The sequence below is a fragment of the Saimiri boliviensis genome, chromosome 5 (assembly GCF_048565385.1).
Source record: "Saimiri boliviensis isolate mSaiBol1 chromosome 5, mSaiBol1.pri, whole genome shotgun sequence".
NCBI classification, from domain to species: domain Eukaryota; kingdom Metazoa; phylum Chordata; class Mammalia; order Primates; family Cebidae; genus Saimiri; species Saimiri boliviensis.
In genome coordinates this window covers 139,812,395-139,884,483 of record NC_133453.1, presented here as the reverse complement: position 1 = coordinate 139,884,483, position 72,089 = coordinate 139,812,395, and the positions used below count along the sequence as shown (strand labels likewise).

Below are 72,089 nucleotides of genomic sequence, written 5' to 3'. Positions count from 1 at the left end.
TGAAGAAGCAAGGGCACATCATCTTTAAGGGTTGAATCAAATCTTAAGAACCTAGATGAAAACAATGGAAGGTCACAACAGAGAGGAAGAGTTATCATCTCTGGGTGGCCTTGTCCAGTAATAGAGATTCTAAGCATAAATAATTTCCTTATTTTTTCAATTTATATTTTTTAACACTATCATCTAGCAAACAGTATATCTAGCGTTTAGCAAATGCCTTCATCACCTCCCCGCCAACAGCAACAACAACACAAAACAGATGCCGAAGCAAAAAAGGAAGGAAAGAAAAAGCAAGGAAGCAAGAGCATTTCTGTGCATTAACATATTTTCTAAGCAAATGAAAATATAATTCCTATTTTTAATTTTTTATCTTATTAAAGTCAATTTAATGCTAGAAATGTGAAGTTAGCAAAGCCTAATATAAGGCCATTTTTAAAAAGCTTTGATAAGACAATATGAATCAAATTCTTTTCCAGACCCACACTATGTTGAAGAGCATAGTTTGTTCCTTAGTTCCTCTTTGAATTTCTTAAAGTGGTGAAAGAGAATCACAAGAGTTAATTCTTGGATGACCTGTAAGTTGGTGGATTCCAAACTGCAAAATCAGGTTCTGGTTCAAGCAATGTGAAGCCCCTTTGGGGCTCCTCTTGGGAACTGTCTTAGGGCTTCTTTCTTGTTGGGGTCTGAACAGTCAGCTAAATCAGCCTACCTCCTGCATTTTATGCTTCCCAGTTATATGCCCAAACCCTACCTTTCCTGTAGGCTAATGAAGACTCTCTGAATGACTGCAGGTAAAACATACACCACTCACAGGTTAGAAGTCAAAACCAGGGCAGGCATGGTGGCTTACGCCTGTAATTCCAGCACTTTGGGGGGTCGAGGTGGGTGGATCACGAGGTCAAGAGATGGAGACCATCCTGGACGACATGGTGAAACCTTGTCTCTACTGAAAATACAAAAATTAGCTGGGTGTGGTGGCACACATCTGTAGTCCTAGCTACTCGGGAGGCTGAGGCAGGAAAATTGCTTGAACCCAGGAGGTTGGAGGTTGCAGTAAGCTGAGATCGCACCACTGCACTCCAGCCTGGGCAACAGAATGAGACTCTCAAAAACAAAAACAAAAACAAACAAATACAAAAACAAACAACAACAAAAAGTCAAAACCAGAACACTATATATGGAAAAAATAGAGCAATGAAGAGTCTCATACCTTCTAGGTAACTTAGACAGCTGTCATAGCTTCCAACTCCTCAGTCCCCATTCTACCATGATGGGGTTGTCTTAAAGGGGATACACACACACACACACACACACACACACACACACACACACACACAATTTATTTTTTAAAATTAAATCACTTCTAAATTATAAGCAAGAGAATTCTGAATAGTTTATCAAAATCCTCTTGACCAAACTCATTGCAGTGGGTGAAAGCATACACTTTTTCTCTTGTTTTGTGAAATGTGCTCTGAAAACTGAAACCTGGGGGGAGGATTCCTATGTGTGTGTTGAAGAGTCCTATATTTCTCTCTTTCCTGCACAGTGTCCCATTACACAACCCTGGAGCCTGGTGTCATGTTCTTGTTCTTATTTTTTCCATCCTAGTGAGAGAGACTTTTCTGTTCCTCCTCTCTTCCCTTCTCCCTGTGGTTCCCAGAGAGGAACTTGAGTTTTGAAAGTGTCACAACAGCGTCAGTGCTGATGTATAGGCCACAGTTGTTTCTCTCAAAAGGGCTTCAGAGCCCTCCCTTCTCCTCTGTTCCCTTCAAGTTGGGAATGATTCATCAGCTGGCCTTTAGCAAGAAAAGGGGCCAGCCTAGGGTCTCAGGCCTTTGACCTCTGTGAAGAGAAAGGTCACACTGCTAGCAACTGTGCAAGCTCCAAAGCTGGAGACACAGGCATAGAAACCCGAGGCGGAGGCGCCAGGCAGAGCAGAGGGGGATGGTGGGAAAGAGTGGGAGTGTAGAAAAGTTAAGAGTATATTTCTAAGAGACTCAGTGGATCAGCTGACAACTGGGGTCAAGGGTCATATTTATGCTTAATTCCCTGAGCATGTTACAGTAACATCTGCTTGTTAAAGAGTCTTTAGGGAGTGGGCCTGGGGACCAAGTGCTTCTGACCTCCTTCCACAAAAGGGGACAGGCTAAGAGATTAGGGGTTCCTATTAACGCCTGTGTTTGACTTAACGACTCTCCCCGCCCTCTCCTGGGCGTGATTTGTCAGCTTCACCCCATTTCATTTTATAATCTTGCTAAATATTTAAATGAGCCCCGAGTCTGTCAGTGAAGCAGCATCTGAAACTGCAGAAAAGAAAATTAGATTTCTATGGGGAAAAATCTGGGTGAAATGTATCTAGTGAGAAAGATGAAGAGAGGTAAGAACAAACCGAGGAACTGCTTTGTGTGTGAGAAGGGAGTCATTTCACAAAAACTTCTCAGGTTTTGACATCACAAACAGAATAAAAAGTCAGTTCTAGTTGTGTAATACACATTTTAACAGGAGGGGCAATTTGATCATTTGGTAGTCAAGAGATTATAACTTTATGTGATGTTTTGCCTCCGTCATTGATGGTCTAAACTCAACATGAGGACGGAACTCACCATCCAGGGGAGGTGAGCTGAGAACACTGATTTCACTCTTCCATTGACCTTTTTTGTTTGAGTCACTTTTATACTCTTTATGCATCCTTTAAAAGTTTAGGTTTTATTTTCTCCTGTCACCAAATTTATGTATTTATAAATAAATCGATTTATAAATAAAATAAATACATTTTATGTGTAAAATGCCCTCTCGCAATGTCTCTGGCCAAATTAATAATCAATGAAAGCATAAAGTAGTTACTGGAAAATGGGGGTAAAACAGCAAAACATGCACTGAGCTACTAAATTCTTTTTCTTTTTTAAAAAATTATTTATTATTTTGAGAGTACATGGTTGGTGCATACATACACACACATGCACACACACACACACACACACACACACATATATATATATATAATTTTTTTGAGATGTAGTCTGGTACTGTCACCCCAGCTGGAGAGCAATGGCACGATTTTGGCTCACTACAACCTCTGCCTCCTGGGTTCAAGTGATTGTCCCGCCTCAGCCTCCCAAGTAGCTGGGATTATGAGCGTCTGCCACCACACCTGGCTAATTTTTTGTATTTTTAGTAGAGATGGGGTTTTACTATGTTGACCAGGCTGGTCTCAAACTGCTGACCTCATGATCAGCCTGCCTTGGCCCCCGAAAGTCCTGGGATTACAGGCATGAGCCACCACGCCCAGCCCCTATGGGTATATTTATGGAGTACATGAGATACTTTAATGTAGGAATGCAGTAAGTACCAATCACATCATGAAAAATGGGGTATCATCCTCTCAAGCACGTATCCTTTGTGTTACAAGCAACCCAATTATACTCATGAACTTGTAACATGTACAATTATTATTGACCCTGTGTGCTGTCAAACACTAGGTTTTATTCATCCTTTCTATTATTTTCATACCCATTAACCATCCCCAGTTGCCCCTAACGCCCCACTACCTTTTTTCTTTATTTCCCAGAAGAACACTTCTGTGTCTACTGGCTTCTAAAATGCACATTTTGCACTGGTTACAATTATTCATATTGTGTGTTCCCATTTCTCATGATTTTTGCAGGGATGTTTCTGGAAGGACTCAGCTGGGTTCTATAAAATCTCTTGGTGCCACTGCCAGCTTTTATTTGAGAAGGAAACATTCTTGATGCCTTAACCACTAGCATGACTTTTTATTTTCACCTACGGCCTCCCACAGAGGAATAAAACCTGGGAGGTGGGGAAAGAAGCTTAGAAAATAGAGGATATTACTTTTAGCTAGAAAAAAGTAAAAATAGCCAAGTGAGTGATATCACACTCAGCCTCTTCTGGTTCCATGCGTAACAAAGTTCATGCAGTCTAACTTTCCATGTAATTGCATGAAAACAACATGTTTGTTATTTATATGCAATTGTCTTGGGGAAACCAGCTCTAAGGAGGAGAAGAGATTGTTCCAAGGTGAATTGCTTGTGAGTGTATGGAGTCTCTTCAAAGGTAAGGTCTTGGATGTGTGTGTTCATGTGTGCGGATGTGCACGCACACTTGAGGTCAGGGTAGTTGGTGGTGGGGTGGGTGATGGGAGCTGTTCAAACTACTTTGTGATTATAAATAATAATAATAAAAAATTCAATCGGAAGTGCGTTCTGCCAAACTTCACAATAAACCTCCTAGCAGGACATTGAGATTTTCTTAACCAGGGTCAGACCCACAAGCATAAGGCCAACGAGTTCAGTGGGAAAAATGACTCTTCTTCCCCATTTTTTTTTTCTTTCTTTTTTCTTTCATTTGGAAGGGCCCTCCTCATATACATGAAGAGCAATTTTCCAGTACATTAACCCAGGAGGGATCCTCTCTCCATCAGCTCAAGAGACAGAAAAGTTGAGAAACAGGGTGAAGGGAAGATGGATGGGTCTGGGATATGAGAGAGGGAAGTTTTTCCACTGTCCTGCCATGTACACCTAGGACAAAGCCTTCATTGACTGCAATGCTTGACATCAGCCTCATAAACTAGTAGTCAGCACAAAAGGTCTGACACTTGAAAGTACCAGTCCTGCCTTCTTTCTATTGCAGCTGTGCAGGGGGGGTTGGGCCCAACAGTGGTGTCCCTTTTTCAGCCCCTAGGACAAGAGGTGAAGATAAATAGTGTTGACTTTAATGCAGTCACACAATTTTGCTATTTCCCAAAAGACAACATTTCCTCCCAGGTCTCACATCGTGGCCCCAGGATAAAGAACTATCTTCCCTTTGGCCAAGGAGTAAGGGTGGACTGGGCCAGGATCCCAATGAGGGTGTGGAGTGAACATGTGGCTTGAGGGAAAAGGGTAGATGAAGGAAAAATGAGGAGTTATGGGAGCTGCTCCTCATCCTCTCTGGGGAGATGGTTTGGTTTTCATGCATTCCAGCTTGGTCACAGTGGTTTCTTTCGGTTTTTTTTGAGTTCTTTGGAAATGGCCCTAGAGGGGGAGGAAATGGACATAGGAAGGAAGACTGAAAACATGAATAATTATATGATTTAAGAGAGTTTTAAAAACCACTGTGGCATCTTTCTGTTTATTACAAAGCCAGAAAGTAAAATGCTTCCCTGAGAGCTTTTTGGTAATATGACTTTAAAACAAGCCTCAAAGGAGATGCAAGAATTCAAGAATCCTATGTACTGAAGGGAGGAATTGATCAGGTGTGTGGTCTGCAGAATTTGATTGTTGTTATAATTCTTCATTATTTGTCTGGGCATCGGCATAGGTAACAATTTTTTGTATTATTTCTTCTAGTGTCACGGAAGGAAAAATTTGAAATACCGAACACAGAATTCACTGGGGCTTGATGGGTTACGACCAAGTTAGATTGGCTGCAGAGGCTCACCCTGCCTGAACATCACCTTAACTCTTCTGACTGCAGAGTGCCACTTTGATTCTGCCTTTTCTCTCTAAAGAGACTATTTGGAAGATAATGTTTGAGCCATCCTCTGTCATAAACATCTGTCTGCAGTCAGAGCTCTTCATAATCAAAGTGGACTCAAAGGCTTAGAACATTGAAGCTCTACAGAGCAATCCAGAAGTATTTTAGTGCAGAAAGAGGGAAATATGGAGGTTCAAATACTTATAGACCTCTCATGGCCAGGCTGAAGCAAAGTCAGAACTGAGACATAAACGCCAAAGGAGAGTTCTGTTTAACCACCAACAGTAGAACTCAGATCAATGACAAGTTAGCTGGGTTTAACAACTGGCTGAATTTTCTTTTTCATTCGCCTGTCAAGCTGACAAATTTAGAGCTTCCTTGTACTTACGGCACCTGAGTGTCATTTGGGCATATCCCTTAGAAATTACTGATTCTGGCTGAGCATGGTGGCTCATGCCTGTAATCTCAACACTTTGGAAGGCCAAGGCAGGTGGATCACCTGAGGTCAGAAGTTCAAAAACAGCCTGGCCAACATAGTGAAACCCACTATCTACCAAAAATACAAAAATTAGCCAGGTTTGAGAGTGTGACCCTGTAATACCAGCTTCTCAGGAAGCTGAGGCAGGAGAACTGCTTGAACCCACGAGGTAGAGGTTGCAATGAGCTGAGATAGTGCCACTGCACTCCAGCCTGGGCGACAGAGTGAGATTCTGTCTCAAAGAAAAAATAAAGTTACTGATCCTAGGTATTTAAAAAACTCCATTCTATACAACTCTGCTACAATCTCATTCTAGAGAATATTTCTTGAGGCTAAGATTTAAAGATGTTTCCTTTGATGAGAAAATAGTTGAGATTGTTTTTTTTTTCCCATGAATCTTTTCACAGAAAAATGAATAGCTGAAATTTGGGAAAACAAATTTCTGGAAAGTTGAGAAAGTACTGACCAGTTTCCCATTCATATCAGTTTAACCGTCTTTTTAGGAGAATACTATATGTAAATGTGCATCTCTCCATGAGGTTGGAATATGTATTTTGAACTTACTGTGGCTTGCTTTTAAATAGTTATCTGGGAATATTTTTGACTTTTTGATACATGCTTCATGATTTGAAGAAGTTGGGTGTTAACAATTGTCTTTTGTTTTACTTTTGGAATTCATTATTTGTAGGATATACTTGTTTATTGACACTTAAGTGGAGGCTTGATGGTTCCAGAAACCTATTAGTTATCTCAGAATGCCACTCTCATAGGAATATCTCAGGTCTGTTTTCTGGGGAAACAGCAGCATGAACCTGGTCAACCGCCCTCTTTTATTCTTAAGGCTGTTGGGTCCTGAGTTCCACCCTCTTCTGGGCTCTAGAACATAGAGTGTCATTTGGCAGCTGTCAGACAGGAAAGTGCCGAGCTTCTTTGCAGCAGAGGAAAAAACAGCTGAATGCAATCACTTAGAAACCCCATTCTGAAGGTGTAGGAAAGAGAGGAGGTTAGGGGTGCTTCCAAAGGGTGTGCATGTGATGCTATGACATGAGCTACTAGAAAATTTGCCACGTTTTCTGTGTCTAGGGATGCTTCTTCCAGCCTGTTCTTCCCAGAGGGCACATGCTTCCACAGGTTTTCAGTGCCAAACACTGTCTAAAATAGAGGGGGAACTTTCTGAGTAGCTCTCCTCACAAACACAAAGTAATTGGATTTGTTTCTTCTCTTTCTCTTCCCCACCCCATTTGCTCCCTGTGCTCCGACTCAAAATGTAGGAAGGACTCTCCCAACACAGGTTATCCTCAGACCCTAGAGTTGAGAAGGTCCCTCAATGTTTTGTCCTTTCAAGCTCTTCAACCAGGAAAACAACAAGGCAGTTGAGAAAATTCATGATTTGGGTCTCTGGGGAGACCTCAGTTCTAGTTCATGCTCTTCTAACTGAACTTGGGCAACCATTTCACCCCCCTCAGTTTTCTAATCTGTGAAATGGGCAAATTAGACTTATGTCTGAGTGATTATTTTCTTTCTCTTTTGCTCCCTAAGTTCTAACAGTGACCTGAAATATAAGTACTCATGGAAAACAAATGAGAAAGTGGTGAAGAAAGCAATCAGATGTTAAAGAGTATAACCTCATTTACGGTATTAGAAAGGCCAGTGAATCTGATGCGTGTGCATGAGATGACCAAGCACTTCCTCCACTCTATCTTAGGAATTGGAATGAATATATCTTTGGAGTTTTTGTAGTTCTACTTGAGGACACATAGTTTTGTAACCGCACCATTAAAAACTGACTTTCCAGGCAGAGACGTCAGCATGCGGATGCCCCCGTGGGATTCAGCAACTGGCCTGGGCCTGGCGTCCATAGTCTGAATCAGAGTTTAAAAATTCTTTTAAATAAACAATAGTGTCCTGGCTTGGTGGAGGTTCTATTTTCTTGGGGGGAAAAAACTCCTCTATTTTTGCTTGCATGATATAAAGCCTTTATTTTGGGTAAAATGGGTATTTCCATCCATCTGTATTTATGCCGATGCGAGCTGTGGACACCACTGTGACTCTGGTCTTTGTACTGGGAGCTGAATAGAGCGGGTAGGGACTTCCTTTGTTTCTCACTGACTTTGTCTCTGAGAGCTAGACTATTGCTGCAGATAAAATGAAAAGATATTGTTTTTAGATCCAAAGATGGAAGAACTCCCTCTGTGCAGAGAAACCAAGTAGAACCAAGGCTGTAGATGCACCATCAGAAAAAGAGTAGCTGGAATGGTTTTGTTCTCTCTTCACTGGTGCTGGCACCAAGAGACTTCTGTTAAAGGCTTATGATTACCTATGCACCTTGATGCCAAATTTCTGCAGACAAGGATCAGTTGAATTAGGGAGCTAGTTGTTGTTTCTCATTCTCTAGCTTTGTTTTCTCCTCACTGATCCAACCTCATAGGATAATAACCCGGTAAACATGTCTAATTTGACATCCTGCAAACCTCAAACTTAGCGTATCTCAAACTTAATTCCTGTCACTGATTAGAAAAAAAAAAGGAGGGGGGTTCTGCTTTCTGTTTCATTTCCAATGTGTATTACTCTTTTTTGTTGTCTAAACTCAGAAATTGAGTCTTGCTTCTGAATTTTTTCTTCTTTCTCTCTTGCTTCCTATGTGTTAACAGTGATTCAATCCATTGACTCTTCCATCTATGACCTGATTCTATCCTTTTTATTGCTGTTGCCCTATTTAATAAAGGTTCTCAGATTTTTGTGCCTAAGCTACTGCAATAACCTCCTGAATTCCCTTTTTCATCACTTTGCCAATATTATTCCTGCTACAGCTGCTTCTTTTCTCCTTATGCTTCCACGGCTTGCACCTCATCTTGCTTTTTCACCCAGACCGAAATACTTTCTATTCCCTCACTCATCTCACCTGAGATTCTTCAGCAAGCCTACTTTGACCCTTTTATGAGTCCAGTGAACACTTTTCCTCTAGATCCTAATTGTACGATTAAGATTTACCATATGCTTCTCTATTTCATTTGAGGAAATAGATACAATATTCAATGTAGTCTTCTAGGAACTCTTAGAATTATGAACAAAATTACATGAAGATGATAAATCTGGTCAGAAAGTTAGGTAGAGAGATAGGTAGTTATAATAATAATAATATCGACACTGGGTATCATTGATCGAGTACTTCTCATGTGCCAGAAAATATCCTCAGCATTTTATTGTTGTTGAGTCATTTAATTCTACAATAACTCAGTGGGGGTTGGTACTCAGTATCCCATTTCACAGATGTGAAACGGGTTCAGGGAGGTTCAGTACAGTGAGCACATATGTTAAGAGAGCTCCAAACGATTATGAAAGCCCAGCAGAAGGATGGCCATCCCTCTCATCCAGTTGGTGGAAGAGTTGTAAAACAAGTGATAAAAGTGAAGAAAAGTGATTTGGTATTTTCCACTTAGTTAATGAGAAATGCTACATTTTTTAGTCTTACATTATTATAGTTTTATGAACTCATGTTTTGCTTCTAAATGGGTGGTAAGCTCCTTGAGGATGGGTATTAATTATTTTTGTCTGCTCCGCAGTGTCTAATTCAGTGCTGTTCGTATAGTAAGTGCATGTTGATCGAAAGTTAACTCTCTCTTGTAATTTTGAGCACAAAGGTGCTGCATTCCAGTTGTTCTTGTTGTTACAGTTCTAGGCATACACTTTGAGTTAGTCTGCTACTTTGATTGTTGGGAGCTAGGTTGCTTAGCAATACATTATGTACATGTCAGTATAATTATAACAATATTATTTTCAGATTTTTAATTTATTACGAAACACTTTTGGAGCTGTTTTTCTCTACTTATCCTATACTAAAGTATTGGTTGAAAAGAGTTTGATTTACCACGGAAAGGATTAGGGCTGGTAGAGGTGGGCTGATGTGAGCTGTTCATGATTTTCACAGAACCATTACTATTCTCTAGAGTTTCTCATTCTGGTAGTGTGTCCTTTCTAATGTGTCAAGTGACTTTCTCACAGGGTTGTTGAGAGGAATAAATGAAATGATAAAAAAGTAAAGCTATTAGAACAGAGTCCAGCATATAGTAATGTTATATAGGTGTTAAATATCACCATTGCCATATTCACTATCATCACAATTGTCATCGTCATCATCATGACCATCATTGTCATCACTCGTGTCCATACATCTTTAAGTGCCATTGGATGTCAGTGACCAAATGATGACCTTGGTGTCAGTACTAATATCAATACTGCACTTGGTTGTGTGGTCTTAGAAGGACTTATAATAATAGATTTACTTTATCTTCCCTCAGCAAAGACAGGTGTATTTTATTAATATACAACTAGTGTCATCACTTCTCACGCAGCATATACGACATTATTCTGGGGGGAAGATGCAGGGTCTTCTGCTTGGAAATAGTATCTATGACTCCATGGACACACCTCCACTCACTTGCTATTTAGCCTTCACTCAGCATCCTTGATCAAAAGTGGATTTACATTCCATTCAGTAAACACAATTATTTTAAAGGTCATTTGAAAGTTACTAACAAGTAATAGCTCTGAAATGTGTGACTAAAATTGAATTTATGATTGATCAGCAAGTTTTTCCACAAATCATTTTGTTTTTTAAATTAAATACAATTAGCTGTTATGATGGAGAAGTTATTTGTGATTTAAATGAAAAACAAATTGAGGATAAAACATATTTTGCTAGTGATCCATTTGTTCTTTCCAAGGGTAAATAACACATATTTATATGAAGAGAACTATTATAATTTTAATAATAACTATTGAGATATTCCTGTCCTGAAAGCTGCATGTTTAAAAATACTGATTTGGCAGTTTTCTTCCTGAATTCTTTGGAAGTAAAAATAATGTAGTGTTTTGGGTGCAGTTGCAATTACTAAGCACATAGCTCTTTCAGTTCAACTTTCCTGTGATGCATATTCTTTTTAGCAAAATTTGTCCCATGATAAAAAAAATTTTTAAATGAAAGATTTGAAAGAATGTTTTCAATAAAGTAAAATAGAAATCAATGGCAATGTGAGTCTTCCTAGTTCATCCTTTACTTTTTGATTTAAAATCAGACAAAGGTGGAAGAAATATAAACTCAAAATAAAACTTACAATGATTAAATACATGTTATTTTTAATTCATTATTCTTACTACTCTCCTATTGTTGCGAGCTGAGGTTGGGGATCCCTGGAATAGAGAAATGTCCCTCTTCTTAAAGTACTTCCTTAAATAAGAGTTCCATTGAAAACTAAAGGAGTGCTCAGGTGATTTTGATAAGAATTTCTGACTGTGTATTGTTTTTTTCTTAGATATGGTGATAATCTTTATAAATAATAGTTATTACCAAGCTATTTTAATAATTATTGATATAATAAATTCATTGTTTTTCTTCCGATTTTAATCAATGTGTGACCAAAGGAAATCATAAATAAGGTCTCCATCAACTAGAACTAAGACTCATAAAAGCGAAAACTCAACAGTAGGTTTGAAAATGAATTTGAGTATCTTAACACTCAAATTTGTTTCTGTTTGGAGTTTTACATTAAAATATGTTATATAAAAATTAAGACTGTATCAGTATCAAGTAACAGGGGCAGTTTTACAGATTTCCTTGAGGAGTTAAGTTCACCTTGCAGCTTGCATGCTAAGATATTCTCTTCCAAATTAGTAAGTCTTAAATTGTAAATCCACACAGGAATCTTAAAGCACTCTTGAGACATCAGAAGGAAAGTAAAGAGTTCCACCTTTTTGCTTATTCTTTCTCGAGTTAGTCTGGAGAAATCAGAAGGTTTCATATAAGAAACACATGGGCTCACGCCAAGTGTTGGCCTTTTTGATATTGGAGTGACCGGTGTACTCACCTTATTCTAAAAGAGGATATCTTTGTTATAATATATTCATCTACATGATTTGGTTATTGGAAAAGAACACTTATCTGAGCAGTTTTTGAAATGCTAAAGACTAATAAAAAATCAACACTAAAATTAGGTTTCCACACAAACTTACACTTCATCACACATGGCAGCAGATCACAGAGTGCTTTACAGAATAGCTTTGCCTCTCATTTGATGTCAAGGTGTTATGAGAACACACGCTTTTACATTTATTTACACCCCAAAATGTCCTGTAACAGGAAATTCACTCCATCAGAGAAGAGCGATTTCCATCCTCATTTGTGTTTGAAACATGAAAACAACATAACAGCTGCATGCTGCATTGAATAAAGAAGATACACATGCATTTAAATCACTTATATCTTACTTTTTTATGATGCAATTGTGAATTATGTTCTTTTTGCATCTGTAATTAGAGGGCAGAACAGATGGCGAAGGCTTCGTTTAAAGTGATGTGTCCATTAAAATAACCTATGCTGCCAAATGATTGTTCACTATAACAGGGTATTCATTCACTATGGCAGGCACTTTACTCTACTGAAATATGTTGCAAAGGCCCCTGGACTATACATGACGCTTATTATTTTTAAGGGCTTTCCAATAAAAGGGTTCACTGTAGCACAGCTAGCTTTGTACCTCATTTATCTTCTGAGCATATGTTTTACTATATTGTTCTAATTAAAAAGTGACCTTGTATATAATGATCAGAACTCAGTGCTGAAAATGATTCATATAGGAGCTGGGGATATAAGAAGACAGTCCAAGCCATATTAAACTTGGCAGTGAGAGGGGAATGGGGGTGGTGGATTGTCAGGGAGAAAACCTTTTCCCAAGATCAGAAGTGCAAAGAGTTCAGGAATATCCACTTATCTCTAGGACATGCTAACCTCTTATTTCACATTATTTGGGGAGACTTTTGGAAAAAAATCAAAATAAAAATGAAAGAATAAAGGTCATTGTAAAGTTTGTTGTAGGCTCATATAAAATTTAGTTATTTCACATTTGGCCAAAGCATAGTGACCTCCATGTTGTTCAAAGCTACTAAAGATGCATTTTGTCTTGCTTTGTTTTGTTAAGATATATTAGAATTTTCTTTTGCATACCAGATTATGTCAGCTATCATTATAAATATTATTGAACTTTCATTTTATCACCTTCTAAAGACAAAGAGCTTTCAAACATCATTTTATAGAATGCTCAGAACTTGGCAAAATTGTTATAATTTCTATACAATGAAGGAGAAAAAAAAGCTTTATAAAGATCATGAGAGTGGCACTACTTATCCAGCTGGTAAAGGCACTTAAAAATTATATACATAAAAAAATAGAAGACAACATAGATGACTTCTTCATGTAATTTCTGGGAAAAAGACTTTTTAAATCAAAACTGATGGAAAAAATAAAAATCACGTTAAATATTCCACTAACAAAATTAAAATACAAACACCTAAGTATGTATAACTGATATGAAAAAAAATTATCCTTAATATGTGAAGAACTCATACAAATCAATAAGAATAGTACTGAGAATTCCAGCTGGAGGGAGAGGGTAAAACCAGTGAGTTTAGAGGAGGAAATACAAAGCAATAATTAAGATAACAAATGTGTTAAACTTTATTTGTAATCAAACTATCTTAAATAACAGAAAGTGATGTTTTCAACTAAAACTCTACGAGCCATTTTCAAAATGTTCAGTCACTTCTAGTGAAGACTCAGTAATAAGGCAGTGTGGTTAAGAGAACTAATGTTGGAAACTCTATCTAAAAAGCATTTGATTAATTTGTATTAAGAACATTAAAAATTGTGTGCATTTTATTTCTCCATTCTCCTTTTATAAGCAAACACTACTAAGGATCAAGCAGAAATGTGGACGCAACTTTGTGAACTAGGATGTTAACAATAGTGTTATTTATTGAAATTAAGAAAACTTGGAAACCACCTAAATACCAGCATTTGAGTAATGGTTTGGCAAATTTTAATATTTGCATATAATACCCGAATATTTCAGCATAAAAATGATGTTCTTAAAATTTGGGCTCTGTCTGCAAAGAAGAAATTCTATATAAAGTTGACTTGCATGCAATTTTCCATTCCAAAGTTCATTATGAAAATTTATTTCTGGCAAACTGAATTCGATCTCTCAAGCATTCTCTTAAATTTTGGTTCCTCATTGGGAGATTCTCATACTTTGGCAGGTTTTCTGCACCAGCTTTTTTGTGAGTAGTTAATGATCTGTAAACAACCGTTTAAAGGCACCAGGGGAGTTCACCACTTAGGAGAATTCTACAGGGAACTCTTTTGTGAAAAGAAACATTTTTGGGTAATACAAATATTCGTCCCTAAACAATTTTTTATTTGTTTTAAATTTTACTTTAGAATCCTTTAGGTGGAGCTACCAATCATCATAAGAGTATTTTTATTTCTGAGAAAAAAAAATCACTCCCATTTTATCAAAGTAAATGTTTCCCCATCTTCTTTCAGAAACTTTAATTTGACATTGTAATGAGAGGGTGCACTGTGGAAGTGGAGAAATTCTCAATGATAAGGGTTTGATTTTCAGATTCTTTGCATTGCTATTTATGGAATTCTGTAAATATTCTTAAAATCTTTTATTTTGTTATTTAAATTAATTTAATTAATTGATTTATTTTGAGACAGAGTTTTACTCTGTCATTCAGGCTTGAGTGCAGAGGCATGATGTCAGCTCATCGCAACCTCCACCTCCCAGGTTCAAGTGACTGACATGCCTCAGCATCCCGAGTAACTGGCACTACAAGTGTGTGCCACCAGGTCTGACTAATATTTGTATTTTTGATACAGATGGAGTTTTGGCCACACCAGGTCTGACTAATATTTGTATTTTTGATACAGATGGAGTTTTGCCATGTGGCCAGGCTGGTTTCAAACTCCTGGCCTCATGTGTTCCTCCTGCCTCAGCCTCCAAAAGTGCTGGGATTAGAGGTGTGAGCCACATTTTCTGGCCATATTCATTCAGTTCTTTCATGGGCATTGGTGTTATTGTGTGGAGCTTAGAAGTGAAGTAGCCTAAGGCAGGAGAAGAATTGCTTGAACCCAGGAGGCGGAGGTTGTGGTGAGCCAAGATCGCCCCTTTGCACTCCAGCCTGGGCAACAGGAGTGAAACTTCGTCTCAAAAAAAAAAAAAAAAAAAAAAAAAGAAAAGAAAAGAAAAAAGAAAAAAAGAAGTGAAGTACCAAGCACAATTAAATCAAGTAGGCTTTCCTGGGTCCTGCATCCTTGGAAGGAACTTAGAAATACCCATGAGCTCTACACTGATGTGGAGAAACTGCAGAAAATCACTATTCCCCCTCATGTGAGGTGCTGTGAGTAGAGAAACTGGATTTCCTTGCCTAGACTTCCTAACTCTCATGCATCTCTCAGTGTCCCAAAATGTCCCAGTGTAGACTAGGATGATAAATAACACCAGTTTCATAAGAAAATCACAAAGATTAACAAAACAGTGATATTGAAATGATTTTCAATCTTGTACAGGGAAATTGAACACTTACCATATTGTGTGCTTTCACTGCTTTCTTGTCAATTCCATCCCAGACTGTGAAGTTCAGTGGAACAGGTGTGAGGCGGCCAGGCGTGATGGCTCACACCTGTAATCCTGGTAGTTCGTACTTTTGGAGGCTGAGGCGGGCAGATCACTGGAGCTCAGGAGTTCGAGACAAGCCTGGGCAACATAGTGAAACCCCTTTTTACTAAAAATACATAAATTAGCTGGCGTGGTGGTGCATGCTAGTAATCCCAGCTACTTGGAAGACTGAGGTGGGAGGATCGCTCAAGCTTGGGAGGTAGAAGTTGCAGTGAGCCGAGATGGTGGCCTTTGCACTCCAGCATGGGCAACAGAGTGAGACTCTGGCTACTAAAACAAAAACAAAAACACAAGTGTCAGGCCTCATTCACAATTCTTTTCCAGGACTTACCCTATGTACTGCCTGAGAGTCCACACTTCTGTATTTTATAAGTAGGTATTTTCTTCTCTTTCATTGAGCTGTGCATAAAGTACCTGCTTATAGTTTCTGAGTAAAGTGTTATTATATTTTAAACTCTTTGGAGGATGCCCATGTATTCCAAGGATCAATAGTTCTGCCAGTGTTTATGCTACATTTATTTATCAGCTTCTTCTCCATCATCATTAACTACTTCACACAAGGCCATGGACCAAATTTAAAGACACTTTACCTGTCCAGTAGGATCTTAGAATCTAGTCCCTTCCTGACACAATATGATTAACTAGTAACAAAGAGATTAAGTATTCAGCATTCCAGATTCTATCTATCTACAGATGGAAAAAATATTCCAGACATATTTTTTATGATTTAAAATGGAATGAGGACATAAGAAGAGTGCAGAACTAATATAGAATAAAAAAATGGCTGAATATACATTGAAATGTGGTTGCCAAATATACCTGGAGAAAATGGGTCTTTTGTGTTTTTTTATTACGAAAACTCAATTTTACAATGTCAATATTTACGCTTTCATTTTTGATCTCTGACCAAGCTGTTTGTTACTGTTGGAACGGTGTTCTACACAACTGCTCCTTCTATGCCTTTACATTGTGAAATGGGTCTTGGCTGGTCATTCTTTTTCATCGAGTGCATCTATCTTTCTAGGTTAAGACTTTCTGTCTTTACTTCCCAAAAGGTTACATCTATAATAATTGTGTTATTCTACCTGCCAGTGACCATTTCTCAATTATTTTAACGCAAGTATTTGTGGTTTTCAGAAGGAATATGCTTCCCATTTCTTCCCATACATAGATGTTTGCTTAATGATTGCCTGTGGTTTGCTTCTCTGCCCCAGAAAATTAAGAGGCCATAGATCAAGGAAGAAAATGCTAATTCAAAGGCCGAGGTTGGCAGGGTTTGAATCTTTTATCAGCCTGGTGAGATGGTTTGGAAATCTATGGTTTGTTCAAGAGTTTTCTTCTGCCTATGCAGGTTTTAATTCATTAAGGTCAATTCAAGAAGCTTTGCAGCTTTACATATCTGGCCACCCAGGTAAGCCAACCTTGTGTGTGTGTGTGTGTGTGTGTGTGTGTGTGTGTGTGTGTACCCTGAGACCTTGAGCACTGTTAATTCCAGTTGTGAGTGAAGGTGATGACTGACAGGTTTTCACAGAGGACAGTTTTCAGGTCTTGAAGAGACTTGTTGGGATAAACACATTCAAGATAACAGCATTGGGGCAGGACAAAAGCAGCATCATTGTGAAAATGCCTTCAACCTGAAACGTTCTGATGGAACTATGCATGAACAATGGACACAAACTGCCTAATGTGGTATGTAAAGACAGCAATAACCCTTAATGGCAACTGTAAAATGAAGCATTATGTTAGTCAGCAGAAAGGAAAATGCAAATTGATTCTCTTTTTGTTTAGATGTAAGTGCTTATCAAGGTTAGTAGGTATTCAAGGTCTGTGACACCAGAATAATTTGTTTTATTATAATACATGTAAAAGAAGAGCACTTGGGGCTTTCTGAGTCACTCAGATGACCAGGTAAAATTCTGCAGTCCAGGTTTTAACAATCTCCTCTCAACATATCTCATACCCTATCTGATAGGGAGAAGGAGATTCAGAGCTGAAGCTCTTTCAGCAATGAGACGGGAGAATTAATCGTTACAATGGGCGATAGCTGTTTATATTTTTTCGGTGAGAATATTGAATTGAAACTCACATTTTGACTTGAACTGTTTCACAGCTGCCTTTTAGTAATAGGGTTTCCGAGCTCTTTATCTCAGTCACTGCCGGGACGCTGGCAAGATATTCACTGTTGATTCTCCCCAATCACAGAGGCAGACAGCAGAGCTGAAGGCACACGTGAATCAGTTTGGTTAGAATTTAAACCATACACAGCTCAGCCACCACATCTCAATCTCTACTAAATTGAAAGTCTATAGGACCCTTTATTCTGGCCCTGTCACCACCCTGAAGTAACAGCTTAATCTATGGATGCTGTCACATAGTGACACCTATTGTTGGAAGATGCAGTCTTTGGCAATGCTCTAGTGCATCTCTACCCAGATGGCAGCTCAGGAAGAGGGATGCTAGGAGGGCACAGGGAGTTCACATGATGGGCAAAGCTTTTCATTTGGAATACTGAGCCACAGTGAGAGCTCCTGAATGTCTTCTCTGAGTACAACTCAGCTCAAATGACAGGCTCATTTATGAAGATGTTGGCAATGTTAAACAGGCTTGCTGCTCAGCATTTTCTCTAAGGTGTTAGGTAGAGGCAAAATGCTACTGACCATTCTCACGCATGCTAATGAACCAGATCAAGCCAGCTCTACACACGTGGACATAAACACAGAAATGGACACACCTCTATAGTTCAGAAAGATTTGTTATTAGGATCTTCCTTCTGGTAGATGAGTCCTAAAATCTTCACAAAAAAATGGTGACTTTTATTCTGTGAGTGGCTGACTGATGGAAATAGCTAGTTAGTTACTACTCTAGGGTATTGCACAGGTGTGATACCAAAAACATGCAAGAGGTAGTCATTTTCTTCAGGGAATGTAAAATCAAAATTTGGGCTGGGTGTTTTCTGGCTTCTCATGCTATTACTCTGAAAATAAATGTGAGAGTTTTCTTGGGAATGCATCATTATTTGTCAAGGGAAAATCACAGAGATTTTTACTATTTAAGAGTAATACACTGTAAAAACAAAAAATTTAGTGATTTCTTTGGTTTGCAATCAACAGAAAAGAAGTTGAGCTAGTTTAAGAAAAGAAGAAAGGATATTCATCAGAAAGATACTAAAGGTGTTATGGAAGGATTGAATCAAATGGCCTCAAAAGGAGTAGAATTATGTCAGTCTTGGGACCTTAAAGAACAGTTGATTTTCAGCCTTCCCTCTGGAGATACACCCTTAGTTGACTTAGCTCTCAGTACTTCTCTATTAATGCAAAAGTTCATGTAAATGAGACCCTGACTGGCTCAACTTGGATGAGGGGTTGGTCAGATAATATCACATCCTGTGTCCAGGGATACAGGATTGTAACACTCATGCTTGGCCACTGAGGAGCCTTTCCTTGGTTGAGGGAGAGTTCTCAAGGAAGGAAAAAGTGTGAGATAGACACCCCAAAATATGTCAGTTACAATGGTGGGATAATAAAGGCTCTCACTCTCTGCAAACACTGATCCCATTTAAGAGAAGCAAATGCTGGACAAATAAAAGTTTCAGAATGGCGTAGAATTTACTTTTATAGAAATTAATGACTTGGAGCATTGGCAGTTTGAACCCTGATTGTGTACTGTCGTCCCTCTCAATCTGTTGTTTCTTGCTTAGTTGGTCGGGCTACTGATGATTCTGTATATAGCTCAATAGGGTCAGCATTAGTTTCATAACCAAGTGATAATGTAGGCCCAGAAGAGGAGGTAATCTTGATCATAGGATAAACTCCAAATACCATAGTCTGGCTTTCTTCCTTTCACAATCTGGTTTTTCTTCTCAGCTCACCCTGTTCCCTGGACATGTAGTGTAGGCAAGCTTCCAGTTGCACATAAAACTTTTTGCATTTCCTAGAACACATTGCATATCTTCTGTGCTGATGCCCCCTTTGCATATGCCATTTCTCTTGACCTGGAAAGCAATCCCTCCTTTCTACCTGGCAATGTTCTACTGGCCCTTGAAAGTGCATAACAGGGCTCATATATCACCTCTTCTAGGACAACCCCTTTGTCCTGAGCATCTGTCAAGTGCTTAGCTCTGCAGTGGTCTTGCTCCAGTCCTCAGAACACGTGCTCCCAAAGATGAAGATGATGTTTCTTCCTCACCTTTGCATTCTTCTCAACATCTAGCCCAATGCTGGCACAAGAAATGCTTTTTGAAAGAATGAAGAAGGTGGTGGAAATGTGATTATGAACTGGTGACATCCAGAACATCTCCTGCTGCTTCACAGAGCCTTACAGCTGTCACCTGGACCTTCCGTTTGCAGCCTATAGATGGCAATGAGAGGTTTCTCTCAGTTGCTTTTCTTTTCTTCAGGTCTAATGGTAATGACAGATCATTCAGAAGCATGCTGTGTTTGGAATGAAACCAACACAGCAACAGTGTTATATATACTTCAGTCCCTATCAATTTTGACAGGATTTTTAGATGGGGATTTTATGACGAAAGGCCTCATATCCCATCACACTTTCCCTGAGCCATCCATTCCTGGGGGAATGTTTGTCTACAGTTGCAAAAAAGCCAAGAAAACATGCAGCATATTGGTTCCTAGTGTAGGGAGCGTCCCATTGTTTCTGTTATTGGCTACACAGACCCACATGCTATTTGGGTGCATGATGTATGCATAATATATTTATATATTCATTTGGGCAAATTATACAAGCATATGCACATATACAGCCACCTTTTCTGGATGCAGGGTGATAAACTCACACACATGCACACACACACAAATAAAAGGAAAGGAAAGAAAAAAATGATCAGTGTTTTCACTGCTTTATAGATAAGCATCAAAAGTGTGGGCAGAGGTACAGCATGTTAAGTGAGATGGGCCTTCCTAAATTTGTTGCATCTTTCATCTTCACTGTGTCCATTTTGCTAAATCTGCTTACCAAAAATCAAGGGCAGTGTGCTAATTTGCCTAATTTGGAATTAGAGAGAAATGTGGATTGATTTTCAACTTCTCTCAGAATACAGGGGAAGGGCCATCTGTTAGAATTAACTGGGTGTGTAAATCCCTTTTGATGCATCTTCTCTGACAACAGGGTAGAGGAGTAACTGGTCGACCACAGCGTTCTCTCTATTCACAGTGAGAAATATACTTTCCTTCTGAGAAGTCCATCAGTTAATATTAACAAGGAGAAAGAGAAGGAATAACTTGGCAGGAAGCGCTGAATCTCCCCCTGACTCGATTCAAGAGATCATCAAGGAAGGAGTCTAGCTGTAAAGTATACCTCCCTTCCTCTGATGAGAGTGGCGACCGGGGTGCCTGGAATCAGAGGGCAGCCTGCTCTCCTATGGCAAACAAACACCCACTCTGGTAAGTGCCTTTTAATGTGCATCAAGTCTTTGTCTAGGAAAAGGATGCACAGTTGGCAAGTACAGAGCTGTAAGGGGATAGCTTCGACATGCTGATAAAGCTTCTCGGTTTACTTCGGACTTAGACTTTATCATTTACCAAAGGATATTATTAGTGTGGAGATGATAGCCATTCTCTGACTTCTCCAACGAAAGCCAGTGAAATGTATATGAACAAAAGATCTGTGATGGAGAATCCTGCCCTGTTTGTTCAGTGACTTTAGTATCCTAATCACACAACCTAACCCAGATAAGGCCTGGAGCAGAGGGAAAGAGCCCACCCAGTTTGGGGCCCCCAGGAAGACTGGTGAAAGTCAGTTGTGTTAAAAACGGAAGCTCATCGAACTCTGAGCCTGTTTGTAGTTTTCCCTTATTGCAAATTTGATATTATAAAAATAGATTTGCTCTTTGGAGCCAGATGGCATGCAGTACTTCTGAAGTTAAATCCAGCCTTATGATGACAATGGCCATTGCCAACAAGGAACCACTTGGACTGTGATGCCAAAATCTTCAGCTTTTGGTGCGTCCTTTTCATCAGGCAAGTACTTCTGAAGCTGTTTGAGTGCAAATATGCACATGCCTCTCCACAGTAATGTGAGTCTCGCTGGAGACATTCTCTTGATGATCGCTTTTGGTAGAATCTCTTTTGTTTGTTGTGTTTTTGCATATGGTTTTCATCTGCCTCATTCTTGTCTGAAAAAAATAACTAAGAACATATAAATAATAACCTTGGCATTGATCACCAATTAGCTGGTTGCTTTACAACATGATTTTACTGCTTATTTTCTGACGGTTTCATTGATTGACTGATTGATTGATGCATCCATTCATTCTGTAACGTCTACCATGGCATCCAATCACGATTATAGGATCTGGTGTGAAAAGGTGAACACAGGGCTTATCAAGACAGGGCATGAAAAAGCTGTGACATCTTGGGAAATCCTTCACAGTTCTCTTAGCTCTAGCTTCTATGTCTTACATAGAAGATAATAGTAATCATACCTCAAATATCATTTATAAGAGTGATTTATAAACTGTAAAACACCATGCAAGTGCTTTTGATTCTGAGAGGCTAGAACTATCCTTGGAATATTCTGTACTTTAAGGGAATAAGAACATTTTAAGCATCTATTCCATGCTCACAACTGTGTGAATAGTTTTGTAGGTAAAAAGACAAATCTTACAGAGATTCTGTATTCAAGAAATCTATGAGAAGAAAATAATTTAGTCTTAGAGCATACAAAAATTTACTCTTGGAGTTAAAAAAAATTCCTACATAAGTAGCTTATTTGCCAGATAAGGCCATCAACATTGTGATTTTCTGTGATCCTCAGCTTTTATGCTGCAATAAGTCATTTTTAAAGATAACGCCAATTATTTTAAGATATGCTACAACCTCTTTAAACACAAGAAACTACTCACTTTTATTTCACAAGCAATATTCTACTTGCTAAACAATTTCCTAATTTTATGGCAGTTAGGAAACTTGATGGTCACTGAGTACAGGCTACTTTTATTTTCCAGAAACAAAAGTGGTTTTCAGTAACAATTGTAAAATATTCACTTGTTAAGAGCAGATATTCATTTGTTTAAGTCAAATTCCCAAATGCAGTCTTGCCCCTAAAAAGCATTTAAATGTGGGCTTTTTTATTCATGACGTAATTTAAGAAAGTAAGTTAATATTTTGAATTTCAGTTTCCTTATGTGTAGAATGAGATAACAATGCCTCATTTTCAAGATGTAACACAGAAATATGTGCAGATCAACTGTATTAATTAGATGCAGGCTTTGTTTCTGTAACAGAGAGAGACCTTGACATAGACTGGTTTGAACCAACAGAAGTTTCTTCTCTCCTCTTGGGGCAGACTGGCTGGTGGTTCATGGACACTCAATGGTGTGGAGACCCTCACATGCTTCTACCATGGAGAACAGCAGGACACGTAGATCAGACAGATAAGTGACACACTTAGCAACCAGAGGTGCTGGTCAAGGGCATCAGGGTCCCATCCACTCTGTTGCTACCACATGGATAAACAGAGAAGTGATTGCCTGCAGTTTTGGGCATCATCTCATGGCCTTATGGGACTTACTGATGCTCCTCATGGCTCATCTCTTCTCAGGGCACCAATTGCATTTTCTTATAGTAATGATTGTCATTGGTATAATTATTTGTTAGTATTTTTGCTTTTTTTTTTTTTGAGATGGAGTTTCACTTTGTCTCCCAGGCTGGAGTGCAGTGGCGTGATCTCGGCTTACTGCAGCCTCTGCCTCCCAGGTTCAAGGGATTCTCCTGCCTCAGCCTCCAAAGCAGCTAGGATTACAGGTATCTGCTACCATGCCCAGCTACTTTTTGTGTGTGTGTTTTAGTAAAGACAGGGTTTCACCATGTTGGCCAAGCTGGTCTTGAACTCCTGACCTCAGGTGATCCACTCACCTCGGCCTCCCAAAGTTCTGGGATTATAAGTGTAAGCCACTGTGCCCGGCCAGTATTTTTGCCTTTTAGGAGAGTGTACTTTGCATCAAAAGGGGCCTTACAATCTTGTGAGACTCAGGTTTAAAGTTATAGGAACATTATATGGGGTGTGTGTGTGAGTGTAAGAGTGTGTATGTGTATGTACCAGTGTTGATGTGAGTGCCTGTGTGGGAAGGGAGTCATTCAATCAGGTGGAAGGGGGCAGCTGTAGGGAAAGCCTCTTAAACAGCTACTGGGGATCACAGCCTGGGGGAGGGTTATAAGGGATTCTTTATCTTGGTGGGATTGTATAACCTGCCATTTGCCGCTGCTTTCTTAGAGCAGGCATCAGTCAACTCAGGGTCTATGGGGTTGCAATGGAGGGCTCCCATTTCCCCCAGAGGCCACAGGACTTCCAGGCTCTGAGTAGGTGTTCCAGATGGCGCTGCAGGTAAGTGTCAGATGGGAAATCAGCATGCATCCTTGACACCTCCCCTTCCCCAGAAGCCACTTCCCTGAGTCTCTCCACGCTGCCAGCAGAGGCTCAGGTGCCTGGCTCTCCGCCCTGCTCCTGGAGTTCTCTTTGACATTGCAGCTTGTGCACCCTGCCCTGTGGAGTGTGAGAAATCAGACAGCAGAGGCCATGGGCGGTGCCGCCAAATGGATTCTGGCCCTGGCTCTCATTTACATCTCTCCCCTCTTCTTCTTCCCTTGTAGCTGAAAAAATTGCAAAGTGTCACACTGCAATCCCTTAGGCAGGTGTTGGACCCTAAGACAGTAGGACCACAGGTAGTCTCTTTATAGTGGGGGGAAGATGAACTCATCTGAGGGGAGTTTGCTTTCACTGATACTGAGTTTGAAGTGATGCAGAAGTAGGAATGTCCAGGTAATTTAACCTGTAATAACAGAACCTGGGACACTATCAGGTCTAGGGATGTAGATAGAGCCTCTCCAAGTTCAAGGAGTTCTGTACCATTTTCAATTATTTTGAGCTAATTGGCATATTAAAAAATAAGGAATTGGAAAACAGGCTTATGGATTTTGTGGCATACTTAACATTTTTTTCATTTATCACAATAACACCTTTAGTATATACAAACAATTCACCTGTGTTTCTATTAAGATAATTATAAAGTTCCTGAAATATATTTGTGTACAAAGGATGAAATAGTTTGGCTCTATACAGGAGTATAGGTCAGATAATCATTCATCTCACTCTGCCTGGGACAATCTTGGTTTGCATGTATTGTCCAAGAACAATTACTAAGCTCTCAAAAATGTGTCCTAGTTTGGATGATAAATGGTTGGGTCAACCTAGGAATATGTTTAAATCTGTATGCTGAATGCCTTTTCCCACGGTCTCCAGGTGGATCCACAACGCCGTGTAAAGCTTATTTAGGGAAAAAAGTCTCAATGGTGGGAACAGTGGGAGTGGGTTCTGGAAACCAATATGGGAGTCATCCACATAGATTGACACCAACCCAGATCCCCTAGACTCGAATTGAGGGCATTTCCTCCGTTCAGTATGTGGATGGGGGACACTCTCCAATGCTTAACTTCCTCAAGTTGTTCATGATTTGAAAACCTGTGATCCATTGTGTCCTTTGTGACAGTTGGCATTACCAATGACAGACCCGATCTTCTGGGCCCCGTGGAACCAGGTTTCCATCCAGATTCTGCTATTTCTTGTGATCACACACAACTTAGGATGTCTCTCTGAACCTTTCTTTTATCACTTGCATCTTGCGGAAGGATAATAATTCCTGCTTCAGTGGCCTGGCTATATTAAATGAGATTTGTGTAATGTGCCTGAGGCATATTACGCACAAGGCACCAGTCCAGTCCATTTCTTCTTTAAAATATGTGTACAATACTTATGGTTTTAGTACATCTTTAAGTTCCATTTGTGATTTGTAAGACAGAGACAAGATACTTGAGGCAATTTCACAGTTTTGTGAGTCAAGTCCCTCTAACCTTAAGGACCCAGTTAAACCAGAAGCTGAATTTGCCAGCAGATTGTAATGCATGGGTTCCATTTCTCCTTCTTATAAACACTGCATAAATCTAAAATTCTCCACCACTGGAAAGAAGTTTAATATTTAAAGGTAATTTGACCTGTACATGCATGTATCATGAATATTTATAAAACCTATAGCAAATGTATTTATATAGCATTAATCTGAGGATATTTATTTCTTATTCATATTCTAGTATATTATTTCTTCAGCAAATGTGAGGTCACCCTCTGTAAAAAATGCTCAACTCTAAAGGTGCACCAAAAAACTGGAGACTGGAGCTATTCAGTTTTCTTCTATAACCTGTCAACATTACTTTTGCTCCCTAAAAAGGAGAACAATTCTAAAAGGTTAAGCCATATCCCAAAGACATAATGGCCATAGGGTTAGACCATCACACTTTCACAAAGACCCCCTTTGACTGTTTTCTGTTTATATAATGTCCAAAAATATAAACAACAGTCGAATTTTTTACTTTCCTTTCATATTAGTGATTTCACTCCTTTGTGACATTTCAAATTGTCAGTGCTTTAAATTAAAAGGTATGTATGATTTGATTCAATTAATAATGTCTTAGAGAATTTTTTTAAATTTATTTTTTGGATAGGTTTGGACAAACACCTAGAATGCATTTGTTTTTCTTTGATGTAGCTTCATTGTTGGGATTTTTTTCAAACAAAACCAAACATCAACAAGAAAATCAATGAATGAAAAGTCCTGTGTCCAGATGCAATTTAGTATTATTTTGTTGTTTTTGCCACATCGGATGTGGTAGATTTAGGAAAAAAAAAATAAATTCCTGTCTGATCAATACACATTTGTATTCGTAGAGTCAGGGTCTTGTTCTGTTGCCCAGGCTGGAGTGCAGTGGCATGATCATAGCTCACTGCTGCATCGAATTCCTGGGCTCAAGTGATCCTCCCCCTTCAGCTTCCTGAGTAGCTGGGACTACAAGTGCACACCACCATGCCTGGATAATTTAAAAAATTATTTTATAGACATGGAGGTCTTGCTGTGTTGCTCAGGCTGCTGTTGAACTCCTGATCTCAAATGATCCTCCTGCCCTGGAATTCCAAAGTGTGAGAATTACAGGCACGAGCCACCATGCCTGGCCTTGATCACATTTATAACTAAAAAAAAAAAAAAAAAAAAAAAAACTTCAACATAACATGTTTTTCTCTGAGAGGAAAAAGATCACAGAAAAATAAGTATTGACTCCTTTCTTACCTTGGCTGGTAACAGTGAGGTGGAAAGAGTTGTCTCTGGTCACAGGTACGATGAAGAGTAGCGCTGCTGAGAAAGTATGCTTCCTGGACATGTAAGTCATGATCAGAACCTTTTTCCATGTTCTGAGTCTTTTCTATTTTATGAATCATCTTGTTCTTCTTTAAAATGTTACTCTAGCAAGGACGACAAAACCAGTATTTATAATCAGCATACTCTTTTAAAAGATTAGCAAGATTTCATGTTTTGCTATCTCATGGAAAAAAAAAAAACGTAAGATGAAAGCTTGTGCTGTGAACTATTTAAGAGCATAGAATTCCAATGGAATTGTTTCAAAGACTATGTATTTAAGAATTAGAGCCCAGAGAAACTGATGTGTTCGTACTAGAAGAAATGGTGGTTGTTCATTTGGAAGGTTAGTTCACATGTGACTTGATTACAGTAGTCACCAAGCTCCACCCTGACTTTCCCTGACCTTCATTTCATTGTCCAATAGATCTTAACATCCAGCTTGGAGATGCATTGCCATCTCATTTTTTTTTCCTTTGAGACAGTCTTGCTCTGTTGCCCAGGCTGGAGTGTAGTGGCATGTTCTGGGCTTGCTGCAACCTCTCCGTCCTGGGTGCAAGCGATTCTCTGCCTCAGCCTCCCCAGTAGCTGAGAGTACAGGCACGCATCACCATGACCAGCTACTATTTGTATTTTTTTATAGAAACGGGGTTTCTCTGTGTTGGCCAGGCTGGACTCGAAGTCCTGACCTCAAGTGATCCACCTGCCTAGACCTCCCAAAATGCTGGGATTATAGGTGTGTGCCACTGCGCCCGGCCACCATCTCATGTTTATATCTCCTTAGAGGCCTACTTTGCATCTTTAGAGCCCTTTATTTTTCTCCAGTGGGGATGGGCAGTGTGTTATAGCCAGTTATTGTATCAGTTAGTATAATCCAGGCTTCGAGACTTTGTGGCAAATGAGTTTCCCAAGCCAAAAGACAATTGTCAGTTTCTGAGGATGATTTCAGATTAATTTTCTGTTCTTAGCACTCAGTGGGCCTAGCATAGTAATGATCTAGTACACATCCACACATATAATGGAAACAATTTCACAAAATAGTCATCCTTACTACATGTGATTACATAATGACATTTGCTGTTCTGTAATCTTCCATTTTATTTTATTTATTTATTTATTGGAGATGGAGTCTCTCTCTGTCACTCAGGCTGGAGTGCAATGGCCCGATCTCGGCTGATGCAACCTCTGCCTCCCAGGTTCAAGCAATTCTCCTGCCTCAGCCTCCCTTGTAGCTGGAACTATAGGCCTATGCCAACACACCCATCTAATTTTTTGTATTTTGGTAGAGACAGAATTTCACCATGTTGCCGAGGCTGGTTTTGAACTCCTGAGCTCAGGCAATCTGCCCACCTGGGCCTCTCAAACTGCTAGGATTATAGTCATGAGCCACCGTGCCCAGTCTACTTTTATTTTATTAAAAAAAAAAATGCTGCTCGCAACCTACTAAATTGGTTTCTCAGCCCATTAATGCATCATGATTCACAGTGAGAGAAGCATTGGCTCGGCACCTAGCAAGGCACATTGCATTGAGTATTTGAATAACATGGTTTTTGTAATTTATTTATTTATTTTTTTTACAAAGGCCATGCATAGATTTTTCCCACTGTTTCTTCTTTAGTGATCTCTCCTCTGTAGTCCAGCCCACAAAGTCTTTCAGTTTTAGTGCACAACACAAATTTGCAGCACACTCAGAGAACTTTGTAGTAGGAGCCGAGGGCACTTAGTGATTTTGAAGTTTGAATAATATTATAGGGTAACATAAAGGACACCCAGTTACATTTGAATTTCACATAAACAACAAATATATTTTTAGTATAAGTTTATCTCATTTATTGCATGGATATACCTATGCTAAAAAAATTATCTGTTGCTTATCTGGAACCAAAATTTAACTGGGAATCCTATATTTTTTATTTTATTTTGTTTTATTTTTGAGATGGAGTCTCGCTCTGTTGCCCAGGCTGGAGAGCAATGGTGCTATCTTGGCTCACTGCAACCTCTACCTCCGAGGTTCAAGTGATTCTTCTGCCTCAGCCTCCCTAGTAGCTGGGATTACAGGCATTAGCTACCACGCCCATCTATTTTTTTTTTTTTTTTTTAAAGTAGACAGAGGGTTTCAAGAGCCTGGCCCGCCAGTCTCGAACTCTTGACCTCAGGTGATCTACCAGCCTTGGCTTCCCAAAGTGCTGGGATTACAGGCATAAGCCACCATGCCTGGCTAGGAACAGTTTTTTAAGGGACCAAATTGTTTTACAAATAGGTCATCTCAGTTTGTGAGCACATGCTGAAAATGAAGAGAATAATTATAGGGAAAGAATAGAGCAGATGGAGAAACAATAATGGGAAATAATAGAGGGAAATTTTTCTGATATTAAGAAAAAAGTGAGTCTTCAGATTAAAAAATATACTAAGTGTCTGGGTAAAACAATATCAAATGAAAGACAATTAAATCTAATGTAATTCTAATGCATATTCAGAATTTATAAAATCAAAATGTTATTAATGCATGAAAAAAGAAGGTAACAGAGAAAGGAGGAAGAGGTAAATTTGGCATAAACCTTTTCTCATCATGAATCCTTCTCCTTTGGGGATGAAAAATTATGATCCCAGAATTCTAAACAGAAGGAAGCTATGACTCATTCATGCATGATGGTTAAACAATGTCCTCAGACACACAGATCTCAGAAAATCAATCCTTCCAAAACTTTCGTGAGAAAAATTACTTAAGGGCATATTCCAACCAAATGACAATTGCATAAAAATAACAGACATAGAACTGAAAGAATATGATATAAAAGGAAAAGCAGAAACAAATGAAATGCATAAACCTTAAAGTTTTTTTCATACTTACAGGCAAAATATAGTTAAAGAACATAATGAACATATTAAAAATAGTTGAAAGGGGAGATTACTAAAGTAAAAATAACTTGTAATCATCTAGATTGTAAATCAGAAATTACTGAGAAGTCCAAAGGAAGGAGAAAACTAAAAGCAAGACTGTCGAGTGAACATACTTTGGGTTATAAATATTGTTTTATGATTGGTATCAATAGGGGAGTCTGCAGGATGTATAACTTTGAATCACTGGAAAGCACAAGAAATAGAAAAATGTGTAAAGTGCTAATTTTTTATAAAAACTCATATTTTCACTAACAAATTTTAGTGATTGTGATTTTTTTCCTACATGTGTAAATATTCTTTTTGATACTACCACAGAACAGAACATTTATTTATGTAATTATGCTCTAGTTTTTTTTTTTTTTTTTTTTTTTTTTGAGATGCAGTCTCATTCTGTCACCCCGGCTGTAGTGCAGTGGTAGAATCTCAGTTTACTGCAACCTCTGCCTCCTAGGTTCAAGCACTCCTTCCTCAGCCTGCCAAGTAGCTGAGACTACAGATGGGCACCGCCACACCTGACTAATTTGTATTTTTAGTAGAGATGGGGTTTCATCATATTAGGCTGGTCTTGAACTTCTGACATCATGATCTGCCCTCCTGAGCCTCCCAAAGTGCTAGGATTACAGGCATGAGCCACTGTTTGTGGTCTATATAACTACCCCATAGTTTTTAAACCAACATCCTGTATTTAATGTATTAGATGTTGCCCAGTTGTATTTCAGAGAGTTTGTATTGTTCTCCAGCCCCACCACCAATGAATGGCAGTACCTGTCTCCTCATATCCTAGCCAACATGCTGCTAAAATAAAAATATATCACTGCTGTTTCATTTTAGATCAGTCACTAAATTTTTCATTCACACAGGAGATTTTTCCTGCCATGAAATAAAATGTTTAATTTTGCTTAAAAAATGAGGTAGTGATATATTTATATGCCAAGCATATTTTTTCCCACAAAATAATTTAAAATCTGTCTTTCAGAATAGAACCAACTGCTAAATGCTTTCTGGTTTCAGCAAATATTTTGTTTGGGGCCAAAATTACAGTCAAGTACCTTCAAAATATTTGGTAATAATGATCATCATTCCATTTGAGAAGGCAAGAGCCCTTTGGTGCACTTACACAAAGTAATTGAGATTATGATTAGGTTTGGGTAATCATTTTTAAGTAAGTAATATTTCTCATTTTTATGTATGGTGTTCAAATACTCATTTCCATGCATTTCTTGCCATAGGGAGGAACATAATTATAAATTACTATATTTTTAAGAGGTTTGAATCTTTTTTCGGTAACACTTCTGTCATCATTCCACTACCACCTTCTCCCTTTTTTTATAAAAGTGGAATATTATATAAAGTATAATATGACTTTTCAAGAAATCTCAAGAAAAACTTACGGATCTCACGTAAAAGTAGAATCCAACTATCCAGCATGGATGGTGAAAGAAAATATAATTTAAGAGTATTTATTATCACAAGAGAATCTTTATTATCATGAGAGAGTGTCAAATTGTAGATAATTTTTGATTGTGTATAAGTTTATATCCATGAAATATAAAATATACTTTTATTAAACATCACAGATAAAACTGTACTTTGCTGGGCAGTTTGGTATATTGATCCAAACCAACCAATGAACAAACAATATATACACATTGCTCTGGCAATTCTAAGATGTTCCTTACAGTTTTGGATATAATAATAATGTCCAAAAAAGTCACATGAACTGTCATTGTTGCAACTGGCTAAACAAGTTTGAGTGTAATGTTCTGAAGTGACATTATATATCCATTAAGAAGAATAAGGCATAACCGACTGTAAAGTATTATATTTTTATACCACATAGATTCCATATAAGCTACACAAATGTTCCATAAGCATATAAAAGGTAAACTGAAAATTAACTAAAAAGAAAAAAGAAAATCTTTGTGACTCAGGGACATTGAATAACTTAAAAAAAACATTCAAATCACAGACCATAAGAAAACATGTATTTGATTACACTAAAAGTAAAGATTTGGGATTAATAATAACGTGCATAAAGTGAAGTAACATGACAACATGAGAGAAGATATTTGTAATATTGAAAATTGACAAAAAATTACATTAAATATACAAGGAGCTCCTGCAAATCAACATAAAAAGATACCCCAAAAGGAAAATAGACCAAAATGTGGATAGGCAATTAATCTAAGTGGAAATCTAAAAACGTACAAGTTAGAAAAATTCAAATGAAAGCAACAATGACATATTGTGTTACTTGTTAAATCATCAAAATGTAGAAAACTGGGTGATACCTAGTATGAATGGTGATGTGGGGATGTGGAGTGGAGGCCTTGATGACCTGCTGGTGGGAAGATAGGCTGATGTAGCCATTCTGGAAAGCAATCGATAGTATTTAGATAAGTTAAATACATGTGGCTGGGTGTAGTGGCCTACGCCTGTAATGCCAACACTTCCTGAGGCCGAGGCGGGTGGATCACGAGGTCAGGAGTTTGAGACGAGCCTGGCCAATATGGTGAAACCCCATCTCTACTAAAAAATACAAAAATCAGCCAGGCATGGTGACACACACCTGTAGTTCCAGCTACTCAGGAGGCTGAAGCAGGAGAATCACTTGACCCCGGAGGAGGAAGATGCAGTGAGCCGAGAATGCGCCACTGCACTCCAGCCTGGTGACAGAGCAAGACTCTATCTCAAAAATAAACAAACACACACATGAATTCTAGAAAAACCAGCGGTTCTGCTCTTACGCATATTTACTAAAGAAAATCCTCATTGGGATACATACAAAGGCATGCATGAGTGTGTTTCTCTCAATGTTATTTGTGGTGTGAGAAGTTTAAGGCAGTGTCTGGGTGCCACTCCCTGTGATAGTGAATAGGTAAAAATGGTGGAGTGCACCAAGGAGTACCATGTAGAAATGGAAGAGAGAACATGCAGAAACATGCATGTAAAACAAGTGTGGATGGGACAAAGTAAGGCGTGGAATGGGATGTATAACAAATACAACTTATGTATATTAAGAATTCATGTAAATTAAATGTTGCACACATTATTGGCATGTAGCAATACCATTTGCTATAAACATCAGAACCAAAGGAATGATGGTTTGTGGTTACAGAGTAGGTGTATGAGGAGTTGGGGGGAAATGAGATAAATGAGATTAAACACATAATTAAAGAACAATGAGAGTGCTGTGCCAGACACTGAGGAAGAGGTTTCAAGTCCCACCACCTTACAAAAAAAAAAAAAATCAGTAAAAGAATGAGAGATGTCTTAATCAGTTGATGTGTGCAATTTTAGAAAAGTTCGTTTCATGAAAATTACAAATTACATGAAGTAAAGAATGTGGCATGTTACAGTGCCATATGTACACATAGTTGAGAGTGTAAACATATGGATACATGTACAGTGCCTATCTATCACATTAATATGAATACATTTATACAAATCTATAAACACATACATATATGCAATCCATGCATATATATATATATAATTTTGAATTATTTAGTTTTTAAATTGTCATCACATACTGCATTTAAAAAAATGAACAAATATGGGAGTTTAAAAGTATTTCAAAAGCATTGTTTTTGTCTATGAAGTCAGACGAGATCAGGCGCCTTTAGGCTGGTATGGCCGTAGACAAAAGCATTGTTTTCTACAATAGTCGTTTCAGTAATACTTCAGTTGACTCTAAAATCATACTTATAATGTTGTTTAGAAGCAATTGGAGTGACAGTTTGGAGAGTGAATTGAAGTGGCATTTTGCCAAATACATTTTATACACTTTTTCTTAGTTTTTTGTAATTAAAATTATCATTCAACACTAAAAGAAGCATAGTTCTCTGGATCATTTTTCTTTCTTAAAGGATTTCTTTTTTCTTTTAGTATAAATTAAACTCATAAAAATCCTCAAGTCGTAAGTGATTATATTGGCAAATTTTCACAAAAATCACCCTTGTGACTATTGCCCAGATCAAGATATAAAATATTCCCCGTGTCAAGAGTACTTACTGTTCCCACTCTAAACTTCTAAAACCATTTTTATATCTAAAACCAAACTTCTGAAGCCATAGTTTTTCCCTTAACTGGTATTATTGGAGTCATATGTATTCTTTCATGTCTGCTTTTTTTTGTATTGCATTATATTCACGAGATTCATCCACTAAATGAGATGTGCAGAAGCTTTTAATGCAAAATGTTTTACAGTGTTCCACTGTCGAAATATTTCATTTACTTACCCTTTCTATTGGTGGACATTTGGATTGTTTTCAGGCTGGGGCTTTTATGAATTATGTTTCCATGACATTCTTAAACATGGCTTTAGGTGCAAATCTGTATGCATTTCTCATTTTCATTCCTCATATTGGTTATTGTGCCTTTCTTTTATTGTTCATCAATCTTGTCAGGATTTCATTAATTTTAATGCTGTTTTCAAATATGCAACAAGTGGGTGGTTTGATTCTCTCTTGCCAGGAGGCTGAGGCAGGAGAATCGCTTCAACTCAAGAGGCAGAGGTTGCAGTGAGCAGAGATAAAGCCACTGCACTCCAGCCTAGGTGACAGAGTGAGACTCCATCTCAAAAAAAAAAAAAAAAAAAAAAAAAATTATCCTCTTTGTACTGTGATTTTGGGCACACTAAGTAGTAGCCACACCATTATATGCCTACACATTTTTAATTGTTTCTTTTTAGATTTAAGAAAACATCATGAAATATCCTTATCTATAGTTATGTTTAGATCTTAAAATCCTCTAACATTATTTACACCAGTTTACTTTTATTTTCTTATATTTAATGTCTGTTTCTGGTAAGCAGCATATTGAATTTTTTTCCTAAAGTTTGACAAACATCTTTTATTTGGAACATTTATTATTAATATAGTGGTTATGTTTTGCTGTCTTATTAGTTATGTTGTATCTGCTCAATTTTTCTCTCCCTTTTCTCTAGGAGAAAAGTGATGTCAAATGAGAGGTTAATATCTATCTGCTTTCCCTGTCTCTGGAGTGTTAGCCTCTTTAGCTTTGGTGCTTAAATAGTTGTTGTTGTTGTTGTTGTTGTGTGTGTGTGTGTGTGTGTGTGTGTGTGTGTGTGTGAGAGAGAGAGAGAGAGAGAGAAAGAGAGAGAGAGAGAGAGAGAGAGAGAGATCCACTCTGAAGTAGTTTGGTTTTTGCACGAGTTCTTCACTCATGTGCATTGCCTCTCACACCATCACTGGATTTAAAAAAAAAAATCTTTCTAAGTATATGGGCATATTTTTGCCTATTTTTCTAATTATTTCACTTAAAAATCTAAATCTAAATTTCATTTCAGAGAGAACTGTTAAAATATATGCATTCCAAGTTTTGAGAGTTGCCTATAGTTTTAATTATGCTTCAAAAACACTTCAAAATAATTTCAAAAGTATAATTCTCAAAGTGAGAAATATTAGAAAGATTTTTTAAAATTTTAAAAACAATTGATGCTTAGAAATAACCATCTAATTATACTGTATCTAATGAATAATTAATATATTCTATTAGACTGAAAAATCAGTAGATATTACCAATGTAATTTTGCAGTGCATTGATGACATTACCATTTGCAGCTATATTAAAATAGTATTTATCATTTATATATCAACGTTTCAGTTTTTAAAGATATTTTTCCAAACTATGAGAACATTATTGGTTTGCTAAGTAAAGGTTTGCTTAACCATGGTAGGCTATTGAAATGTCTAAGGAGTCCCACCCAAAATTTATTATCCCTTCTTTTGGCTATAAGATTTTAAATTTTTGAGTTTAACAGAAAACAATATTAAATCTGAACTTGGTTATATCAGTCTAATACCTTTCTAAAAAAGTAATTGACAAGTAAATACAAAGTACAAAGAAAAATTCGAAAGAAAACTATTTGACTTTGTTAAAAATGCATTTGCTATTTTCCTACGATGCAGGTTTGTCATTGGTGATGACGATGTTTTCTGGCAGTGTCACTAAACTTGAATAGCAAGAAAAGTGAATGAGCAGATAATTCTGACTTAAAAATAAAGTGTTCTACCTATTGGCAGATGTCAAGACAACCTAAGACTTAATGCATACGAAGCTGCATACCTGCCATCCTTACCTGTCTCCGGCACAGTTGACAAAACAAGGTAGTCTTGATGTCAAAACAGATTGGGAAGGAAGCAAGACAGACAGACACTTGGGCAGAATTAAGAAGTCTTATTTTTTCCCTTCACGTTTTTTTTTTTAATTTTAATTTATCTCCCAAACAAACTCTTATGTGCACCCAAAATAAAGCATTTACTAACCCACAGAAAATTAATCAGAAAGCATTCTGTACCACTAGTTTCAACAATTTAGTAGATAAAATCCTATTGACCCACTTTTTATTTCTTGTTAAAACCCTGGGTCTTTGTAATTCTTGTTTGAGAGCCCATTCTGCATACGGAAATGGTGATCCACACTCTCCTTACTAAAGCACTCTTCCTTTCACTCCCTGTTCTCTCAGCTTTGTGTCTTGTTTTATTTTTTTGCCCTTGGGACTCACTACATGTTGGGATCACCCAGCGTTCCATCCTTGGTGTATTCCTCTACTCTGTTTCTCTCATAGGTGAAAATGGTTTTCATAATAACCTATACAGGCTACTTATACACAATCTAGATTCTTTTCTAGACTCACAAATTAAATTATACAATAATCATTTTTTTCTGTTTCAATGAGTAGCTTAGATTTATCTACTGAAGCTAGAAAACTGAGTTATAATTCTTCTTCAATCTAAATCTTTCTCTCAGTGCCTAATTCTTACATAGATTTTCGGCCTCTATTTTTTACTTTCTTCAAAAAGAAACCAAAATGAGATGATGTAAACATATGTTTATGTCTCTATCTATCTCAAGATACTTCAGCTGCTCATCACCCAAAGGATAAAGTGCAAATCCCTTCACAAAATGTCCAAGACCTTTCTATGATCCAATCCACCACTACCTCTCCAACCATCTCTCTTTATTCTGGGCTGTTTTTCTTCTTTCAACATGTTTACTGAAGGCTTCTTATGAGCCATTGTGAGCAAAGGCTGGCATGATCCCTTCTTTGAGAAGCTTAGGTTCCATTGGCAAAGTGATAAGTTAAATAAATAAAAACATGGTTATAAACCAAGACAAATAAAATGCAAAGATACGTCATGAAGAAATCTAACCTAGTCTGGGGAATTAAGGGAGGCATCTGATGTGATATCCAAAGGAGGGATAGGTATTTTTAAGAAGGAGAAAAATGCAAATGGGTGACAAAATGAGCATTTAAGTTTGGACACAGTATTTGCAAAGCCTCTGTTAAAGAAATGCATTGTATTTAAAGAACTGAAGACCTGGTGCCTGTAATTGTAGCACTTTGGGAGGCTGAGATGGGCGGATCACCTGAGGTTAGGAGTTTAAGACCAGCCTGCCCTATCTGGCAAAAACCCATCTGTACCAAAAATACAAAAAGCTAGCTGGGAGTGGTGGCAGGTGCTTGTAATCCCAGCTACTTGGAATTCTGAAGCAGGGTAATCACTTGAACCCAGGAGGTGAAGGTTGTGGCAAGCCGAGATCGTGCCACTGAATTCTAGCCTGGGTGACAAGAGCAAAACTCCATCTAAAAAAAAAAAAAAAAAAAAAAAAAGAACTGAAAGGAGTCTGGAGTCTGGTATGGTTACAATAGAGAGTAAAATGTAATATGAAGAAATAAAGAGGTGCATAAAGAGGTAAATAAGGACCAGACCTTTACCTGGACCTCATAGGCTCTGTTAAATATGTGGTACTTTACTCGGAGAACAACAAGAATCCAATGAAATCTTTTAGAGCTATAAAAATAATATGATATATTTAAATTTTGAAAAAAAGTCCTCTGCTAACAATGTGGAATAAAAACTGGAAAGGGGAATACTGTGCACATTGTTGATGGAAATAAAACATTGTGAAGCCACCCTTGAAGAGTTGGCAGTGCCTTAAATTTACCTTATGACCAGAAATTTCACTCCTAGGTATCTAGGCAAAAGAAATCAAGACATATGAGTATGTGAAAACCCGTATGTCAATGCCTATTGTAACATTATTCATAATAACCAAAAATAGAAACAACCCAAATGTCCACCAATAGGTGAACAGATAAAATGTCATATATCCATACAATGGTATACTATTCTGTAAGGAAAAAGAACAAAGTACTTATATGTACCATGACATGGATGAATCTCAGAAACACTATGCTAAGGAAGCCAGACACAAAAATACTACTTCTTATATGAGTTCCTGGATATGAAGCACCCAGAAAGGCAAATCTATAGAAACTGAGAGTCTATTAGTGTTTGCCAGGGGATGGAGGTTGGAGGAGGGAATGGGAAGTTACTGCTAATGGACACAAAAAGTATTTTTGGACTGGTGGAAATGTTCTAGAACTGCATTGTAACGATGGCTCCATACACTTTAATTTACTAAAAAAATCAGTGAACAGTATACTCAAAATAAAAAATCTTTATATGTAAAATATTCTTCAGTGAAATCATTGAATGAATAAACAAATAAGTAAACAAATTGAGACGTGGATGTGCAAAAACTAGTTAGGAGGCCACTGTGATAGCCTAGGTAAAAGGTGAAGGCTGAGTCCAGGGCCTGAATGTAGAGAAGGAAATAAGTTTGAGAAATATTTAGAAATTAAAACCAACAGGAAGTAGGAACAGACTGGACATTAGATCCTTGGTTTATCCGCTCTCCTCTAGAAATGCTGAACTGCTGTGAGTATTTGAACACCCCATGCTCCTTTCCACCTTTCTTTCTGTGTATATTACTGTGTTCCTCAGGAGCAGCCATCATCAACCTGATACACCTGACTCCATTAGAGACTCAAATCTAGTATCATCTCCCCTTTAGAGCCTTCCCGGACCCACCCTACCACTACTGTGTTCCCACAGCACCTCCTGTGTGTCTCTGTATTAGCATTTTATAGTTTACCATTGTTAACATGACTAGCACTTCATCTTGATCACTGTTGTCAAATACCTGATACTTGGGTCTTCACTTCCATCATAGCATCCCAGCACCGATCACAGCACTCTACTGCTGAGGATTCTGTGGATACCACGGTACTCAGGATGCCTCTCAAAACAGTGCCACAGACAGCCTCTTGTAACCAACTGGCTTTGATACATCCATAAAGTCTGCTTCTGACTGTGATATTCTTGATGCCATGTGTATCTTATTTGTCTATGTGTCCTCTGCAGCAGGTATAGAAAATGGATTTAAAAAATGGATAAAAACCTTTTCAAAAAGATGCCTATACTTGATATGCTATGCAATTTATTACTACCTATTATATATTTTGTATGGCAATGGTTTCTGATTTTTACCCTCAGGTAGCAAAAAATTGCTGAATATCATAATAATTTTTTCCATCTTTTCTTCTAAATCCTGTGTTTTGTTAAGTATAGGCACAGTCTATAGTCTTCCATCATAAACTACCAGACTATAGTCCATAATGGGGCTTGGTCTTTACACAGTAGTTTTTATATTTTAGACATTATGTCTTCAAGAGCTAAAGCTTCCTAAGTCGGGCATCAAGATAATGATTTAGTAATTTATTCCTTTGAACCAGCTACTTTGGTGACTCATTTTTCTCCCTAACCCATGCTATTATACACTAATCCATGCATAACTTCCCTTTAATACAGATGACACAGACTGTTTACTTAGGATGGTTTTGCAATATGCACACTAACAAAGACTTTGTGAGCAGGAAGAATACCAGTTATTCAACCAACTTTAAGAAAACAGCTGAGTGGTAGACCAGCTTAGCAGGGTGTTAAACATCCATTAATAATGGCAGGGTGACAAACTTGAAGGTTTTGATTTTAGTTCACACAAGCACTCCAAATTCAAGGCTCAGCCAACTGTGTTTCTGAGTTTCTGTTAGAGAAAATTTGGCCTGAACACACAGGATGTCCAACTACAAGAACGTTATAAGGCGGATATTTTCACAGTAGCTTCTATGATATTGCTATGGTGTAACACATATTATACATTAGGTAGAAAGTAAGACACTTTCATTCTTCTCATTTCTTGCCCTATACATCAAGTACAGAAAAATTATCAGGGCGAACTGTTGGACAAGGCGAAGAATGAGATGATGCCTTAAGAGAAATGTCTCTGTGACTGACACAAAAGTCGAGATTGGACAGTTGAATGTTTTAAGCTTCACTCGGAAAACTGACTCATTTGCAACAACACTGGACAAATGAGGTTGCACGTGGATGCACTGGACCCTTAAATATATTTTTTTTGAGATGGAGCTTTGGTACTGTTGCCCTGGCTGGAGTGCAATGGCAGGATCTCGGCTCACTGCAACCTCCGCCTCCCAGGATCTAGCAATTCCTTTACCTCGGCCTCCCGGGTAGCTGGGATTACAGGCATGCATCACCATGCCTAGCTAACTTAGTATTTTTAGTAGAGATGGGGTTTCTCCATGTTAGTCAGGCTGGTCTCGAATTCCTGCCCTCAGGTGATCTGCTCATCTCACCCTCCCAAAGTGCTGGGATTACAGGTGTGAATCACTATGCCCGGCCGAGTAACCCTTATTTTATCTTCCTTTTTCTGATAAGCTTCCAATCCTTCCCAGCCTTTCTCCACTATGCATGCTGCTTGAAAGCTGTCTGTTCTTCCTTTAAAACACATTTTTACCCCTTAGCTTAAGCGAAGGTATCATCTCCTTCAGGAAGCCTTCATAACTGGCCTAGGAAGTCCTGAGACTTCCTTTCCACACTTCTTCCTTCTCCTGTTATAGCATGTATGTATCTTAAATTATTAAAATTACTTGCTTACTTGTCCAATTTCCCCAATAAGACTGTAAACTCAAAAGGCTGGTATACCTACCTTTCCTCCTTTGAGACAGCTCACTAACACAGTACCTGCATTTAAGTAGCTGTTTCATAAATGTTAATTGAATAAGTTGCATTGTATAAAATTGTATGTTAAATATTTGATTTAGCAGGTTCATCTGCAGTGATTAAGTAGTTAAGGCAGCAGTTAATTTTTAATAATTCACCAATACTTAGGTGAACAGGTTTAGACAGTTTTAAAATATCTTAGTTGAGTAGGGGGTAAGAGTAGGTTAATGCACGCCCAAGACACATAAGGTTTTCAAAGGACTTTGCATAAATAAGTAATTTATTTTATAATTATTGCTTGTATTGTTGCTCTTCAAATCTCCACAAAGGTAGGCTAAAAGACCTTGAAGAGAGTTCAAACTAAGAAGAATTAAAATTATGAACCAAGAAAGGCAGAAAAAGGGAAGTATGTAAAAATGTACTTGTTCAGTCTTGCTACTATTTCCTGGAGTCACTCTTGGTTTAAAACATAATAAGCAGACCCTGGCTTGTCATACCTACTTTCTCCCAGGGGTTTGAGACTGTAATGAAAGCATTTTAACTCAGTGGTAACTGGATTAGAGTAATACAAGAACCTGCCACCCTGGGACCTCCTGCTTGTGTCTCGGCCTGAATAAATGTGCATGGAAATTGTTTTAAACTGATGGCTGTGCAAGATCACAAGTTATAGTAATGTTGACAGTCTCAGCTTGGAACCTGGCAAAATAGCAAAAAAAAAAAAAAAAAAGAAAGAAAGAGAAAAAAAAGTAGAACACGGATTGAAAGCAGCTCATTTGCTGGCATGAAAGCAATGCTCAAAGGTTTAGATGTACAACCCTTGCAGGTCAATGGTGACAATATTTGCAAAGTGCCACCAGCATCTCCACTGCAAATTGAAGCAACTTAATACAAATCGTTGCTGCAAATCTAAAGCAACTTGATTTCTTTTCCAGCCTCCAGTACTCATAAGACGCCATAAGGAGAAGTTTCCCAGACTTAAAGTGTGCAAAGTGATACTAAATCTTCCATCTCCTGGAGGCTGGATAGGAAATGAAAAGGTATAGTTGTCACATTCTGTCACAGCTGAATATCGTGGAAATAATCCAATCGGTTTGTTCCCTTCAAAAGTAGCCGGTGTTTCATTGTGAGTTTTGTCTTCATTATTTCACAGGTTTATTGTACTCTTGTCACACAGGCAAAACATCTGTTGGCAAAGACAAGGGAGGAGAAGGAGATTCTCTATCTTCCTTATGAACATTCAAAGAAATTCTGGTGAATTTACTGCTGGTGAAAAGTGGCAGCTTGTCAGTTTCCTAGATCCCAGCTTTGGGGAGGCACCAAATGGTTCCTGACTAACAGCAAACAAACTGCATTTTCTACACGGTGTAACTGCATCTTAGTGTCAAATTCGGCAAAGTGGGTACAGAAGGGGGATGATTCAGAAATGACCTAAAATACTATTTTATTTAGGTGCTCCCCATAAGATCATAGATGTCCAGATCTGCTTACTATAAAGCCAAGTTGTTTCCTCAAAGAGACTCACTTAGAGTCCATCTTTTCATAGAATGTTATTTGGGTCCATAGAAACAGACAAAATAGCTCAAATTGTAAAACTATCTACTTCATCAAGAACTTGAAAATATCATGTGATTCTGTTTCCATCTTTCAAGCAAAATAGATACTAGGGTCTCCATTTTACAGATCAGGTAAGTGGGGTTCAGAGATCAGATAAGTTTTACATATGGCACATGGTGCAATGGTTCAATTCTTTTCTGTTTTATTTATTACAGAGACAGGGTTTTGCTCTGTGCCCAGGCTGGAGTTCAGTGGCACAATCACGGCTTATTGCAGACTCCAGGTCCTAGACTCAAGCTATTCTCCTGCCTCAGTCTCTGTAGTAACTGGGATTACAGGCACATGCCACCATGCCCAACTAATTTTTTATTTTCTTTTTCTCTTTCTGTCTTTTTGTTTTCTTTTCTTTTCTTTCAGTTTTAGAAACAAGGTCTTGCTATATTGCCAGGGCTGGTCTTGAACTCCTGGGCTCAAACAATCCTCCTGCCTCAGCCTCCCAAAGTGCTGGGATTACAGGCATGAACTACATTGCCTGGTGCTGTGATTTTAAGTTGTACTTTAGGATATCTTACTCACAGTTCCAAGAACCAGTACCCAGGAGAACGTCTGGCACATAGATGCTTCACTTTGCTTGTACTTGTTGGCTGTTACAAGATCAATAACCAGCATGAAAATCCCCGTCTCACAACCCTTTGAAAAGTGAGTGTTGTTGTCTACAACTACTTAAGAGTATTCATTTATGTGTTCATGAGTTTGTACCTTTCTCCTTGTAGGAAGACTATGAGACTATCAGAATCTACACTTTATCCTCATTTTAGAGAGTCTGGATTTTCAAATAATTTTGTCACATACTGGTGTAACTTGATTTTAAATTTTCCTTAATTTTCAAATTGTGATAAAAATAAGTAAAAGTAATTAATGTCAAGTTAAGAAGGCACTCTGTGCTTTTCTTTAATTTTGAAACAGAAATCATAGCTTACTTTTGACTGAAAGAAAAAAAAACAAGAAAGCAACCTTTAATGTATATGATTTGTACCCTCTTTTTATTTTTGTTTGGCCATTTTGGGGTGGGTGTGTGTGTGTGTGTGTGTGTGTGTGTGTCTACATTATCTTTTGTTCAATTTTTTAATACCTTGTACACCACATCTGTCTTCTCTTCTATATGGGAATCAGAGGCTATGACATTAGGCATCATGTAAACCTTTAAGTTGGATGCAAGGCACTAATTTTCAAAGCTCCCCAAATATGCCAAGAACAGGCAAGTATTTCAAAATCACATAATAGATGCAGGCAACTGGTATATTTAGTATCGAAGGAACAGCTTTTCCTTTTTTTCCTGTTTTTTTTTTTTTTTTTTTTTTTTTGCTTTTCCCTCAGTAGAAGCTAAAACTTTATTATAAAACCACAGATAAGTATATCAACTGCTAGGAGGCTGGCACACCAGAATACAAGGAAATAAAAGATAAGGGATTTTGGTCAAATACAAAAAGTACTGTGGAATTTAAAGCAAATGACAGCAGATAAGGCTTTTTCTGAGTTTCTATTAAAAATGTAATAAATAAGCAATCCAGAACAATTTTTTCCAGGCCTAGCACTTTTGTTTCTACATTGCTTGTCATAAATGTATGGTATCATCATCAATGCAGGGATAATATTCATAGTTGCAAAAATACACTTTGCTGAAGTCATGTTAAAAATGTGACAGCTTCAGATGGATGCCCTGTGAGTCTTTCAGTAAAGTTCATCATTTGAATAAATAGACTTTATTTACACACTTAAGGATAATCCTCTAAGGATCCCAAGATACGGTGAGTAATGGATCTTACTGATATTTCATGTGCTGCTGTGGAATTTAAATTGATCTAAATCAGAAAAAGTAACTCCCCCCCACCCCCGGCAACACAATGAATTTGCATAGATTTATGTAGACCATCTCAGTGCCTTTAGCTCTTCTGACCCCGGGAAGGGACAGAGATTGAGATCTGGACAAAAAGGGACTCTAGTGGTTCCCTGGGATGACAGCACCTTTGGGACCTGCAACTTGAGTGTGATCTGTGGTCTCAGGTGAAGTGGACCATGGTGTCTGCTCCATCTCTAGAGGGCAATAGCCCTGAGTCATAAAACGTATCCCTGCATAGTATGGCACATCTGTCAGCCTCAGCATCCCTCAAGCTCAGTTTATATTTATCTTGGGATGGTTCACAGAAGGAAAAGATCACCCCAGTTGGATAGCAGGTTTTCAAGCCATTTTATTTTACTCTATCTTTTGTTCTTATGTGGTATGTGTATGTATACCTTTCATCTAGTTGAATTTATGTTTTAAGGCATTTATTTATAGATAATTTCAGAGCATCATATTATGTATTACAGTAGAAAAAAAGACAAACCAAGCCTTATATAATTCTCGATTCTAGGGTTGCTGCCAGTGTGGGGGATGGAGGTACAATATTATCGACTTTCAGGAATAATTTCCATGAATGTGGTAACAGATAGGCATGGTAAATTTTGTGCCATAAATAGTCAACTAATAGCTCTGGGTATCAAGTCATGAGTGAGTATAGCTATCATTTAAGCAAATGCAGAGTCCTTCAGGAATAGGTTATGTAACTACTTATGACATATATAATGTCATAATTCAACAGCAATTTAAAAAATCAGTTCAAGTTTTGAATATTTTATATATTATGCCTTAGGTTTTCTGGGCCTAGGGAGATGTTGGTGTTCAAAAGATATTGAGGAATCCGGGCTTATGGGGAACAAAAAAGATGAAGATCAGATATTCCCAAATTAGCTATTAGGATGTTTAGAGAGTCCTTACAGCTAAAAAATCTAACTCTAATCACTTTTAAAAATTGGTCACCTTTTAAACTATCTAGTTCTTTTTTTGAAAACAGTTTAAGATTTGGTATAAACAGAACATTTCTACTCATTTATGACAGGGTTCTCATAAATCTTTATAGCTTCCGCGCTATGACCCAGAATAAGAAATGAATGTGAGGTTGGATAAAGGTTCTAGTGGTCTTTTCATATATATATATTCCTATGTATAAAATATACATATAAAGCATATATATGTATAAAATATACATATATATGTGAAACATATATATGCTTTATATGTATATTTTATACATAGGAATATATCATGTATTGATCCATTTAATCTTATTTTGTCATTATTTAAAGATCATTTTTAGAACTAGTTTTAGTTATGTTAGATAAAACAAAAAATAGCTTTTGTACTTCAAAATGGAAGTATTTTGTCAAATATTTTTGGGTTTTAGCATGCTGTTAACTAATTACTCAGGATATATAATAATATCTCTAAATATAATGGCATGATTATTAGTTTAATTAGATAAAAGTAGCATGAATGAAAATTGCCTGCTTTGATTTTCAGATTTATCTACAACAACATCATTACTAAAATAGTTCAAAATCTACCACGTACTAAAATAATAATTGGGGCATATATGGGTAGGAATGCAATTGATTTTAAGTCTAGTTAATTAGTAAACAAAAATAATTTCTTCTTCTCAATAGCAAGACCTTTGTTTTCATGTACAATTCATACCTATAGTATTGGTCATAATCTTATTTAGTATAACAGATGATTAATAGGTGATTTTTGGGCAATTGGCCATTTATAATGGCTTTAAAAAGTTAAATGGTTATATAAGACAAATCAGTTAAAAATTTTTTTTGTTTGCTTTATGTTATTCAATTATCTTAACGACATAGTGAAAGGATCATCACATATTAAGCACTTGATCTGTTATAAAACTGCTAAAAAAATACTTCACAGAATAGTTACATCTTGAATTAGTTAGACCTATTTCTCTTTTTTAAACTTAATAGTTTCCATATTTAAGTAATTCTGCATTTATTTAACAAGTGAATTCTGTGTTTTAATTATCAAGGAATGTAGGTCTATTATATTGTTTCATAGGAACTCTGTCTAGTAAAAACTTACAATAGGGTATCTCCACTGCTGCCATTTCAGCAGCACTAAAGGCACACACACACACACACACACACACACACACACACACACACAAATGCTCAGTTCATCAGGCCTTTACACTGTCAGTGAACGTGTGTGTGTCTTTGTGTATGTCACACCCTCTAAATTCAGGTGGCTTCAAGCTGTGCCATATAATTCTAGCCTCAATTAAACTTTCCAAGGTCAGCAATACTGCACCAGGTCAGACATAAATAAGGCAGAGGATAGTCCTAGGGTACAGGAAGGCCATATTTATTCTTTATTCACAGTTCAAGGCTATCAAATGAAACCTAGCGGAGAGCAAAGACAGAGGAAGAAAGGAGGACTCTCAAAAGGTACTTTCCAGCTAAGTGCAACCTTTGTTAAAAAAATGAAATCCATATATGTATAATTCAAGACCCAGGGAATTAGTAGGGTATGTGTCTCTTTTTTTGTTCCCCTAAGAATGCAACTTTAACCACAGCTCAGTGGAGAACATGTTCGTATGATTCCAAACCACTATCATAGACATAGAGACCCAATTTCTAATTTTCTTTGTGTGGCTAACCAGCAGGCTAAACAGATACATATATCATCACTCTCAATCTCCTCTTCATAAAACTAGAAGTATGAAACGAATAAATCTATTGAGTTTTCAAGTTCTAAATTCTACTTGAGTCTGAATTTCACTTAAATAGTATTAGTAAAGTAAAAACAAATAAACTAAATTAAAGAAATACATGATAGCATATATCTAATCATATATAATGTACAAAGGTTAGTTTTTAGAATATATAGAGAACTCTTATAACAATAATAGACAAACATTAAAATCTGCAAATAAAATTAACAGATATTTACTGAGAAGGGAATCAGGTTAACTGATAAACACTTGAAAAAATGTTCAATCCATTTAATAATTTGGGAAATGCAAACTAAATCATGTTAGAACATTTTACACCTGCTAGTTTGGCAAAATTAATTAGTCTGACTATGTTGCAGAGTGAGAGTCCCAAACTGTGCACAAAGGTCTTCCAGAGCACTAGAGAACAATTACAAAGGCTCCAAAGAATTATTTTAAGTGAAAAAACCACAAGAGTTACCTATTGAACAGTGTGTGTGATCCACCAGCTGGAGGGAGCTCATAATTTTCGCTTTAGATTGTACGTTCTTCCTTTTGATGGTGTCAGATCTTCGCAAAGCTTTCAGAGCAGTAGCTGTAATAAAAAGAACTCTGTGACCAACACAGAATTATGGACATTGTTAGGAAGAAATCTAGTTTATTTTTCTCCACTAGTATCTAAGCACAGTACTCTCAGTTGGGTGAAGTAGAATTTGATTCTTAAGCATGTGGCAATGGAATCATTAGTAGCCTATGCTAGCATATGATGTCTGCTATTTCTTATAAGCTAAATAATAAATGCTAAATGAAGTAAATAAGTTAGAAAGAAAAGAGAGAAAGCAAAAATGTGGAAAATAGATTGAGAAAAAGTGATAGACTTTTGGGTAGGTGGCACAGATTTCCATTGGAAGTAAGAATGACAGATTTGAGAAAACAAAACAAAATAAAAACAGAAATAAGAGAACATACTTATTCTAAAAAAAGTCTCTGTCTGTCTGAATTTCAAATGTAACTAGGCATTGTTGATTTTATTTGGCAGCTCAACATAAAAACGATCAATAGGTTATACAGAATGCAGGCAATAGCACTTAAAGTTAAGGAAATGATATCAGCATGGCAGGACTTTTGAAGAATTTCTGTAGGTGAAGGGCAAATCATACCAGAATGAAGCGCTTAGGAGAGTCAAGAGCTGAATCACATTCCCTCTCCCATGAGAAAAGAGGCTACCTTTGAAGAAAATGCTGCAATCCTGTGGGAAAACAAGGAAACAAACATGAGGTCTTGACTTAGACTGGGGAGTATGGTACATGAGGAAGATGGGCAATGACCAGCTGGAAGCTGAGCATGCAGGGAAGGTGAGCACAAAAGAAAATGCCTCCATTTGTAAACAGAAAGTGCAAGTGGTAGAAGGAAGCTGCTGTGATGAATTCAGCACACAATTAATTTTGGGGAGAAGAAGATAAACTTGAGCTATAGCTTAGCTGACCCAGAGATGAATCAAAGTAAGATTACCACAGTGGGAATTTTGAGATATGAAAAGATCTGCATGAATGAACATCTATGCCAGAAAACATTTGAAAATATGAAGTGTAAGTCATGTGAAAACAATGATTTCTTAATTAGAATTTAGGTAAAATGCCAGATTATGTGAATAGAAACTGCAAACTGGTGAGGGGAATGGGAAAAAGATGTAAAAGGCATACTAAATTTCTCAACATGAACTCCGTGACTCTTGACTCTTGACACACATAGTAAGAGAAAATAGATTCAAGTAGACTGGGAATCATCGTAACAGTAATCAATAAAAATAAAGTGACACTATTCTGAAAAAAAAAAAAAAAAAAAACAAACAAACAAACAAAAAAAAAACCAATTGCAGGAACATAGAAAAGTAGAGAGAAAATAGAACAAACAAAACTTCACAAACAATAATAAAAAACAAATACAATCTGATAAATATGACTTCCTTTGACTTTTCTACTAAATAAAAAATACTTTTAATTTTGAGTCAAAGAAGCATATTAAGTTTTTTGCTATCTATAAGGAATCATGCTAAAATACAAAGAAAATAAAAATAAAGAAAGACTAAGAATTTATTACAAAAACCAATATAAACACATGCAAAGGAACACAAGTGGAAGTGAAATTCAAGATGCAATGATAAACAGGTAATTTTATATTACTAAAAAATCAGAGTCAAAAATCTGTGAAAGTCTAGAAAAAAATCAGGTGAATAAGTTATAAACCACAACTGTGGTAACAGAATTTATCAAATGAATGTCAATTCTTTAATAGTATATTGAGACTTATTTTCCAAGACCAGAGAATACTGTTTTTTTCAGGTACCTTAGAAAATTTACTAAAATGTATCATAGTGATGGCAAAATACTCAAAATTCTAAAAGGATAAATTTCAGAGGTCATAGCTCCTGATTATTATTCTGTAAAAGACACCCCAGAAACTAGAATTTTAAAAACAAAAACTGAAAATATATGAAATTGCATGTGGAAAAGGGGCTCTAAACACAGACACTGGGAAAATTTTTGTAAAACACATTTTAATTTTTATCAATCAATATTATTAAATTTGCAAACCCTAACATAACAAGAGTTTTTTATGAAAGAACAGAGTCCAGCCTGACAACATAGTAAGACCCCATCTCTTTAAAAAATGAAGAAAAAGTACAAATCACTAAAATTGCAATTGTAAACATCAATGTATCAATAACCTTAGAATAATATAACAAGGACTCAAAAAATGCACTTAGTCAAAATAGTTTGAATGCCAAACTCAATTTATCAGTGAAAATATGATATTGAAGATGGTACAGCAATTAGAGAAAAAGATGAAAAAATTCTCAACATATTTCCAAACGTATATAATTCCAATAATGCCAAATTCAAAAGGCACATACATGCTTATGTGGATGCATGTATACACACACACACACATACATTCACACACACAGGATGTTAACCCTCCTAATGACATGTTAATAGCATTTTTTGAAGTGCACACATGAAGATCAATAAACTTTCATAAATTTTAGAAGCAAAATTTTAAAATACAATTCTAGCTTATTGTATTTATCAGTTATGAACAAAACAATAACATAATGTGTCTAAGCCAAATTTAATTAAAACTGACAAGAAGGACTACCTGGTAGAAATCTATTAATATGATTTATATAATTGGTGACTAAAGTAAGAAAAAAAATACCTGAGTACATTGATAAAAGCCAAAAATAAATACATTTTTATCACTTATGGAACACTTTTTATAAAACTCTTGGCAAGGCCGTGCACAGTGGCTCACACCTGTAGTCACAGCAATTTGGGAGGCAGAGGTGGGCAGATCACCTGAGGTTGGGAGTTCAAGAACAGCCTGGCCAACATGGTGAAAACTCATCTCTACCAAAAATACAAAAATAAGTGGGCATGGTGGTGGGTGCCTGTAATCCCAGCTACTCGGGAGGCTGAGGCAGGAGAATCACTTGAACCTGGGAGGCAGAGATTGCACTGAGCCGAGACCGTGCCACTAACACTCCAGCCTGGGCTACAGAGTGAGACTGTCTCAAACAACAACAACTACAAACTAGACAAATTTGATGCTGAGAGGGAATCTAAAAGCATCATGAAGAGATTTATAGCAGGCTACAAACAGGTAGGTACTTAAGGGGAATACACTAGAGAGAGCAGAGTGGGACACAACTGTTAGGTTTGGATCCCATGGAGTTGTCAAAGGCAGTGTACAACCAGATGGTAATTCAGGAAGCTCAAAATCAGCAATCTTTAACTTGGCTGATGTCACCTGTTCCTGTGGCCAGGTGGTCCCTAGCGTTTTTGAATTTCTATTTTCAGCTCTGGAGTGACTCCAATTAAAGTTTGGGCAAGATAAGGAGACTTACTATTAGCCATTTAAAAATACAGTCTGAGAGATGTAGTGTACTACATGAAGACTATAGTTAGTAACACTGGATTAAATTCTGGATCACAGAATTTTTGTGAAATGGGTAGATTTTTAGCTGTTCTTGCCGCACACAGAAAATGGGTAACTATGTGAAATGATGGATATGTTAATTTACTTTACTACAGTAATCATTTGACTGTCTAAATGTATGTCATAGCATCATGTGGTATATCTTAAATATTCACAATACAAGTTATTTAGAAAAAAAAATCTCTAGCCAATATTATATAACAAGAAAAAGAGATTAAAAATTGTAACAAGATGTTAGCAATGAGAAGGCAAATATCACTCTCTGTAGATCACTTTTGATCACGTAAAGAAAAGAAAATTAACTAAATGCCATCTTAAAAAGTGTATAGATATATAAAATATAAGCAAAGGTATACTTTCCTTATATACTAAAAAATAAGCAGTCACAAATCCTCCCCCCCAAAAAAGAGCATATTTACAAAAGTAACAAAAATGTAAAAAAAAAAAAATCACGAAACAAGCTTATCAAACATGCACAAGACCAAGGCATACAAGGTCAGAAAATTTTTCTCAGGAAAATGAAAATTTTTAAAAATTGTAAATAAATAAACAGGTAGCAAGGTTCCTGGATTGGCAGAATCAGTATTGATAATGTTAATGATTTGTTTCCTTGTTCATTTATTCATTTTTTCCAGATTACTTATTGAATACCTATTCTAGGTTGTACTACAAACTTGGAGTCAGAGACACAGTGGCAAATATTCTAACTGGAACTTTTCTTTTTTTTGGACAGAGTATCACTCTGTTGCCCAGGCTGGAGTGTGCAGTGGTGCCATCTCAGCTCACTGCAACCTCTGCCTCCTAGGTTCAAGCGATTATCTTGCCTTAAACGCCAGGGTATCTGTGAGTACAGACGTGCACCACCATGCCTGACTTCCTGGACTGCAGGAAGAGTACCCTCGCTAGCCATCTTGCCACAAGAGTACAATGAACAAAGGAAGATTTAGAAAGTCTTTTGGTAACACCTGTCAAAGTTGAAGAAGAATGCACTTCATTTCCTCACATTGTTGCTTCTTGGTGCCTCCACTTGAGTAATGTTCACATTTATTCTCAAAAAGGCCAAAAAATGTTCAACATTACTTGCTGTAGAAAAATTTATGCCATTACATAATTTTCACAGTTAAAATTTGTTAAATCAGTTAATGTGTTGACATGTATTGATATATATAAATCTTTAACAAATTGGCCAAAAGAAAGGATATATACAATATGACAATATTTGTGTAACTTTAAAAAAATCTAAAATAATGGTGGATATACTTAATGAATCCAACCATGTGTAGAAAAACCTCAGGAAACAGACACTACAACATGATAGTTATCTTTAAAAAATAGCAGAGAAGGATTCACTAGGGCTAACAGGGTTTTAGATACCATTGCAATATTTTCTTTTAAACTAATACTTAATAGTTATTAATATTGGTGTTAATATTTAGGTATCCATTATAAAGTTGGTTGCATTTATCAAGTTTTTGAAATCTTAGATAATTAAGAAGTTAAGAAAGTGAAACTTTCCCAACCACAGAATATAATGTTTGGTAATTTGAAAACAATTAATGAAAAAATCATGAAATTCTTAACATTAAATTTTATGAAAAAAGTAGAATGACTTGCTGATATTAACAATCACTTCATGAAAAATCATCTAATGAGATGGGTAAATGTATGTGATAGACTATGTGAAAATAGCCACGTATTAATGAGACTGCAGTGCTGTCTGATCCTAGTTTTATGATACAAACACATAAATGTAAAGTATAGATAGAGAGCATACAAGTAAATTAAAACTATTGGAGTCAGAATGATACATTTTTCTTCTGATTTGTTATTTTTTCAATTTATCAAAATATGTACATATATTTAAAATCCATATTTTGAAGGTAGATAGATGAAATCGTCAAGGTTCAGCATTATAAAGCTTGCTAATCACCTGCTATGCCTCAGGCACATCATTGTACAAATTAATGCACTTTATACTTGAGACCAGGGTATGAGCCAGTTGCTAATGAGACACAGTTAAAGAATGAGGAAGCAGATGTTGTACCTGGAAATAACTCAGTGATACAGGGTAGAATGATTTGCTCAGTACCCTTGGGTGGGTCTTTCTTCAGCTTGCATTTCTTTAGACAGTTGACCATCACAATCAAGGACATAGCTGTGACCAGAAGCAAATGAGCTAACTCAGGGATAGGTGGGGATTTGCTAAAGAGTGCTAGACCATCCATCCCAAGGCAGTTGCTGTTTGTTGTTGTTTGTTTGTTTTGTTTGATAGATTTTTCTGTTAGAGCTTCAGGTTGGCATTTGTAGCCTGAGAATACCAATACCTATTTCACAGGTTTCTTTTTTAAATTTTTACACCAGAAATCATTAACAAAATCTTTTAGTTCCTGATAGGCACTCAATACATGGTAATTTAATCTGACCCTGCTAACATGCCTTTAATGAAGAATTTTAAAATACAGCTTCCACAGTTTGCTCTTCATTAACTGACGCATTATTATTCTTTTCTTAATCACAGCCAAATCAGGCCTATTTAAAAGAATTTGCATTGAGCTATGTTTCTCTTCCCCTTCTTTCTCAAAGTTCAGCAATATGCCTTGTAGACCTGTCCTGAACCATTAAAATCCACCTCTGGGTCCTGTGATATGACTTTTCCTCTCCTAAATATTCAATCTTTAATATTGGAAGGTTAGCATGACATAAATAGTACATCACTGGCCCCTGTTTCCTATTAAGACACTTGGTGTGCAATCATCTCAAAGACCATAGAGATATTAATGAAGGAATAGAAACCCAATACTTTCTCAAGTCCAAGGTAGATTAGTTACAACATGTACTGATCTGTCAATTACCTTATAAACAGAAGAAGGCATGTGGTTCCAGTCTGTTTGAGCTTGCCAGCTGATCTTTTATCTAGAACTTGGATTATATCTTTGAGGAAACTCAACAGAAGTGATATGGCCAGCCTCTCCCCAAGGCAGACCTGGAACTCTGCAAAACAAAAGTACCCATGTTCTCTTAGGTGAATTGATGTGCAACATGAAGATTGACACACAGTTCACAACCATCTTTGTATTAAGGATACAGAAGCACAGATACAGGCATGCAGGAAAGGGAGTAAATTCCAATAATGATTAAGATATTGTCAATAATACTCAGGAATTTTCCACTGATAAATTCTTTCATATACTTAATTTAATTTGATTATTGTAAGAGCTCCATAAGTTCAGGGATAGGATGGCTAAAATGTATTATGGATATTCCATTGCCAGATGGTCTGCTTAGCATGTCACATGCATTAATCCATTTAAAGCCATGTGTGTTATAATTTTTCCTTTCCAGGTGAAGAGATTAATGTCTAGCGAGGAGATGGTGGTGTGACAGAGGCCACATAGCCACCGAGTGGGTGAGCTGGAACTCAAATCTAGAATAATGAGGTGGGCAAAGTATTTTTATTTTAAGAGCTGGCACTGAAATTCTTCCCAGGAAGAGAATGGTAGTAAGGGCATTTTGCTAAATGCTTGATGCAGTAGGCTTGCATCACATCAGAAAAATGTTTGGGCTTCTTGATACCATAGGGCAGGTTGGGTAGTTGATGGTGTGTTAACAGATAAGAGACATTTAATGAGGAACCAAGAATCACTGCTCAATGAGTGAAGGGCATCCTCACACTAAATCACTGTAGCCTATGCACTTAAAACTTTGGTGTTTGTTTGTATTTGTCATGGGCATCAAACAGCAAATTTTATGTTGGCATAGAAATGGCAGGACTAGAGAACAGTGGTTAGGAAGGTTATGGGGACTCAGCAAAGGGGATTACCCTAAAGCCATGATAATGTGAAATGAGTTATACTGTGACTTTAATTGGACAAGCAAAGAAACTGAATCACAAATACATTTTCCCAATACCACAAACCAGTCAGTGTTGCAGCCAGGATTTTAACCCACACTGTTTGGGTCCAGTGTCTACATGGTAGGCAACTATAAATCCAAAACGGTGGGATTCCTATTGTTTTTAAGAATTCAAAGAAGTTTAGTGCATAAATGGAACAATTTTAGACCCGAAAATGAGTAGAATTCCTAGGCCTTTGCAGAATGTTTTTCTTGTGACAAAGGGAACTGCAGGTCTTATTAGAGACCTTAAAATTGGGATTAAAAATAAACAAAACAAGAAATGACTTCAGGAGAATAATTTTCATAAAACTGCAATAAAAAAATTTTAGCATCCTGAAACATTACCAAGTTGATACATTTGTTTTTTTTTTTTTCTTACTGTCAGGTCTTCAAAAATTGTTATTAGTGAAATCTACAAGACTGAAGAAAGCAGAAGAGAGATGGAGGGACAGGTGGAATAACTTGGGGAGAATTCTGTGCTTCCTGCAATGAGAAGGCATCTAACTGTCCAGGGACAAGGAGAAGGATTTGGAGTCAAAATCTATTTTGAAGGATGAGTTCAGTATTCATGGCAATAAGACTTCTTTTAGGGACATTTGGTGTTGCATTGATGTGTCCATCAGAGGCTATAATTACTGAGAACAGACATGATACTCTGGAAAATAAGCATAGTGTCCTGAATGGAACTATTCACAGCTGGCATATGGCAAAGACACATCCTTGTTTACTAAAGTCGGAAACACCTGAGTATTTCATGTCCTTCAAAAGTTTCCTTGATGAGTGTTTCTCATTGTTGTGTCCCGCAGGTCTGCCATCATGGGATCTTTATGCCTACCCTAATCGTAATATAAACCCATTTATCCATGTTCTATTATAAAATATATATGAAAAACATGAAATGTTCATTCTTATGATAATTCCACACATTCTTCATGAACCTTCTAAAACTACCCCACAGTTTTTGCTTTTCTTTTCTGGAGAACAAATAATCTCATTTCCTTTTATCTTTCCCCAGAGGTCCCATTTTCCCATGCTTTAATCATTTTTATTGTTCCCATCTGTACCTACTTTAATTTCTTCTATCCCTTTGAAAATGTGTATCTATGAGTTGGATACAGCACTCTTAAAACTGGAATTGATCTAAAATAGCTATTGATCTGTTACTGGAATTCCTATCTATATTTGGATAAGGCAATTTAGAAAAAATGATGGTAAAAACAAAAGGGAAAAATGGGAGAAACTGGTACCATGTAAGAATATTTTCAGATTCAGAGTTAGTTCTAAGTAGAAAAACTTGCCCTAAAGATAAATAAGAAAAGGCAGAAAGATATAAGAAAATGGCTATTATGGAAGATACATAAAAATATAAAGAACACAAAAATTTTATCTATGAAATGATTACAACTGCAAATACATTGCTGCATATAAATGGGCAAGCACAGAAAAAGAAATATTCAGAGGTCAGTCTTTCTTAGACCAGTGTTAAGTTCCTGCATTTATTTTCAATTTTAATTTCCCCAATTTTAGTAGTGTTACATGTGCAATAACTAAAACTTACAGTTTTAAAAGAACTATCTGAGGAATAAGAAAAGGAAATCTAGGACACCTAATAATGTAATAATTAAGAATAGTTAAAAAACAAAAGCAAGTCCTCAAAGTACATATAGATCTTTACTATTCTAATGCATTTAGTAAATCCTACAGAGATTATTGACTTTTGCTGTTCATGCTTGCAGTGAATAGGTATTGAAAAAATAGGCTGGGCTCAGTGGCTTATGCCTGTAATCCCAACACTTTGGGAGGTTGAGAATCACCTGAGATCAGGAGTTCAAGACTAGCCTGGCCAACATGGTGAAACCTCATCTCTACTAAAAGTACAAAAAAATTAGCCAGGCGTGGTGGCGCACACCTGTAATCCCAGCTACGCTGGAGGCTGAGGCAGGAAAATCACTTGATCTCAAGAGGCAAAGGTTGCAGTGAGCGGAGATCGTACCACTGCACTCCAGCCTGGGCGACAGAGTGAAACTCTGTCTCATTAAAAAGAAGAAAAAAGGAAAAAGAAAAAATAGTATCACCTTAAGCACTCTGGAATTTCTAATCCTATCCTCCAAATTAAATTACAATTAAAACTCAAATGAAAAACATCTGAAAAAGAAAAAGTAGTCTCGATATAATAGTATTGTGGATTGAGAAATGCTCTAACACATCATGTTGTCTAACACCCGAATTTCACAGATAGCAAATTAAGGTCTAAAGAGTAGGACTGAATTTAACATGTCGGTAGAGAAATACAGGTTACAGGTAAGTTCTGATATGAAGCATATCCAGTTATTTGCGTGTTATACTTTATTAAATACTGCATGTGACTTAAGAGTAAAATAATCCCATTAAATGAGAGTGTTAGGTCTTTCTTTATAATTTCTCTCTTGATAGAGCCCATGTTTCCAGTCAACTGGTATTCCTTACAAGTGCAGCCAATGCAGGGAATGAAAGGTGTTTGACCTTGTTTTGGCTCACAAAGGGAAAAAAGAGAGTATCATAAATAAGTAAAAAATGTATCTATTAAAATTCCATAATATTTTGATGTAATTAAGACAGAATCTTGTTTTAGTTTATCAGGTGTATTTTCTTTATGTTCCTCTGAACACACACACACACACACACACACACACACACACACATTTACACTCCCACACATATATACATGTATATATTTTCTCACCAAGTAAATTTTAATCAGCTAGATTCTCTTTTATTGTTTGGTTCATGGCTTAAAATTATGTCTTGAAACTTTCCTGAAACATTGGTGCCATTTCTCATCTTATATCTTTGATCTGTAGACAAGTTTTCCTCCTTAATTCTTGGTATCATTCCCACACTCAAGTATCATTTTTATGATCCTACTTGAGTTAATGAGACCCAATCATTGTTTCTATCAACCATAGAATATAAAAAAAATGTGGGGGTAAGAGAAAGGGGAGGAAAATGAGGGACTTAAAAAAAATCAGTACAGATGCTAAGAAACCGAGAGCATTTTCTTTATCTACCAGTGAGCAGAGGCTAGTTTTGCTACAGTAACAATCTCAGAATCTGTGGTTTCACACAACAAGAGTGATTTTCACTTAAAATTGACTAGGAGTCCAGACAGATTTTCAGGGCAGTGTTCTCCACCTGCTGGCACAGTGATCCAGGTTGCTTTGCTTTATGGCACCACAGTATCATCACTTGCTTCCACGATTATTGCAGCAGGTGAAGAATAAGTACCATAAAGAATCAGAAAGTAGACTGGGCAAGGTGTCTCATGCCTATAATCCCAGCACTGTAAGTTCCATAGTTCCTGCTACAGTTTAAATGTGTCCCTTCCAAAATTCAAATGTTGTCCACATGATACTATTTTTTTTTTTTTTTTTGAGACGGAGTTTCGCTCTTGTTACCCAGGCTGGAGTGCAATGGCGCGATCTCGGCTCACCGCAACCTCCGCCTCCTGGGTTCAGGCAATTCTCCTGCCTCAGCCTCCTGAGTAGCTCGGATTACAGGCACGCGCCACCACGCCCAGCTGATTTTTTGTATTTTAGTAGAGACGGGGTTTCACCATGTTGACCAGGATGGTCTCGATCTCTTGACCTCGTGATCCATCCTCCTTGGCCTCCCAAAGTGCTGGGATTACAGGCTTGAGCCACCGTGCCCGGCCCCACATGATACTATTAAGAGGTGAGGCTATTCAGAGGTGTTTAGACCACGAGGACTCCTCCCCCATGATTGGGCTTATAAAGGGGATAGGGACAAGGGAGTTGGTCCCTGTGGCTCCTCCATGTGAGGATATAGCTAGAAGGTCCTCACCAGATGCTGCAGGCTTGATCTTGGCTTTCTTAGCATCCAAACTGTCAGAAATAAATTTCTGTTCTTTGTAAGTTAGCTTGTCTTAGGTGTTCTGTTGCAGCATCACAAATGGATGCCTCCCAAAGTGGTGCACATTACTTTCATTTGTCTTTCATTGTCAGTGAGTGATCACAGAACCCTGCCTCACTTCCACTGATCAAGGAAGGGCAATCTTCCTGTGAGCCTGCATCAAAGGAGAATTGAGTATTGATAAACAATAGTGAATTTAACCATATATAGATGTAAACACTGACGCGATTTAAAAATAGTATCAGTTTTGACTCCAGAATCACTTGAGGATTGAGTTTGGGTAATTGTAAAATCTAAAGTCCACTGATTCTATTACTGCTGCTGAAGTTTACTTACCCATCTGGGAGAAAGATTTTTTTCAGATTGTGAAATTTTGCTAGTTTAGAATTAGTTGGATTAGAAAAAGCGAAGGACAGATGAGGAATCTATCAAATGTTTCTGCACATTTCTTTAACAAAAGAATGTCCATAGTAATAAACATGCAGTTATCAAATTATTTTGGGGACATACATTTACCTATAATCTGAAAAATGTTATTTATATCCTCCCAAGAGATGTCCATGAACAACTGTACTCAGAATATAAAAATACTAGTCTCAAATATAGTTATATGTTTTACTCTGATTTTTCAGGCAAAACATTGATGGCCACACTTTTGGAAAAATATAGTTATGCAAAAATCTAAGAATCTTACTTAAGGTAAAAAGTTCGTTGAGAAAATGGCTGGTGTTGGGTGAAAAATTATATTGTAATTATGACCTGATTTGAACGCGATAATATGACTGACATTTTTCCTAGTCCCTCAGTGTTGCTGGCAACAGTGACAAAAATGCTGTTCATGCTGGAGTAATAGCAGCAAAGACAGGAAGAACTCCTACAGCCGGCTTAGGAGGCTAGGCTTGCTTCAGGTGACAGGGGAATTCCCAAGATTCTTTGAATTAATTAGCAGTTTCTTTTGTTTCCAGTTAGTGAATTCATTTTTGGTCCATTATGTACCTTTACATCCACTGGATTATTATCATAAATACGTGTTTCATTGTTATCTGAATAGATGTAAATTTCAAGTAGAGGCTGCAGATTTGTGCTGCCAGAGCAAGTGGAAAGAGCTCAGCCCTGTGCCTGGTACCTACCAGGATTTCAATAAAAATGTGATGCATAAAGAAAAGGCATTGACACTCATTTCCACTTAGCAGAAACTGGTGTCCCAAGCAAAGTAACAAGTGTGGTTGTTTCCTTCCACTCCTAGAGTGGCAAGTTGCTAATGAACCTCTGGAAGACATGTTTTCCAAATAAATATTTAACCATACTGAAGTTATTTATGTCCTTTAAAGTTTTCAAAAGGGGCTCAAAAATAAGAATGCTCTTTTGAAAGCATCCGAGTACTCACAACAGATGGAAACCTGCAGCTTGCTATGAAGAGATAGCAGCTATTTCATTTCATTGAGTTCTAATGGGAAATAGCTGCCAAACTATCCATGTTTGGTTCAAAATATTAGAAGAAATGTTGTCCTCAGCTCAGGGATAGTGAGCCCTACTTTAAAAATATGCTACTTTAATGTCTATGCATTCCAAACCACACAAAGTTCAGCCATATACCACACATGCGGCTTCCCAACTCCATGTGGTAACATTAAAAACAATTTTGTAGAACATTCAAACAACAGCTTTTGTATTAAAGAGAAAATCTATGAAAACCTTATCTCCTTTCTCTCTTTATCTGATTCTCACTTTTCATTCTTTCTCACACACATCTATATATAGATTCAAACCACTTAATATCTTTTCAGAAAGAAGAGATCAACTTTAAAATTGTATTATTAAAAATAACACTTAACACCAAAAACCCACAATTTTTTCCCTCACTAAAAGAAAATAAAACAAAGGCTATATAAGCTCTATCAAACTCCTTTTTATATCTAAGAGCCTAAGATAAAAACCATGTAACCCAATAATCTTGTAATATAAATGTATATGATACATAAGTATATAAAATGTAATATAGTACTATAATCCTTACATCTGGGCTTGTTTCCTTTAAGTCCAGTAGAATCAGTAGTAAATCAGTAGAATTCTCTGGAACAGATGATGGTGGTTCACAGCTTGGTGTTAGAAAGTGACTTTCTGCACCATGAGCAATTTGTTGGACGTGAACAATCTCCTACCAAGGTAATTTAAAAAGAAAAACAATACTTAAAATCTTCACAATAGATGTTTATTTATACTTGTTCACTGTGCTGTGAAGTTCTTCAGGTGAAAAATGCTTACTAAAATCATCTCTCCAAATGTGGTCTGTCAAAGTTTGAAATTGATGGTTCTCTTACAGACACCTGTTTTTGGTTCTGCCAATGTGCCAAACAACAGCCTTCTTTCCAGCTGATATTACCACTTTCCTACTTGGAGTGTGGCATGCTCGGCGGTCTGGTCATGAATCCAGATGCATCAGAAATATTGACTGCACTGAGGGTTTTTTTTTTTTTCCCCAAGACGGGGTCTCTGTCTCCCAGGATGGAGTGCAGTGGGGCGATACTGGCTTACTGCAACCTCTGCCTTCCAGGTTCAGGCAATTCTCCTGTCTCAGACTCATGAGTAGCTGGGATTAGACATGCCCGCCACTATTGCCCAGCCAGTTTTTGTATTATTATTTTTGTTTTTAGTAGAGATGGGGTTTCACCATGTTGGCTAGGCTGGTCTTGAATTCTTGACCTCAAATGATCCACCAGCCTTGCCCTTCCAAAGTGCTGACATTACAGGCGTGAGCCACCACGCTCGGCCTGCATTGAGATTTGAATGTGAGAAAGAGATTCTTCTTAACGCTCACTCAGATATAAAAGAAAAAAATAAAACTTGTGATTTGAGAGATGAAGTTTTTATTTATTTTTTCTTTCTAGTTATTTTAAAATTCCAGTGAAATCGATTTCCTGCTTTCACTTCAAAGACATTTTGGAAGGAGGTTTTTTATGCCCAAGGTTTAAATACTATTTTAAACCCTGAAAGTCCCCTTGTTCTCTACTATCAGAGTCTAATGGTGACTCTCACTATGATGTGAACACTTTCGGAAAATAATATGAAAATAATGTTGGTGCTCTTTTTGTGTTATTACTGATATTTTTAGGGTAGTCTCTTGGTAATAGATCATCCTTTATAAATGCTTACTTTTAGTTTGAATGGACTTTACTGATAGTGCTTGAAAAACCATTTTTTAAACTAGAAAAAAATGCATTTTTGAGCAAATGAGAGCTTATGCCTTGGTATCTCTTCTTCTCCCAGGTATGATGGTTTATTGTACAGCAATAGAATACGAAAATGAGTTTATTAAGTTTACTTAGAAATGATTCAAAGATATCTCTGTGAGCTCTTTCAGCTATGTCAACATTTTCTTGAAAGATACCTGAGATTATTTGATGTTTACTTTTTTAAGTATAGTATTTGTAAGTTAAAGTGCACAGGAACATTTTATTACATTTTAAATGTAATTCCTGATCCCCAGATGCTGTCCATATAAATCTGAACAAACCCAAGACATCGCTATCTATATTAGATCAACAAATCCTCTCAGTCCCTGGGATAGTGTTAAGAATAAGCAGCAAAGAGTGAAATTCCTTGGTAATAAAACTTCTGTTTCTTGACAAGTGTGATGTAAGGACATTTTTTGCTATGCTGCCTACACCTTTCAAAGTAGGTTACGTGGTATGGTACGATTATGTCTTCCTGTAACCTCTATTTCAAAGGTGCATTCTGTGTAAATAATACATTTTTCTAACAACTGTGTTAATGGTCACTGTTTTTAAGGTCATCCTCATGTGAAATTCAAAACTGCAAATGTTGAAAATTCAATTTTGCTTTACATGAGGGATGTTTTTCTTTTCTTCCCCCTTTTGAGTTTTTATTCCTATTTCTTAAAATGGTAATCTCAATGGGAATTGGCATACTCATACATCAAACTTCATTTGTGCCAACATCAGGTTAAATAATTTCTCCAAACTTTAACTACACCATGAAATTTGGCATACCTATGTGGGCTATTGCTATTGACTTCTCAAATTATTACATTACACTTTTCTTCTTGAAACCAGACAAATATGATATTTACAGGGATAGAAGACACAAATTTATCTCTTTCTATTGCCCCCAAAAGACATTATAAGCTCTCGTGTCTCTGGTTCATGCAGGAAACACCCAATTACTTCCAGCTAGAACATCCATGAAATGATTTCTATTAAAATAGATTTGAACTGCCCAGTAACTACAGGTCTATGTATATTTTCCTATACAACATTCATTATTTCTTCTTCTGATGACATTGTAGGAATTTGGAAAATTACATAAAATTACAGTGGGAGGAAAAAAGTCATTTGTAATTCTGCCCAGATAATCATGATTTATATTTTGAGGTGTAATAATCCCTTGCCAACCCCAGCTTGGCCAACTGAAGTATTGAGATAACACTGTTTTGTATCATTATGCCAAAAATTAAAATTCCACAACCTATTTACATATACAGGATTCAGTTCAATCTCCTTAAACAAGTGCAAAATGACAAGATTTCTTTAAATTATACCCCTTTGATATAAAAGTGAAAGAAATATGCAAAATTCTGCCTTTGTACAAAGACCAGGGGAAGGGTATTTACATTGCTGAAATCTGTTAAAATAAAACAAAGTGAAAACACAAAATACAAATACAGGTTGAAACAGCCAACCTGGAGTAAGCTGTACATAACATAAAATTAGTGGAATGTATCGCCTTTAACAGATAATGCCTGCTAAAAATAATATTTCCCTGGAAGATTGAAGAAAGCAAAAAAGAGTAGTATTGTTAACTTCCAAAGCAGATATTTGTTAACGCTGTGTATCTCTTTCATTTCACAATAGATTACTTTCTATGTTCTAAGTGTAATACATTTTATTATTTTCCAGTAAAATCCTTTTTTTCTATGAGCACTTGATATAATTATAGTTTTGTCATTCATTAGAGTACCGAGAATTTAACTAGCATATTGATAAGGACTAGGTATCAATATCTTTCCAATCTTTTACATTTATGTATTTATACTTGAAAAAGAAAAATGAAATTATTGTACTTTATAACTTGCTTTTTCTGTAACAATATACTATAGGATTTTTCTTTTATGCTGTTCTATTTTATTCAAAATAATTTTGAATGGGTGCATAGATAATTATCAATGAAATCATAGCTTAGTCAGGCATCCATTCTAAAGATCATTTGACTGCATTTCATCTATTTTTCTTCCTAATCAATAAAACACAATTAAAAACTTGGAGTTTAAATCTTGGGAATATTTTTAATGTTTTTTTTTAAATATATATTTTTCTAAGTCCAATTAGAAGGCCTACAACCATTTTAAGGTCTGTGACACCATTCTTAGTTTTGCTCCACAGAAATACTATACTCTTTTACGTGTTCCTTAGTTTATACATGAATGGACTTTCATGATACTGGATGTTATCATTAAAACATTTTGCCAATATTGAAATAATATATATTGTTGTTAATTTCCATTTTTTAAATTACCAGGCATTTAATACACTTTTTCATGTTTTTTTTTTTTTCTATCTTCTTTTCATTTGTGAATGGCCATTTTTCATGCTTTCATATATTTTTCAATACAGGCATTCTTTCTGTGATCTTTTCGGATATCATGGATATTAATTCTTTCTTTTATTTCACCTTGAGGTGATCATTTGCCTTTAGTTAATTTCAAAGTTTTAATTAGAACAGGGAATTTTTCATTTAAATTCAGCGAAATCCAACCATCTTTGAAGTTCTTCAGAGTTGTCATCATCTTTTTGTAACCCCAAACATTTTTTTGTCATATCAGGACCTGCATACAAATATCACATTCACAGTGATATTTTCATCAGCACCTATCTCTAAGTGTGTTATGAACTTCTTTAGATTTTCCTTCTCTAAAGAAAACATTGAGGGAGCCAGCTCCCCTATTGGTTAGTGATGTTTGTGTTTAGTTTCTTCTTCCTCTCAGGTAAATTATTTCCTAAGAAGCTTCGAACTTCTCATGCAAATATGTCTTTGCTGGGCACAGACAGGCAGTTTGCCAAACACAGACTGACACATTTGAGTGTCTTTTCTGCCCAGCTTAGACACCTGTGGCATTTTAAGTATTTGCCACCCAGAGGTGAGTTGCTTTCCCATATGCCAGAGGAATTCCTAAATGCCTAGAGCATAAGCAATTATCTTGGTGTCTGAAATATCACTGACTAACACTCATTACTCTGTGTGGTGGGGAAAGCACTTGTTTCCAAGTTTTTGTGCGAGAAGGTAAAGGAATAAACAGCAGCCCACACTGTCCTTTATCATTCCAAATGCAGGAGTTTTCCACAGGAAGCTCTTTAATTTTTTTTTAATTGAAATTAAATCTCAAGCAATTGAAACATTTAAAATTCAACACTATAATGTATTCAAAAATAAATTATTTTAGCCAAAAGAAAATTATAGCAGATGGAACTCAGGATCCACTGAAGGAAGGACTGAAGAATAGCAGAAAGTGTAATTATCTTGGTAAATATAAACTAATTATTTTTGTAGAGCCTTCATTTTATATATACATATGTTTTTTTAAAAACTAATGACTTCTTAAAGCAAAAATAATAATAATATATTGTGGGATCTATAGCCATGAAATAAAAGAAAATAGAAAAAGGGTGGGTGAGGATAAATTGAGTTATATAGTATTAAGATTCTTATATTGTTTATTTTAAAAATAGGCTGGGCACGGTGGCAGTGGCTCACGCCTGTAATCGCAGTACTTTGGGAGGCCGAGGTTGGGAGTTCGAGACCAGCCTGCCCAACATGGTAAAATTCCGTCTCTATTAAAAAATAAAAATAAAAAAATTACCTGGATGTGGTAGTGTGTGCCTGTAATCTCAGCTACTCAGGAGGCTGAGGCAGGAGGTGGAGGGTGGAGGCTGCAGTGAGCCAAAATCACACCACTGCACTTCAGCTTGGACAACAGAGCGAGACTCCATCTCAAAAAAAATTAAATAAATAAAAATAAAATAATTATTTGAATGTAGACCATGATTACTTAAAAGAAAAATAATGTAATCACAAAGTGATCAACAAACATAGCACAAAAATGTAGCTAAACACACAGAATACAAAAATATACACAACTTACCCAACAGAAGGCAGAAAAGAAAAGGAATCAACATAAAATAAATTTCAAGATGGAAGAGCTCAACTGAACCATTGATAATTACATCAGAAGTTGACTAGACAACCTATTAAGAGGCATATATTTTAAAAAGATTTAAAATAATTGAAGACCCAAGTGTATTTTTGTAACATATACTAAAATATAAGCAAACATATATTTTGAATATAAAACTGTGGAAAATAGCACACTATGGTGTGGCTATAATATTATGCAAAGTAGACTTTGATAAAAAATTACCCAAAGTTTTAAAAAATGGTAATAAGTACAATGGTGGTTACTCAGAGACTAGGGTGGATACAGGGGTAGGGTATAGGAAGATGTTGGTCAATGGATACATAATTACAGTTAGATAGGAGGAATAAGTTTCAAGAGATGTATTGCCTAACAAGGTGACTATAGTTGTTGGTACATCACATTCTTGGAAAATGTAAATAGAGTGGATGTTACGTGCACTCATTACAAAAATGATAGCTGTGTGAGTTAATGTATTTTTAAAATAGTTACCTAAAAGTTGTTAGCCATTCTACAGTGTATGTGTACTTCAGAACATCATATACAATAAAAACATACAGTGTTATCTGTTAACTTTTAAAAATGGCTGTTCTGATCCAACAGATGAGGACAAAATAAGAGTGGTACCAGCAAAGTAATGTATATTGTTCAGCTTGAGAGTGGGTTTAGAGGAGCCCATTTTGAGACTTGGGCTGTGCAGTGTAAGAGTACACAACTTACATTCCAAAAGATTTTTGAGTGATTAAATAATGCATGAGTGAAAAAAAATGTAATGTTGAATGAATTATCAAGTTCATGGAGAACAAGGAAGATACTAAATGTGTATGTGTATTTTTTTCTCTTTGATTCTTTTTAATTATATATATATATATATATATATATATATATATATATATATATACTTTATTACACTTTAAGTTCTGGGGTACATGTGCAGATCTTGCAGGATTGTTGCATAGGTACACACATGCCATGGTGGTTTGCTGTCATCATCCCCTCATCACCTACTCATCACCTACATCAGGCATTTCTCCCCATGTTATCCCTCCCTAACCTCCCCCTCACCTGCTGTCCCTCCTCTAGCCCCCAAACCCCCAACCCCCAACATACCCCAGTGTGTGATGTTCCCTTCCCTGTGCCCATGTGAGCTCGTTGTTCAACACCTGCCTATGAGTGAGAACATTTGATGTTTGGTTTTCTGTTCTTGTGTCAGTTTGCTAAGAATGATGGTTTCCAGATTCATCCATGTCCCTACAAAGGATATGAACTCACAGTTATTCATGGCTGCATAGTACTCCATGGTGTACATGAGCCACATTTTCTTTGTCCAGTCTATCATTGATGGGCATTTGAATTGGTTCCAGGTCTTTACTACTGTAAACAGCACCTCAGTGAACATACGTGTGCATGTGTCTTTATAATAGGATGATTTATAATCCTTTGGATATATACCCAGTAATGGGATTGCTGGGCCAAATGGAATTTCTATTTCTAGATCCTTGGGGAATCGCCATACTGTCTTCCACAATGGATGAACTAATTTACACTCCCACCAACAGTGTCAAAGTGTCCCTATCTCTCCACATCCTCTCTAGCATTTGTTGTCTCCAGATTCTTTAATGATTGCCATTCTAACTGGCGTGAGATGGTATCTCAATGTGGTTTTGATTTGCATTTCTCTAATGACCAGTGATGTGTATGTATCTTTAAACTTCTAGATATATGAAGGGGAATTTGGCAAAAATAAACAAATGCAAAGCACAGTGTGAGATTTTTATCAACTTTTTCTAAGTGTTTGACAAAACAGGCAGATAAAAAATAACGATAAAAATATGGATAATTTGAGAGACAGTATCAACCAACATGATCTAGTTGACACTTAGTGAATGCTACAACTAATCAATACCCATGGAACATTCACTAAGATAGAGTATAGACTGGGCATTGATACATAGCTTAACAAATACTGAAAGTTTGAAATCATTCAATTTATATCATCTAACCACAATGGCATTAATTAGAAATTGATAGTGATAAGACATATTTAAAAATCCCTAACTATTTGGAAATGTATTAACACACCTCTACATAAAGAATAAATGACAAAATAAATCCCAAATAAAAATTAGAAAATATTTTTGGTTGAATAGCAATGAAAGTGCACTATCAAAACTTGTTAGATGCAGGGAGAATATGAGAGTAATACTTGGAGAAAGGTTTACAGTTTTAAATGCTTATATTTGTAATAATTTAAATGTTTTCATTGAAAACTGTAAAGGAAAAGCAAATTAAACACAAAGTAAGTAAAGCAAAAGAAATCATCAAATTAAGAACAGAAATAAATGATATGGAAAATAGGCAAACAATATAGAAAGTCAATAGTGAATAATTTTTGAAAAAATTAATACTCGATTAATGCATAGCAAAAATGAAAGAAGAGAAAAAGAGAGACTCAGAAAAAAACAGTGAGATTGAGAGAGAATCAATAGTAATAAAATTGTGGTCCTTGCTGAGATTTGATATATATTTAATATAAATATTAAATCTATATAAACATTAAATGTATATAAATATATTTATAATCTTTACATATTTAAAGATTAATAATGGAATGTTATGGGCCAGGCACAGTGGCTCATGCCTGTAATCCTAGCACTTTGGAAAGCCGAAGGCGGCAGATCATTTGAGGTCCAGAGTTTGGGATCAGCCTGGCCAATGTGGTGAAACCCTGTCTCTGTTAAAAATACAAAAATCAGCTGGGCATGGTGGCAGTGCCTGTAATCCCAGATATTCTGGAGGCTGAGGCAGGAGAGTTGCTTGAACCTGGGAAGCAAAGGTTGCAGTGAGACAGGATTGTGCCACTGCACGCCAGCCTGGGAGACAGAGCAAGACTCTGTCTCAAAAAAAAAATAAAAAAAAAAATAAATAAATAATGCAATGTTATGAATACCATTAAGCCAACAGCAGAGAAAAGTTAGATGAAATGAATACATTACTTGAAAAAATACTATCAAAATTAACAAATGGAAATAAATTTTTGAATAATTCATTTATTAAAGAAATTATAGTCAAAGAACTGAAGAAAATAATAATTAAAATGAAACAAACCTTCAGACCTTGACTGCTACACTGAAGTTTACCATATATTTACTCAAAAATAAAACCATAAAACAAGAAAACTTCCAGGGTCATTCTTTCTCAAGAACATAGGCTTAACAAAGTCTCAGTAAGATGTTAGTAAATTAAACTCTTCGATACAAAAAAACATAATATATGGTGTCCAAATGGGATTTATCCCAGAAATATAAAGTTGGTTTAACACTGAAAAATTAATCATTGCAATTCAACACACTAATAAAGGACAGATAAATATACATACTGATATCAAAAGATTCGTAAATGTATTAGCAACAATTGAATACCTGTTCAAGAGAAACTTCAAAAATTTGGCTTAGAAAAAAGACTTAATCACGTAGAAAGTACCTACAGAATTCCTACAGTTAACATCACACTTTTGGGTGAAATATTCAAATGCCAGAAAGAAGGCAAATATATAAGGCACTGATTCTGTCTGAAATTTTTCTGGAGGTTCTAGTCAACACAATAGGCAAGAAAAAGAAATAAAAGACAAAAATACTGGGAGAAAAGAAGTGAAACCTTTGTTATTTGCAGTGGAAATTATGACAAATATAAACTATGAAATCCACAAAAAGTCTAGAAAAGTAAGTAATTTCAGCAACACTAGAGAAAAAAATACACACACACACACACACACACACACACACACACACATATATATATATATATAATTTTTATTGCATTTCTATTGGCCAGCAAAACACATTTGGAAATATAAAATGTTAAGAGCAGCATCATTTTCTTTAGCATCCAAAACAATGGAATATTTGAGAATAAATTTAACAAAACATCTGTAAAATCCGTATGCTGAAACTATACATCATGTATGAGAGAAATTAAAGAAGAGCTCAATATCAGTGGGGATATATCATGTTAATGAATTGGAAGATCCAATATTGTTAAGATGTCAATCATCCTCAAATTAATCTAAAGGTTAAACACAATCGCATTCAAAACACTGGAAGGTGGACTGTAGAAATTGACAAGCTAATTCCAAAATGCATACGTACATTCAAAGAACCTAGGTAATCAAAACCATTTTGTAAAAGATAATGCTGGAGCACTTACACTACCTGATTTAAAGATTTATAAAGTTACAATAATCAAGGCATTGCAGTTTTATCTTAAGGATGGACATGCAGGTAAATGAAACTGAATGAGATACTATAAGCAGATCCACATGTAGAGAGAAAATTGATTTTAGACCAATTTCAATAAAGAAAGGGAATTATTTTAAAAACAAATATTCCTAGAGCAACTGGATATTCATTTGGAGAAACACCTGTTTATTAATATCAGATAAAACAGACTTTAAAGTAAAATAATTATCAGAGGTAAAAGATCATTAAAGGAAGAAGTAAGAATTCATCAGGCAGAGATAACAAATCTAAATTGATATGCAACTAATGTATGCCAATATATAGAAAGCAGTAATATATATGAATATATATAAATATTGTATACAAAGCAAACTTTACATACAGAATTACAGAGAGAAGTGACTTGGTCTGAATTGTAGGTGGGGGCACCAAAAGGCTTGTTAGAGACATGACTTTGAGCTGTGTTGTCTCCAGTTTGTGTTGATGGAGCAAATCAGGTTTTTCATATTCCAGTTACCTGGAAGGTGCTGGAATCTTAACTAACTGCCCTGTGTAAGATTTAGTAAAGGAAGTTCTGATAAAGGATATTTTCAGGCAACATTAAGAATTTTGTCTTAACTATATTTAACACATATAACTATTATGTGTGTGTGTGTGTGTATATATATATATATATATATATATATATGTAAATATACATATGTCAATGTAAATAAAAATACACACGTAACTTATATAGCTTTTCCCTTTTGCTCAGCACTTCTCCTTCCTGCTGCCTTGTGAAGAAGGTGCCTTGCTGCTTCTTTGCCTTCTGCCATAATTGTTAAGTTTTCTGAGACTTCCAAAGTCATGCTGAACTGTGAGTCAATTAAACCTCTTTTTCTTTGTAAATTACCCAGTTTGGGGTATTTCTTCATAGCAGCATGGGAACAGACTAATACAACTATGTATTATAGTTGGTATGTATATCTACATCTATTTACACATATATGCTGTGTCTGTCTATGTGTATGGGCAAGGTGAGTCATTAGTTGTTGGCTTTGATAGAAGACATGGGAGAGATATTTATTAGATGCTTATTTTATTTTATTCTCCTAATGGACTTTGGACGTTGGTAATATTGTTCAATTTTAAAGATCAGAAAATGGAATTATAGGATTAGTGATATAAAATATACCATTTTTTCTTTATCTTAAGGGCTACTTTTATTATGCACTTTTATAGAACATAAAAATGGGCAGCAAATGGTGATCTGGATTTTTAATTCAGGTTTAAATCTAAAGTGTAGTACCTTGACTGCAATATGTTCCTAACCCTCATTTGACAGTGCAAAAATGGATCAAGAAGCCAGACGTGAGCCCTGGCAGAAAAGCACACACTTGAGGATTGGTCTCAGCATTCACACTGTAACTCACTAGTTGGAAGCCAATAATGTTGAGTCATAAAATCAGCATGACATTGAGCGTATGTATGATGGTCAATTTTTTTAAAAGTACATTTTGGTATTGAAAGTAATGGCAAAGCTGCAATTAATTTTGCACCAACTTAATAAAAGATAAAACAAATTTCCAAGTCTCTTGGTGACACAGGAGCCAGAGGAAGATACTGAAAATTTATATCCAGTGAAGGATGGCCACTGGAAGTTAAGATATGCAGTGTCCATTATTACTAATTTAACATATATAAAATGTCATTGATATTTTCTTTATTTCATGTGCTGCTTTTATGATTCTCTTTTACAGGACATAAAAATATTTTAAGGGCTTTCAGTTAGAGGTTTATCTGCAACTTCTGTCTTTTAAACCTTTTTTTTTTCCCCAGGAGTTAATTTCTTAATCAGAACTAATAGTCCCACCGTCACTGAAATGAGCTGCATGGTGAATATCTGGAGTATCTATGCTCAGCCACACCCTTGGAAATTGCTGAAAATGCTGCCATTGACAGGAAGCAGTGAACCACTGTATTGCTCTTGCCTTGGTCTTGGGCTCTTTGGTCTCTAGTCTTCACTGTGTCACACCGGATACAGCACAGGGCAAGAATAGCCTCCTTTATTGCAATCACAGAACCAAAACATACCGAGTGTTTGGGGAATAATGGAACTGAAGATACTTTAAGAGATTAATTTTCAATTTGTCCCTTCTTATATAACATGAAGCCAAATTTGACCCCTCCCATTGAAATAGCTGTTGATGATCTTGGGCATTAAAGGGTAGAACTCAGGCA

General features: G+C 36.5%; 1 long non-coding RNA gene across 1 annotated transcript; it reads right to left on the bottom strand.

The window, feature by feature from the left end:
* Positions 1-17,397: 17,397 nt before the first annotated feature.
* On the bottom strand, positions 17,398-65,445 carry LOC141584667 (uncharacterized). The gene is made up of 7 exons (XR_012517853.1): positions 65,296-65,445; positions 60,439-60,579; positions 53,471-53,609; positions 47,780-47,868; positions 47,101-47,214; positions 26,600-26,772; positions 17,398-17,685 (listed from the first exon to the last, which is right to left on the bottom strand). It is a non-coding gene; the product is annotated as an uncharacterized LOC141584667 (long non-coding RNA).
* Between the last annotated feature and the right edge of the window lie 6,644 nt (positions 65,446-72,089).